We start from the raw sequence: 70,199 nt of genomic DNA, 5'->3' as shown, positions 1-70,199 counted from the left end.
TGTGTGTGTGTGTGTGTGTGTGTGTGTGTGTGTGTGTGTGTGTGTGTGAGCATAATGCCTTCAGAAGCCAGAAGAGAGTGTCATATCCCCTGAAGCTAGAACATGTGGTTATGAATTGTCCTAAGTGTGTGCTAGGAACAGAACTTGGTCATATGGAAGAGCAGTGAGCACTCTTAACCCTTGAAATTCCTCCTCCTCCTCCTCATATTATTATTATTATTATTATTATTATTATTATTATTATTATTATTATTATTATTTGCTGTTTTGTTTTTTCTAAGGCAGGGTTTCTCTGTGTAGCCCTGGCTGTCCTGGAACTCACTTTGTAGACCAGGCTGGCCTCGAACTCACAGAGATCCACCTGCGTCTGCCTTCTGAGTGCTGGGATGAAAGGCATGCGCCACCACCTCCGGCTGACCATCACACATTTTAATACAGGGTTGCAGGTGGAGCTCAGTTGGTACAGTGCTTGCCCAGCAAGCATGAAGCCCTGAATTTGTTCCCCAGCAGCATACATATGGAGAGTTGTAGCTCATATCTGTAATCTTACACGTTGGAGCCACAGCAGGGGGGGAGGATCAGGAGCTCAAGGCCATCCTCACTGACATAGCAAACCTGAGGCCAGCCTGGGCTACATGAGACCCAGCCTGGGCTACATGAGACCCAGCCTCAAAACAGTTAATAAATATAAATACAATTTAGTACACTATAGACGGAGTTTAGCCTCTCTTTGATCACATGCATCAGCTTCCCAGCCACACCTCTCAGGTCAGCCTTCCTCAGCAGACTTTTTTCTCTGCACTCAGGTTTTCCTCTGAGTCAGACCTGTAGGGTGGCTTAGCTCAGCTGGCTTTGATGAGCAGGGTTGCTGCGTTTCTAGGACATGATCTCTCACATTCTCTCTCTCATCTACTCTCTCTCTCCCTCCCCCGCCTCTTTCTCTCTCACACACACAGACACACACACACAGACACACACACACACACACACACACACACACACACACACATACACACACACGATTTATTTATTTATTATTACAGATACAGTGCTCTGCCTGCATGTACACCTGCAGGCCAGAAGAGGGCATCAGATCACATTATAGATGGTTGTGAGCCACCATGTGGTTGCTGGGAGTTGAACTCAGGACCTCTGGAAGAGCAGACAGTGCTCTTAACCTCTGAGCCATCTCTCCAGCCTTCTCATCTCCTCTCAGTTGTCAACTTTGACTTCCCTTCACTCTGTCATGACAGAAAGCACACGGCCAGGGCTAGGGAGTGTAGCCCAGGGGTAGAGCCCTTGCCTTGAATTTGGGAGGCCCTGGGTTTCACTTCCAGAGCCACCCTGCTCTACACGGAGCCTTGGGGAATTTATTTCCATCTCAGAGTGAAGGCCTGGTTTGTAGTCCTAGATCTATGCTAAAGGAAAAAGCTATAGGTAGGGCTGTTGCTTTGTTTCTCGGCAGAGGTCATGGCTCTTTAAATAGCTGTGACTGCAAAAAGGAGGGAATGCAGACAAAACGTGCTATGTTTAGATAAGAGAAAGCGCGTGGGTGAACGGTGGTAGCTGGAAGGTGGCCCCTTCATTAGTAGCCGGATGTAAAGGAGGCCTTTATGGACTCAGCGTTACCCAGGAGCCTTCGAAAAATGGACTAAGCTGGCAACTGAGGACACCTTCATCCCGTGGGACCAGGGACAGAGCTCAAGAGCTGGCGATGTCAGCTTCCTGCCTGCTGTGGTTTGAACTGGGGATGCCCCCCATACACTTATGTCTTCAAACCCTTGGGCCCACTGTTGGTGGCGTTATGTGGGACGTCTCAGAGTCCTTAGGAGGTGAAGTCTTGCTAAAGGAACCATGTCACTTGGAGAGGGCTTATACCTTCCCCCACTTCCCGGTTTGCTCTCTGTTTCTAGTGGAAAGATGTACGTCTTCAGCTTCCTTCTGCCACCATGCCATCACTGCCACTGGGGACATGCAGCCCTCTGGAGTCGCCCTAAATAAGACAAGCAAACAAGAAAACCCCCCCTTTCTTATGCAGCTTTTGACAATTGTGTTTTATTTTTAGCAGTGGAAAAGCAGACTGAATGCTGCCCAAGGTTTTGTATGCTCAAAAACACAGGACGCAGTGCGAAGAGCAAATAGACCTCTCTGAAAAGAATAATAAAACAATAAATGTACACGACGCTCTCTCAAGCTCGTTTGCTCTACAATGGGAGGTGTCAGGAGGGATGAGGGAAGTGCCTCAGGGGCCACTCTAGGCCACCTAGACAGGACAAGAAGACTCATGCCTTTCTTCTTCTTCTTCTTCTTCTTCTTCTTCTTCTTCTTCTTCTTCTTCTTCTTCTTCTTCTTCTTCAGGTTCAAGCCTTGATTCTCAGCCGGAACTCATCCTGGACTCATGCTCAGTTTGGGGAACTTGAAACCCACCCTACTGTGCACATGTGATGGTCCAGTGCGATGTTCATTTATATTTTGATCCTAGGAAGTTAGCCAGGAGTGGGGACTTGCAGGCCCTCTCCAATCACAGGTGCCCTCTCCAGGTCTAGGATTTAAGTGGCCAATGTTGGGGTTGTGCGGGACTCTCAGAGCTCCAAGATCAACAACAGCAGGCAGATGTGAGTAAGCAAGAAGACAGGAAGTCCTATGGCTAAGGGTACTCTCTATGTATATGTGTGCCGGGAGGGTCTTGAACTCCTGATCCTCCTGCCTCCACCACTTGAGTGCTGGGGTTCCAGAAACTCTATTGGGGATCTCTCGAGACCAGGATGTGTGGAGGCACAGGAGATCAATTTTGCATGGGAGCTGGGACATGGGTCCAGCAAAGGCTCCGATGAGAGTGATAAGTCAGAGGCTGTGCAGGAAGGCTATGGTCTCCCCCAGCACAGAGACTCCTGGCCTGGGTTCGGCGCCAAGGCAGCAGAGATGCTACCTCAGAGGTAAGTCTAGATGGATCTGACAGAGTCTAGCTGATGATCGAAGGGCTCCTCCCTGAATCTTCCAGATGGCACAAGGTCCTCAGGACATTTGTACAACCCTGAAAAGAGGAGGGCCTGAAAACCATGGCCAAGATGGAATTTTCCAGAAGCCAGGAAGGTGGTGCTCTCGATTGAGAAGAAGCATTTTCTATCAGATGGTTAGGGAGCTTGACACACACCTACTATATAAACACTGACTTTGAGCGACAGGATGGCTCCATCCTGGTACCTTGAATTTAATTTGATCTCTATGGGTGGATTCCGTTTAATAGTTCATGAGAGGCTCGTGTTGCGTTTTGGCAGCAAAGAAGGCAGGTGTTGTCTTGTTTGCTGAAGCTGGTGGTGGTGGGGAGAAACTTGACCCATGCTTCAGCCTTGCTTAGGTGTCACTCTTGAGCCCTCTGGCCCCAGGAGTCTCGGGGAAATTTGCTTGCTCAACTCCCATTCTTCCATTGCCCTCACCAGCTCTGCATATCAGGGATGCCCTATGAGTATCCCCCTGTCAGTGCTCCAGGTCTGGCTATAACCTCAGTATAAATCCTGATCTGCACATGGGGGTGTTTCCCATTTGTGGTCTCACCTGTTCATATGGTTCCACCCGCTGTGGGCACTTCCTCCTGGCAGCTGTGGGCAAGGCATTCTCAGATGGCACCTCACTTGCTTTCTCTTGTGTGGAGTAAGACTTCCCGTGATGCTTTGCATGAGAAATGCACCCCACCCCATAGGCTCAGGCATTTCAACACTTGATCCCCTGGTTGGTGCTATTTGCAGAGTTACGATGAGGTCCAGCTTTGCTGAACTTTTTAAAAAAATTTTTTATTTTTTTTAAATTAATTTATTCATATTACATCTCAGTTGTTAGCCCATCCCATGTATCCTCCCATTCCTCCCTTCCTCCCACTTCCCCCCTACTCCCCTCCCCTCCCCTATGTCTGTGTCTGAGGGGGACCTCCTCCCCCTGTATATGCTCATAGGGTATCAAGTCTCTCCTTGGTAACCTATTATCTTTCCTCTGAGTGCCACCAGGCATCTCCATCCAAGGGACATGTTCAAGTATGGGGCACCAGAGTTTGTGTGAAAGTTAGATCTCCTTCTCCACTCACCCGTGGAGAATGTCCTGTCCATCGGCTAGTCCGGGTAGGGGTTCGAGGTTTACTGCCTATTTTTTCCTTGGCTGTTGCCATAGTTTGTGGAGGACCCCAGGGCCCAGACTCGCCTGTAGTTTTCCAGGACCCACTGGATCCTTCTATTTCCTCTTTCTCCCAGGCTTCTCACACCTAAAGTCTCAATAGGATGTCCTCCCCTCTTACCCACTAAAGAAACTGTGGTACATTTACACTATGGAATACTACTCAGCTATTAAAAACAAGGAATTTCCAAAATTTGTGGACAAAGGGATTGAACTAGAAATTGTCATAATGAGTGAGTTCACACAGAAGCAAAAAGAGCTAAATGGTATATACTCACTTATATCGAGACACTAATCCAAGGTGTACGTCCCCAAAATAAACTTTTTTTTTTGTCATAAGTTGCTTCTGGTCACGGCATATTATCACAGATACAGAAAAGTACCTAACACTGCCTGAATTTTAGATGTAGAATCTGAAGGTCAGGAGGGACCTTCAGAAAGTCCTTCAAGGCCACCCAGATAGTGACAGCAGTTCCCCTCACTTCCTTCTCTGAGTTAAAGCCTCCGGTCTGTGAGTTCCCAGCTTCTCTAGCTATTTTTCAAAGAGAAAGTAAGGTTGAGGGCTGAGGCCGTGGCCATGGCTGAGCTGGTAGGGTGGTTATCTAGCGTGCAGGAAGCCCTGTGTTTGGACCTGGTGGCGTACCCCTATAATCCCAGCACCAGAGAGGTGGGTGCCGAACACTGGAAGTTCAAAGTAATTCTCACCTTCATAGCAAGTTCAGGGTCAGATTGGACCACACAAGACCAAGAGTGAGAGAGAGAGAGAGAGAGAGAGAGAGAGAGAGAGAGAGAGAGAGAGAGAGACAGAGACAGAGACAGAGGGAGGGAGGGAGAGAGAGAGAGAGGGAGGGAGGGAGGGAGGGAGGGAGAGGAGAGAGAGAGAGAGAGAGAGAGAGAGAGAGAGAGAGAGAGAGAGAGAGAGAGAGAGAAAGAGAGAGAGAGAGAGAGAGAGAGAGAGAGAGATCTCCCTTGCTCTAAGGTTGCCCAAGACGTAGGCACTCAGTTTTGAGTGTTATTTTAGACACATGGTCACAACAGCAGCCCTAATTCTTTTTTTTTTTTCCGAGACAAGGTTTCTCTGTGTAGCCTTGGCTGTCCTAGACTCCCTTTGTAGACCAAGCTGGCCTTAAACTCACAGCGATCCACCTGCCTCTGCCTCCCGAGTGCTGGGATTAAAGACGTACGCCACCACTCCAGGCTAAGCAGCCCTAATTCTTGTGCCTCAGTGTCCCCAAGTGAATTCCATGGAACAAACAGCTGTTGCACTGGATGTTTAGTGATCAAAAGAGGCCACCGGCAAAGTGTAGAGAGGGGGCCGCAGGCACAGTTAAACAGGCCACATGAACATGTGGTTGCATTGCAGAGGGGTGTGTGGGATGTGCTGCGTATGTAATAGGCTTTCCTGAAACTTCGTGATCGTGGGATCTCCTTGGCCCTTTTGGAGTGGAGCCTGTGAGGCAGCTTTCAGTTGGTAAAATACCCAAGATAAACAAGTAAAAGGGAGGAAAGAGTTAACTTGGCTCTGCGTGTCCCTGAAGTTTCAGTCTTGTTGACTGTCACCATGGGATTTCAGTGAAGCAGGGCATAGTGGCAGATGGGGCACCGCCCACATTGTGATACTCATGAGGCAAGCAGAGAGACAGCTAACTGGGCCAGGGACAGGATACAGCCTTCAAAGTCCTGTCCCCACGCCTTGCCTTCTCAAAGTGAGGGGGCCCCCGCCTATGGGTAGCCAGGAACAGTGTGCTCTCATGAATGAGTCGGCTGATGAGATCAGAGCCATCCTGCCCTGAATTTCCCTTAGTCCTATAGTTAGCCTACAGAGATGCCTGCTTCACATCCATTCCTAATTTTGAATAGGATTCACTTAGTTTTTCTTTTTCTTTTCTTTTCTTTCTTTCTTTCTTTTTTTTTTTTTTAATGTGATGGTATCTCTAGCTTTAAAACTAATAGACAGCTCACTACTCCATGGTCTCTTATAGCCAGGCACAGTTGTGAGACCTAATTCTGACCATGGTGAGAGCTTTAGAGGGCCAGGAATTCAAGGCTATTATTATTATTGACTGTGTAAGGGCAGGGCCAACCTTGGCTACATAAAGCCCTGTCTCAGAAACAGCAAAGGGAAGAAGTGAAACAAAATTTCACGGCTTCGCCTGGCACATTGTTTTTCCTTCCCTTCTTTCTTGAAAGGAGGATGCTAGCTAGACGATGTGGCAGCCATATTGCTACCAAGGGGACAAAAGTGACAAGTTAATACAGTTGATGAGGAAGATGGAAGATGCCCGGATCTCCGGAGGCACCGTGCAACCGCTGAGGGTGTTCAGAGCCGTCTATTTTACAATCCTTAGGTAGGTGTGAGAAATAAACCCTTTGATTCTAGACACTTAGTCTGTTTTTTGTTTTTGTTTTTGTTTTGTTTTGTTTGTGTTTTTGACACATGGACTCAAACACAGTTTTAGCTGGACCAGCACCAGACATACAGTGGGTTCAAATTCCAACTCAGACAATATTTGTGTGACTTTGGTCAAGTTATCTCTGAAATTTGATGGCCATATTTGTGACAGAAATTCTGTAGACACACTGTGTGTGTGTGGGAGCCAGTCCATAACAGAAGTGGCCCCACAAACGAGTGGGAGGATAGGTTATCTAGGAGGTGGTGCTGGTGTTTAGTAGGTGGTGCTGGTGTTTAGTAGGTGGTGCTGGTGTTTAGTAGGTGGTGCTGATGTTTAGTAGATGGTGCTGGTGTTCAATAGACAGTGTTAGGGGCACTGATCTATTCTATAAGGGTAAACTAAAGTTGGATCCTTATATACTACTCTATGGAAAAAAGTACCTTAAATAGACTGAAGACATACATACCTTAGGAAAAAATAATGGACTTAGCTGTGTAATAATTAGTCTATTTTTGTTTCATTTTGTTTTCTGTTTTGGAGACAGGGTCTGTCTACAGAGCCCTGGCTGCCCTGGAACTTGCCAAGTGACCACGCTGGCCTCAGAATCACGGAGATCTACGTGCTTCTGTCTCTCAAGTGCTGGGGTTAAAGGCGTGAATGACCATGCCCTTCTTAGAATATTAGCAGGTGGGTAGACCAGGGGTTGACTTTAGTATTGAGAGTCTGAGTCTAGGGGGCAGGGTTGCAGCAGGTGCCTACCGTGCACGAGGACCTGGGCTTGATCCTCAACACTGTAAAAAAAAAATATGTATTTTCCATTCCAGGTCTGAACTTTCCAGCCTAGTTGTCACTGGCCAATAACTTGCTCTTTACTTAGGACATAGTCCAGATTGAGACACAAGTGTCAGATACATATCAGCTTTCAACGTCTCAGCATTTTCAACAGAGCATGGCGTCACCGCCATGATTTTATACTCATGGCATGTTGATTTGCTTATGGCAATGCACTGCTAAAATCAATTTTACCTGTTTGTTTCACTTTTTAATTTTTTTAATTTAAATTTTTTAAAGACGTATGTATGTATGTATGTATGTATGTATGTATGTATGTATGTATTTATTATGTATACAGTGCTCTGCCTGCATATACACTCACAGGCCAGAAGAGGGCATCAGATTACACTGTAGATGGTTGGAAGCCACCATATGGTTGCTGGGAATTAAACTCAGGACCTCTGGAAGAGCAGTTAGTACTCTTAACCACTGAACCATCTCTCCAGCCCCAACATTTTTTGTTTTCTGTTTTTGTTGTTGTTGTTTGTTTGTTTCTTTGTGTGTGTGTGTGTGTTTGTTTTTTGAGACAGGGTTTCTCTGTGTAGCCTTGGCTGTCCTCGACTCACTTTGTAGAGCAGGCTGGCCTTGAACTCAGAGGGATCCACCTGCCTCTGCCTCCCAAGTGCTGGGATTAAAGGCGTGCACCACCACTGCCCATCCTTTTAACACCTTTTAAATGTGACTATTGATAAAAATAAAATTGAGGGGCTAAAGAGATGGCTCATTGGTTAAGAGCACTGCATGCTAGAGGACCTGAGTTTGGGTCCCAACACCCACAACGCAGCTCATAACCATCTGTAACTCCAGTTCCAGGCATTATGGTGCCCTCTTCTGGCCTCCTAGGGTACTGCACTCACATGGTACATAAACATACACGCAGTCAAAATACTGAGCACATGAAAGATAAACAAAATTTTAAAAAATTTCAAAAGAAAGAGTTTGAATTACTTGTATGTGTTACATTACACTTCTACTAGTCATCACCAGTCTAGAATATTCCCACACATTTGCAAAAATAAGGAATGGGGTGCCCAATATGAAAGATGAGCCGAAATTGTGAGTTAGAACTCACAGAAGAGGCTTTTCTGCTGGCTGCACCATGCAAGGTGAGGCGCTCGCGTTCACGCTCGCAGCTCTGCTGTCCAATGCTCTGCTGCAGCCCATGCAGGTCTTCAGACGCAAGAAGACAGCCACAGCCCCCGTGCACTGCGAACCAGAAACTGTTCATGAAGGTAAACACGTGGATATGATGGAGCCACACACGCTGCAGTACAAGTTACTGGACCCCGTTCTGCTTCTGGCAAGGAATGATTTTCTGGTGTGGATATTGGAGTCTGTGTGAAGAGTGGTAGCCACGTGGCTCCAATTTATACCACCTGACAGTCCGTCCCTGGTGGCTTATTACGAAAAGTATGTAGGTAAGCCTCTAAGAAAGAGATCAAAGATGCCCCATCCAGAATGATGGACTCTGCCTGTAGCTGACCCCTCATCGCTGTGAATTCAAAAAGTTCGGAGGCCCCGGTGCCATGCTCCATGTCAGAAATCCTACCGATAAGCCCATCTCAAGGATCAGGGGTCACCTTTGTAATAAACACCCTAGGATTTTAATGTTTAAAAAGAAAAAAGAATGGACAGAAGCAGGCCCCCGGGCTAAGTGTATGCCCTACTAATAGCTAGGAGACCGATGGACACAAGAATGAGTCTGAGTCGACACCCATCAAACGTGCTCAACTTATCCCATTACAGCTGGCAGAGTGAGGGGCTGTGAGGTAAAATCTAGTCTTAAGTCTTCAGTGAACTGTAAAACCCATGGTTTGGGCTGGAGAGATGGCTGGGTGGCAAAGTGCTTGCGGTGCAAACATGAAGACCTGAATTTGACCCCCAGAAACTATTTTTTTTTAACGCTGAGTGTGGTGGCATGCTTGTCATCCCAACATTGAGGATCCAGAGGCAATCAGGTCCCTGGGGCTGGCTGGCTCTCCAGTCTAGCCTGACCGGCAAGTTCCACAGCTGCGAAAGAACCTGCCTCAAAAAGGAGGCAGACACCTGAGAAACCGTGTTCTCTGGCCTTCACAATAGGTCTCAAGAAATAGGTGTCAGGAGTGGGGATGGAGAATGAGTCTGGTGCCGTAGACCACTGGGCCACCCTGACCGAGAAGGAGAACAGATGGAGTGAGACTTACAGCACAATTTGGGGCAAATTAAAAAAAACACCCACACAAAGACATCCACAGGGTACTGTTTTTCGACTCCCCACCTACCTCAAAGTAACCAAGGGAAGGCAAATTAGATGCATTAACTGTGTTATTGCTGGCACCGGTGGAGAGACAGAAGGGCAGAAACAGCCTCAGAGGATGGAGGGAAAGGAGAAAAAGACCGTAAAACAGAACACTGTAATAAAACAACAAAATCAAACAAACAAATGCCGTTTTCTCCAGTTGTGCTATTTAACCAAAAACGATAGAGGCCACCACCCGATTAAATGTGAGTTACAGGTGGACAACAAACCGTTTTGCACAAGTGTATCAAATATCCCAGCTAAATTTGCATTTCTGAGAAATGCCTAGCTGTAAAGTTTATCAAGTTATTGTTGTTGGTAACTTGGTCCGTGCCTCCTGCGATGACGTCTTTAGGTGAACCCTGGCACTAACTTTATCTGTGTCACCAGATATCACCGAGGCTCTGTCCTCAGCAGGGTTCTACGTGCTCAGGATCTCTCTAGCCCTTTCTGGTACTAGCCATTCCTGATGCATGTTTACCCCGGGCAATGTTAAAGGCCTGTTCTTTGGAGCATCCTGAGGATGATCAGGCAACAGTTTCTCATAGCAGGCATGGGGTGAGGGGGTGGGGTGTGTGTGGGTGGGGAGTGGGGAAACCACGGGTGTGATTGCCCTCCTAACCTTGGCGTACGTGTAATCATGACATAAGGGAGACCAAAGCAGAGGCTCATGGGTTTGGGACCAGCTTGCTTCACAGTGAGACTGGGTTTCAGGTTTGGTGGTTGCTTTCCCTTCTGAGCCTTTGGGTTTTCATCAATAGAAGTGAGTGGAAAAACCAAACAACGAAGCAAAACACAGAAACCAAGCTAAACCAAACCAACCAACCAACCAAACAAACAAAAAAAACCCCCCAAAATACCCAACCCCCACCCCCAAAAAATCCAACCCAGATTCCTCACAAGGATCAGAATAAGAGAGGAGGAGGAGAAGGGACTGTGAAACTAATATATATATATGATCATGTGTAGAAAACTATAGGGAAAGATAGGGTAATGGCTAAGTAAATACTAAATGAAATCGATCATACAGTGCTTGGCACTTGACAATGATGCCAATTATTATTCAGCTCTGACATTCATATAACAAGCTGAGACTGGCTCTGCACGCACACCTGTGAACCCAGCCTTGCTGAAACTCCTGGAGCCCTGGGTTCAGGGAGAGACCCTGCCTCAAAGAATCAAGGCAGAGAGGGACAAGAGCATATCAGAGCCCTCCTCTAGGCCCAAAACGTGCACACAGTGTGCACCTTGTCATATGCACACGCACCATGCACACATACATCACACACACACACACACACACACACACACACACACACACACAAAATAAATAAATAAATAAATAAATAAAGAAAGAAAGAAAGAAAGAAAGGGGGGTCAGCAAGATGGTTCCTGCAATAAAGGCACCTGCTGTCAAACCTGAAGACCACGGTTCGTTCTCTGGGGCTCACATGGCAGAAGGGAGAAGAGGTTCTCAATTGTCTTCCGATCTCCTTAATGTTGACTAAATAGCTAAATTGAGGCCAGCCTGGGCTAGCTGTGAAGAGCATGGCTGCTCTCGCAGAGGACCTGACTTTGGTTTTCAGCACCCACACCGGGAAGCTCACAACTGCCTGTCATTCCAATTTCTGGAGATCCGACTCGGATGCCATGGCGCACTCACAGGGTGCCCATAGAAACAAGTAGTGAACATATACACACAAATAAAAATTAAAAACCGAGCAAACAACAACAACAAACAAGATGCAGACAGGGGTAGCTCAGGCCTACCCAGAGTCAGGTTTGTGTGACTGTTGCTGTCTTCTTCACCTCATCTTGTCCCTCTAGAATGTCTTTAGCCCCGGTCATCTCTTAGGGTAACAATGGTCACTTCTGGCATTCACCTTGAAGAACCCATCGGAGGCTTTTCTGAGATATTTGTTTGATTGTTTAACAACCGATTAAGCCAATTCCTTATCATAGTTGGTTGTTGTTTTGATCTGCCTTTGTTTTGAGACAGGCTCTCACATAGCCCAGGCTGGACCCAAACTGCATCTTTAACCATAGCAGAATATGACCTTAAGTTTCTGATGCTCTGCTGGTCCTGTGCTGGGATTACAGGAATGCACTGCCACACCCAGTTTACCTGCTGCAGAAGATCCAAGCCAGGGCTTTGTACAAGTGAGGCGAGCACTCTCTACCAAGCCACAGCCCTGGCCCCTTACAGTAAAATTTTCAATAAGTAAAAGGAGTTTACTCTAAGAGGCCAATGAAACGTAACGTAAGAAGTACTCAAATCGGCGGCATAGGCATTTGTTCTCATAAAAGATTATGGGTTGTGGGCAACTGTGGGCACTGGGACTCCCTAGGCCTGGAGGGCAGAGGGTCTGTGCTTAAACAAACTGCAGTCATATACAGAACCATACACATAGCAGGAATGAAACACTGAGCAAAAGCTGTGAGGGAGAGAAAAGGGTTTATTTAGCTTTCACTTCCGTATCCAGAAATCATGACAGAAACTCAAGCAGGAACCGAAGGAGAGGCCATGGAGAAAAGCTGCTTACTGGCTTGCGGCTCACTGGCTTGCTCCCCATGGCTTGCTCTGCCTGCTTTCTTTGTCTGTCCGTCTGTCTTCTTCTTCTTCTTCTTCTTCTTCTTCTTCTTCTTCTTCTTCTTCTTCTTCTTCTTCTTCTTCTTCTTCTTCTTCTTCTTCTTCTTTTGGTTTTTCGAGACAGAGTTTCTCTGTGTAGCCCTGGCTGTCCTGGACTCACTTTGTAGACCAGGCTGGCCTTGAACTCACAGCGATCTGCCTGCCTCTGCCTCCCAAGTGCTGGGATTAAAGGAGTGCGCCCCCATGCCTTGCCCGCCTGCTTTCTTACAGCACCTAGGACCACCAGCCAGGGTGGCAATGCCCACAGTGGGTGAGGTCCTCCCACATCAGTTATTAATCAAGAAAATGTCTTACAAACTTGCCTAGGGGTCCAATCTGATGGCAAGAATTCCATAATTGAGGTCCTCCTCTTCCCAGACTATATAGCTCTTGTCGTGCGGCTCAAAACCAAACCAAACTCCTTAGCCCAGCACAGCTCTCATCTCTTCGTAAGTTTAGGTAACCACTTTTTCTGTTGTTGTTTTGTTTGCTTCTTCACTTTTAAGCACTCAACAGATAGCACTGGATAATGTATTTTGGAGGCCTCTTCTGAGTTAAGGTACTCTCCCACTCACCCACTCACCCACTCACCCAAGCAAACAGTGAGAAATGCTGTGAGCTTTATCCCTAGGATCTGGGGGATAAAAACGTATTGCCATTGAGCATCCTCCCAGACACCTTTATTCCTTAGGGAAGCAGTTTTGATGTGAAAGGGGACAGCTGTGGTTGCAGTTTCAGCCAGTGTGTTCCCTGTCAGGACCACCACCACCACCACCACCACCACCACCAAAGGCCTATTTGGACAGGGATGTTCCAGCAGCCATGCCTGAGGCTACCTTCTTGACTCATGCAGGTCAGGGGCTGGCCTCTGTCCCAAGTGCCTCTATGCTTCATCCTGGGTCAGATGGGGTCAGGTCCTCCCCCCCACCCCCAGAGGTGTCCCTCAGCAGCAGCTGAGTTTCATGCAACATTAAAAAGGAAAGAACAGCAGAGTGACCCAGGGACATATGCCTCGCTCTTGGCCGTTTATGTGTGGTGGATTGGGTGTTCCCAGGTGTGTCCTGGTTGCCATGTCAACCGGCATGCCAATCAATCTGTGCCTACCCTGCTGTTTTCCAGAGAAATCCTCCGCTCTTCCTAGTGTCCTTTGATCTGGCATTCAGCTTCATGGCCATGGCTGTTTTTCTGTCCTATCTGTTCATGTGTGGAGTGTACATGTCTGTGCAGATGTGCTTGTGCTCATGTTTCTGTGGGTTTCCCCCAAATCTGGGGAGATTGTGTGTGTGTGTGCGCGCGTGCATGTGTACAAGCATACCCACATAGCCCTTGTGAGGAACTCAGAGGACAACTTTCAGAAGTAGCTCTCTCCTTCCACCATACGGGATACCAAACTCAGATTATGAGGCTGGATGTAGGTGTTGTTTTTTTTTTTTTTTTTTTTTTTACCCACTAAGCCATCTTGAGGATTTAATCTTATTTATTTGGTTTCTTGAGACAGGATTTCTATGTGTAACAGCTCTGGCTGTCCTGGACTTGCTCTGTAGATCAGGACGGTCTCAAACTCACCGAGACCCACCTACCTCTGCCTCCGGAGTGCTGGGATTACAGGCATGTGCCATCACACCCAGCCATCTTGGGCGTTCTGGAAGCCCATTTCAAGGTAGACAATAGAGGATCTTGGACTTGGATGAGGTCACGAATGCAAACAGCGGCACCTTGAGTTGTTATCCATGCCCTAGGATGTGCTTTTCTCTGTGCACTGGTACCCTGGTCTTCTTTGCATTTTGCTTAGAAGCAGTGTCTTCCGGGAAAGTCCCCTGCTGCAGGACATCTTCTTGAGTTGGGGGTAGGTGTTGGAGCCTGATCTCTACGGATGATTCACCTGCTTGGGCTGAGAACCAGCAGAGTGTGGGTGTAATAAAGTATTTCTCTGTTACTGCTCCACCCTTGCCTTCCGATTTATGGGGCTGGCAAGAAAACTCTGAGGTGTGTTCTGATATCACATGAAGATAACCATACAGTAGTGGCAAGGATGCTGCAGTTGGCGGAACTGATCACCGAGCTTCAAAGAAATCCTTCCTGACTCCCGGAGCCGAAGACTTTGCTGTATCTAAGATGCACGTACCCCTTGGGGCAGACGTATGGAGGTCAGGGATGGAGAACCAACAGTCTTTGGATTTGGTACTTGGATCTGACTCCGTGTGGGAGGACAGATGGTTCTCAAGGCCCTGCCTTTTGTGTAAAACTGTAGTGTGTCTGTGTGTCCTGTGTCTGAACACACATGGTAATGAACACACATCTAACCCCGACCTCTCTGGGGCAACATGGATAGAAAGGGAAGCCGTACTGGGATATTTAATGGCGGAACCACTCTGAGGCCTCCATATTCTTGGGCTACCCTTCCACAGTGCCCATGTTAGTCAAATGTTAGACACAATTTGAAACTTGCTTTGGATCTAACAAACGTCACAATACTTCTGGTCCTTTCTCTTCCTCCTCTCAGGCCTCCTGAGTGAGGAGGGCCATCTCCTGGTTCCCTGGCTTTCTTTCTTTCTTTCTTTCTTTCTTTCTTTCTTTCTTTCTTTCTTTCTGTTCTGTTCTGTTCTTTATTCTTCTCTTATACAATGCATCCCAACTGCATCCTCCACTCCCTCCCTTCCTCCTCCTTCCTCTCCCAGAACCACTGCTTCTCTTTTTCCCTTCAGCAAAGAGCAAGCCTCCCGGGGCTATCAACCTAACCGACGATGCGATAAGATTAGGCATAAACTCTCATATTAAGGCTGGACAAGGCAACACAGTAGGAGGAAAAGGGTCCCATGAGCAGGCAAAAGAGTCAGAGACATCCCCATTCCCACTGTTAGGAACCCAACAAAACCCCCAGGCTAAACAACCTCAGCATGCACGCAGAGGACCTCACGCAGACCCACGCAGGCCCGTGGCTCTGCAGCTTCCGCCTCTGCAAGCCTCTGTGAGCCTTGCTTAGATGATTCTGTGGGCTGTGTTCTCCAAGTGCCCCTGACCCCTCTGGCTCCTACAATCTTTCCTCCCCATCTTCCGTGGGGTTCTTTAAGCTCCACCTCTTGTTTGGCTGTGGGTCTCTGTATGTGTCAGAGTCTTTCTGACTACTGGAGTAAGCATCCTTCCAAGAGTATAGCCGAATATAATTTCACTGGTGTTGTTGTTGTTGTTGTTATTGGCCATTCATGTTTGGTTCCACCCTAGGTCTCTGAGGCATCCAGCTTCCAGATCCTGGCCATTCAGGCAGTGTCTGGCCAGGGCTCCCTCTCCCTCTCGTGGTTAGACCAGTCACTGGTTGGCAACACGTGTATGTTCCGAGCCACTATTGCCTCGGCACACCTTGCAGGCAGGACAGGTTATGGGTTGTATGTTTTGTGGAGGGGTCGGCATCCCAGTCCTACCACTGCGAGCCTTGCTTGGTTACAGAAGATGACTGGTTCAGGCTCCATCTCCTCCATTGCTAGGAGTCTTTGATAGGGTCACCATCATAGGACATTCTAGAAGTTTCTACTGCACTAGGTTTCCACATTGCCTCTTAAATAGCCACCTAGTCCAGTCCATCTCCTTGAACCCCCTCCCTCTCCATCCTGATCCCTCCTGTTCCCACCCTCACCCACCCCTAGTCCACTTACAAAACCTATTTCTTCTTTATCTTCCTTTTCTTCCACCAGAAGAGTTATAAGAGGGAAGCGATATGTTTGCATCACTCACCATGGTTCTCCAGAAAAGGGCCGAGGAAAGCTTGCTGAGGGACTTGGAAGCTACTAGCATTCTTGGAGCTTCACTTCTCGCCTCCCAAACTGAGATGCTGAAGACCATGTCCTGTGCTCTCCTTAGTTACATGAGGTGCAACGTATGACTCAGATCGTTTGTCACACCACACGGTCATGCTGCACTACAGCACACCCAGCCTTGCTCCCCAAGGTATGTGATCCAAAGCCCTCTGATGGATGTGCAAAACTGTAAGTGCAGATGGTACCAGGTGTGTGTGTGTGTGTGTGTGTTTGTGTGTGTGTGTGTGTGTGTGTGTGTGTGTGTGTGTGTGTGTGTGTGAGAGAGAGAGAGAGAGAGAGATGTTTCCTATACTTATGATAAAGTTTAATGTATAAATTAGGAACAGTAGAGAGTAATCATAATGATTGAGAAATAGGACAATGCTAACAACATATTATAATAAAAGTTATAAGAATGTGGTCTCTACCCCTCCCACCCACCCCAAATATCTCAGTGCACTGGCTGGAACAATGTCTCAAGAGTTGGTAGTACATCCTGCTCTCTCTCTCTCTCTTTTTTTTCCCCAAGACAGCATCTTGCTCTTTTAGAGCAGCAGAGTTCGGTTTCCAGTGCCCGTGCCAGCAGCTCACCACTGTCTGTAACTCCAGCCCATGATTGGCAGCTATGATGAGTCTTGGGACAAATGGATTTGCCTAGAGACACATCTGACACATCTGCATGAATCAAAGTCAAGGGTGACCAGTGACTGGAGGATGGGGCATTTGACCTTTTCCCCAAGGGGCCTGCTGTCTCTGGGCCTGCTGCGCTCTGAGAGCAGAGCGCCGGGTGTGCCAGGGGCTGCTCACCCTTTCCAGTCCTTTTCTTATGAGTGTCAGTAAGAAATCTGTGAGGTCCGAGGATTAGAAAAATATAAACTCACAAATAGTGCAAAGAAAATAAAGTAAAACAGGAGCCCAGAGGCAACCAGCTCACCGTGGGGGACCTCGGCCTCTGTTTCTCTCTGCCTTTCTACTTTGCAAAGCTGTTATTATTGTTGTTATTAATCCACCAACATCTTGCACACACCATTCCATTCCAATCTAGCTGCTATCCTCAAGGACACTCCCCAAGTGGATTCTTTCTCTCTCTCCTTCTCTCCCTCCCCATCCTTTGAGAGAGAGTCTTGTGTGTAGCTCTGGCTGAGCTGGAACTCATGGTACTGCCCCCCCTCCATTGCTGAGTGCTGGAATCATATGTGCCCCTAGCAGGAGACACCTACCTTGTTTTCACCTTTTCCTGTGACCCTAAACTTCGGAATTAACTATTGAGTTGAATGGCACAGAGAGGCCCCTTTCAAGCACAATGCACGTTCTGCTAGAAAAGTGGAGAAACCCCAGCAGATCTAGTTGTGAAAAGGCTAGTTTTATGAGTTTAATTAAATAAATTTAGTGAGGTCTACAGCATGAGTCTAGGACGGCCAAAGCTATACAGAGAAACCTTGTCTCAAAAAAAAAAAAAAAATTAGTGAGTTTGTGATTTTCTTTATTTTTCTTCTCTTATTTATTTATTTATTTATTTATTTATTTATTTTTGAGGCAGGGTTTCTCTGTGTAGCCCAGGCTGTCCTGCAACTCCCTCTGTAGACCAGGCTGACCTCAAACTCACAGATCCACCCACCTCTGCCTCCTGAGTCCTGGGATTAAAGGAATGTGCACCACTGCCCCTGCCAGTTTGTGATCTTTTTAGGAGTGATTTTTATTATTTGATTATGTCTGTGTATGTGCATCCATGTGTACACACACACACACACACACACACACACACACACACACACACACACACACGAATGCAAGTGCCTGGGGAGACCAGAAGAGGGCATTGGACCCCCTGGAGCTGGAGGCATAGGTATTTGTGAACTGCCCAACGTGGATTCTGGGAACAGAATTCTGACCTTCGGGAATAGCACTGAGTGTTCTTAACTTCAGTCACTCGCCCTCCCTCCCTTCCTCCCTCCTTTCTTCCCTCCCTCCCTCCATCTCTCTCTCTCTCTCTCTCTCTCTCTCTCTCTCTCTCCCTCCCTCCCTCCCTCCTTCCTTCTCTCTCCCCTCTCTCTGTGACTTTATGGCTAATTAAAAATGAAATGTTTATTTTTACTAGATCTACTCTAAAGGAATTACTTTGATCACGATGCTATTCTTCTAAGAAAACTCCACAAATCCATATCCGCACAAGCTGCATGTCCTAGCTTCACTGCAGCTATCTAATCTGTATCTACTCCACATATGTAGATAGCAAGAGGGTTACCATTGGGTTCCTAAGTGATGGGCAGCTCGTGTTTCCCTTCCTTTTGGGATGGCTGCTTTAGAGTTAGGGTTTTGTATCTGGAAACTTCAAAGAGAATCCCCATTGTTTGACCACGGTCACAGTCTGAAACTATCAAGGGAAAAATTCCCACAAACGAACAGTGTATAAGTTTCCAATTTGGCACCTACCTGAGCAGTGTAATAAGAGCTTGTGCCACCCCGCTCCATCCCTCCAGGGCATGAATCATGCCTCGGCCTCGTGAGTCTGGGTTATGTAACTCTCCCCGCCCACCTGTCACTCAGCCGTTCTCTTCCTTATCAGATCAACTCTTGAGATACCTTGGGACTTACTTGCATTCAGCTTATCCTTATTTTATGTAATAATGGCCCTAAGGGCAAGAATAGCGAAGACATCAGGAAGATGCATTGTGAAGGCCAGGCTCCGCACGGTCTGCTGGCTGGGGCCTCCTCCAGACCCCACAGATCTCCTGTAAATGGGAGGGGCAGCGGCACTATGCTCACATTCTAGGAACAGAATCTGAGGCCACTGGAGATTTCTCCCAGTACTTTTTCTCTCTCTCCTCCTATGTGGTCTGGTACAGGGTGCCTAAGCACCTGCATATAGAGGTGACATCACGAACCTCTCCCAAAATAAAGCCCCATCCCTGTCCATTTGTCTGTTACTGTCACGGTTGCTTGTCTGAACATCCAACAAGCAAGCAGGGCTTTTTTTTTTTGGTACAAGGTACCTTGTAGCTCAGGTTGGCTTTGGATCCCTGTGTAGCTGAGGCTGACCTTGAATTTCTGGTCCTCTGCCTGCTGCTACCTCCTGACTCCTGGGATTACAGGCACACACCTGTCAGGGTTTTTGTTTGTTGAAGATTTATTATTTATTTTAATGTGTGTGACTGCTGTGTTTTCATCCACACCAGAAGAGGTAATCAAATTCCATTGCAGACGGTTGTGAGGCACCATGTGGTTGCTGGGAATTGAACTCAGGACCTCTGGAAGAACAGCTAGTGCTCTTAACCTCTGAGCCATCTCTCCAGCCTGTTTGTTTCTTGTTTTTAACACACCAGATTTCAGCTTTTTCCTCCTCCTCACCTTTGACCATTCTACTTTCAACTTGCTTGTGGGGCCTCTGGAGCACCACAGAGGGCTAAGACTGACAGAGTCTTGAGGAAATTAGAATACTTAATAGTAAAACAAACAAGCAAGCAAGCAAACTAACAAACAAACAAAGCTGGGCCATGTGGAGTGTGCCTTTAATCCCCGCTGTCAGGAGACAGCTGCAGGAGGAGTTCTGAGTTCCAGGCTGGCCAGAGATATGCAGTGACACTGTCTCAAGTACATGCAAATACATGCAAATGAGTGAATGTAAGTCACACACACACACACACACACACACACACACACACACACACACAAACACGTCAAAATGGATGAAAGATAAAAAGTATCAGCACACCATTTAGACAACATTAAAGGTCACAGAAGATAATGTATCCACTGTGGCTGCCTTTATGTGAAGTCGGCCATGGTGGTCAGGAGTACATTCTTCCTGGGGATACGAACCCAGCGACAGTGAACACGAAGTTTGTGAGTGAGGAAAGGGGTGGCCTTCTGATGGTGGGTACACTGACGTAAGGGTACACGGACAGTGTGACATCGCATTTCCCAACCATTGTTGGACGCACTGGGAACTTCGGGCTTTTGAGACATACACACGCACGTAGCGCAGTATCGCCATTTTGCATCTTAAAATGCTTTACGTTCGACCTGGAGAAAAAGCAGAAGGTTAGAGCGCATAAAACTACGATTTGTTCAGGGTACCAGTGGTCAACTAGGACTGGACATGGTTGGGCCCGTCTGTAATCCCAGCACTGTGGACGCTGAGGTGGGAGGATTGCTCGTGAACTTGAGGTCATCCCAGGCTACCTAGTGAGTTCCTGGTCAGCCTGAGCTACAAGGAGAAACCTTGATAGAAGGGTGTGTGTGTGTGTGTGTGTGTGTGTGTGTGTTTGTGCGCACGCACACATGCATGTGTGTGTGAGTATGTGTGTTTGTGTGTGTGTGTGCATTCGTGCATGTGTGTGAGTATGTGTTTGTGTGTATGCGTGCATGTGTGTGTGAGTATGTGTGTTTGTGTGTGTGCAAGAGTGTGTGTGTGTGTGTGTGTGTATCTAATATCAACAATATCTTAGGGCTAGGCCTAATGCAGCAAAGAGCAGCAATGATTGTCTCTGAGAGTGTGAACACAGGCCACTTCTTTGTCCTTTTTATTCCTTAATGTCGTTTTGAAGGTTTTATATCATGCACATGTTATGATGTCTTTTTCATGTCTGAAAAAAATCTCAGTGTTCATAACTACAGGCCCCAGGGAGTACTCAGGTAAGAGAGATGAGAGGTCGTGGGCTGCTTCCTGCTCTGCCACTTACCAGCAAAGTGACTCACACGCCCAACTCAACTTCTCAGAGCTGAGGTTTTCGGCTCTGAGAAACAGCAGCGTTTTACTAGTGCACTTAGTTGGTTAGCAGGCCTTGGGTTAAGCTGGCTGCACTGCTCCCTCGATGGCGTCAATCACAGCGTGTCTCTCTGCTGCCCCCTTGTGGGCTCTGCAGGACCGACCGGCATCAGTCAGCCTGCCTGCCTGCCTGGCTCCTAATGCTGCACGGTGGGCGTGGTTCTGGTGCCAGGCACAGGGAAGGATGAAGCGGTTGCAAGTAACGAGTTTATGTAGCGTGAGGATTACAACAAACTCCGTGGGCAATTAGATCCTGGTACCGGGATGCCGAACAAAGAAATTGCTGCGGAGTTGTAAAAGAAACCCGCGGCTCTGGGGCCGGCAAGTTCGCGAGAAGCCTAAGCCCCGCCCACCCCGGAACCTCACCCTTTGCCGTCCCCCATCCTCACCTCCCTCAGATCCAGAGATGGAGTAATGAAATCAAGTGAGGGTCACTGACATGTCTTATTTCCCCTCGGAGCAGTTTGCTAGAGAAAGCAGTAACGAATATTAAATTCTTCCTTTGCATATGTAAATAATTTAGTATAGGGATGGTCAGGTTTATAGGAAAGCTGAGCCGTAGAGAGTGGAGCTAGGAGATAGTGTGGAAGCACTGTGGTCCTGACAGCATGTGAGGGGCAGAAACAGGAAAGGACCGGATTCCATCCAGCTGTTGCAGGGCTCCCTGTAGATGGAGCCTCTGTGGGTTAAGTGGGTGAGACGAGGGGGCTCTAGGAATCCTGAGGAAGAGGACAAGGTCATAGAGGGCAAGTGGGACTGACAGGCACAGAAGGTGGCCAGCACCACCGGAAGCAGAGGAGGAAGAGGAGGGGCTAGGGAATGGCTCAGATGGTATAGGGCTTGCTGTGCAAGCAGGGGACTGGAGATCTCTCCTCAGCATCCAGGTAAAGCTGAGTGCTGTTACTAAACGCGCAATCCAAGCATGGGCGAGGTGGGGACAGGAAGACCCCTGGCGAACAAGGGCCAGCCAGCTTAGTTGAATCTGTGGATTCCAGGATCAGTACGAGACGCTGTCTCCAAAGGTAAGATGGGAAGCGAGCAGTTGAGGAAGAGACTCCTGCCATTGACTTCTGGCCTCTACACAAAGGAATGAGCACGCACACATGTACACATGCGTGTGCAAAAAGAGAAAAGGGAATTGCAGATCGCATGCAAACATCTCTACCAAAATAGAAGCAGAAACACACACACACACACACACACACACACACACGCGCGCGCGCGCGCGTGCGCGCGCGCCCGTGCATCAGGTACACAGACAAAGTAAAATCCTATCTATAGTGCTACCATGAACTCCACAGCCGGGACATCCTTCTCAGAGACTGCCAGGCAGCCAGGTAGAGTGCTGTCCTGTGCCGAGGTCACCGATGGAGCAGGTCTGGGTAGTGGGCAAGGGGGTGCTCTGTGTCTTGGCTGATTAGTGATGCCTACTTTGTTCCCTGTGCCTACCATCCAGAGCAAGAGGCCATTTACTTAAGGTCTAGAGATACACAGGCTGTGACACTCAGACACGGCTAAGCTGATGTTTAACTCTGCTTATGGAGTCTACCTTCGTGACACGAGCAAATGGACAAGACAGGCAAGACTGCTCTAACGGTGACATGGAGAGAGCGTGGTGCCAAGACCCCTTTAAGGTCTTGCCCGTTTCTAGAAGAAAACGATAAGCGTATTATGAATGTATGTTTGCTGATCACAGGTCCCCCACAGAGCTCTGTAAGGCTTCAGTTTGAAAAAATAATATATTTTTTTTACTACAGAAAAAAGACAATGAACTATAATTGTACACTCAACACTCGAATTCAGTGGGTTCTTATAAAAATACATTAAAAATAAGAGCAAGGCCTTTTGGGGGGTTATTTTTTTTTGTGTGTGTGTGTGTGGTTGCTGTTGTTTTTGAGACAGGGTGTTAGCCTTGGGTGTCCTGGACTTCCTTAGTAGACCAGGCTGGCCTTGAACTTGAACTCACAGCGATCCACCTGTCTCTGCTGGGATTAAAGGTGTGTGCCACCATGCCTGGCAGCAAGGCCTTTTTTATTCTATTCTTTTCTCCCTTGTCAACCTGCATTTTTTCCAAACCCTTCCCCCCATCTTTGGGTCTGCGTGCACGTGTGTTTTCATTTAAGTATTTCATGTGTACCCAGTAAACCCTGCCCATTCCCCACCCCGCTCTCCCTTCCCAGCACCCCCTTTTCCTACCAGTCCCTTGTGAAGAGACTGGCTTACAGAAGGGCAGGATATTTTGGCTAGCTGTACAATCTGACAGAGAATTAATACTTAAAACATACAAAGCATTAAAAAAAATAAAACCTAATCACCAAAAAACAAAACAAAACAAAACAAAACAACAACAACAACAACAAACAAACCCAAAACAAATCAAGCACCACAGTCGATCCAAAGGTGCTACTGAAGTGGGCAGATGGGTCTTCAGTGGTGAAGTGCAAATGGTGATTAAACATGAGAAAATGACAACTTCTCTGGCCATCTGAGCTATACAACTACCGAAACTGTGTTGATAACCCATCTCGCTCCGGTCAGAATGCAGTCATGGAGGAAGCAAAGGGCAACAGATTCTAGCTGCGATGTCGGACCAAGGGCGTCTCTTCCGTTGGCTCTATGTTGGTGACTCTGTGCTCCACGCAAAGGCTGACCAGAATGGCTCCTTCTGCTATACGCCGTGTCTAGGAGAGCTGTCCGTGGGACGGGAGGTGGTCTTTATTTTTCCCCTGACCTCCTTTTAAATGCTGTAAAATGTTGGATGACTATTCCAAAGCAGGGGAGTGGTGCTCCCATTGAGGTGTACCGAGGTTGTTTCTAACTGTGCTCATACTTCAGGGGTTCCTAACACCCTTGGACACACCCCTCAAATGCAAGTGCGTGGTTTGCTTTAGGAAGGACGATGGGGCAGACGTACTCCTTCGTCCTCGAAGTCCAACTTCATTTCTGTTGCTATGATAAAATACCCGACAAAAAGCAGCTACGGGGAGAGCATGTCACAGTTCATCACAGCTGCAGGTGACAGTCTATCATTGCAGGGAAGTCAAGGCAGGAACTTGAAGCAGCTGGTGACATCGGAGCCACAAGTCATGCGCAGAGGGAAATGAATGCATGCATGCGCAGTGCACAACTAGCTTTCCCTAGCCCCAGAACAGTGCATGGACGATCCCTCATTGAGAAACTCCTCGAAGCACATCCTACCTAGATCGTGTCAGGCTGACAAAACTACTCATCACAATTCTATTCCTGGTAAACTTGACACACAGACATGCCACTAAGCCACAATCCTCTATCCCTTGTCCTCAAGGCCTCATGTTTATCACATAGTATAAAATATAGCCAACTTTTAAAGGTCCCCAAGTCCTTGAAAATTGTAACACTTTAGACATCCAAAAGCTCTTAACTGTGAGCAGCTATAAGAAGAAAAAAAAAAGTTATGTTCTTCCAACATCACAATGACAGGAACTATAAAGAGACTAAAGGGGGGGCCACTCTCTTTGTAAGAACCCAGTCTGGAAATACAAGATTCATCTTTCATCAGGGTGGAGCTTTCATGAATCCACTTCTCTAAAAAAAAAAAAAAAAAACGTTTAATTTTTATTTATTTATTTATCAGTGTGTGTGTGTATGTGTATGTGTATGTGGTGGGCATGTGTGCATGAGTGCAGTTCTTGTCGAGGCCACACGAGGGCGCCAGATGTTCTGGAGCTGGAGTTACAGGTTAGGGGATGTCCCACGTGGATGCTGAGAACCGAGCTCCTATCTTCAGAAAGAGTAACCACTGGACCAACTCTCCAGTCGCAGACCCCACTTCCTAAAGGTCTCACTACTTGGCCACTGCCGCCACAGGACACCAAGCTTCTGCTGCATGAACCTTCGGAGGATCAAGCATTATCCAAACCACAGCATGACCAACTCCCAACTCAAGGCTCAAGCCTCATATTGCTTTAGTTCCTCAAAGCCCAGGCGTGGTGTTGGAGACTCAATACCCTCTGCTCTGTGCTTCTACTCAGCCTTGAAGCTTCAACTGAGAATCTTCCTTTCTGAGAGGTCATTTTTGCCTTTCTGACAACTTCTTGCCCCTTAATACCTCTAACAACCTTCCCAGTAGCATTTGCCATAAAGTATTGTCATCTCTGCACCCTTGCTTATAATAAAACTTTTGGGTTTTGGGGTTCCCCGTAGTCAAGTACCATGTCTCTAATTCTGCAACTTAGCTGTGCTGTGTAGCAGTCTCCTCTGAACTGAAACATTCTTTCCAAAAAAAGGAGGCTCATGAGACTCTGGAAGTGAAACGCTGTAAAATGAACTCTATTCACCTGTTTCAGTTGTTGTCTCGGAGGTTTATTGCCTCTGTCTGCTGAACTAGTCCTAATCCTGGAAGCGTAGATACAATCTAACCTAGGCCTAGAATGTTTTCAGCCTCTGAGACTTACTGCTTAATAAGCTCACCCTTTCTTGTTCTTACTGAGCTGGTTCGACTCAGCTGTTCTGGCTCAAACTCTTCTCCCAGCTGGCTCATTCAATCTGGCTTTTCTCTAGGCCTCTGAATTGCTCTGCTTGGCCTCAGGCTAACTCCAGTGATCTTTTCTAATCTTCTGGTTCCTTCTCATTCTCTGGCTTGTTTTGTCTTCTCCTGTGTCTAGTTTGTTCTCTCATTCAATTTCTCTCTGTAAAATTCCCTGGGTAACACTGCCCCCTCTCTCTGTCTGCACTGCCTGTTAGGTAACTTCCCTTTCCTCTCTCTTCTCCTGAGAGTTGGGCGTATCCCATACTGTCAAACCGTCACATTTTCTGCCAGTAAATTAGACATCACTTTCAATCATGGGTGCTTCCTTCTACAAACTATCTTTACTTTTATTGTTTGGGATTAAAGGTGTGTGACGCCATGCCTGGATCTAAGCCTTTTTTTTTTTTTTACCTGAAACTTGTTCAATACTGTTGGGTTCACCGTGGAAGATGAGAAAACTCACTTCAGACACAGAAGTTCAAAATGAAAGCTTTATTTTCTGAGCTCAGGGAGGTGACCAGTTCATGATGTGTGTGTGTATGTGTGTTTGTATGTGTGTGTAAGTGTGTGTATATATGTGTGTGTGTATCTATGTGTGTATGTGTGTATGTATGTGTATGTGTGTATGTGTGTATATGTATGTGTGTGTATAAATGTACACCATGTGCATGCAGTGTTTGTTGAGGTTAGAAGAAAGCACCAGACCCCCTGGAACTGGAGACACAGATGCCTGTGAACCACCCTGTGGGTCCTGGGAACTGAACCCAGATCCTCTGTAAGAATCACAAGTGTTCCTGACCACTGTGCCAACCACCTCCACACTCCCTATTTACTTTGAAAATAGAATGTCTTTTATTTATTCTTTGACAATTTCATGCATTCAAATAAATGTTTGATTATATACACCCCAACTCCTCCCTCTCACTCTCCCAGGAACCTCCAGCACATGCCCCTTTCATGTCCCCTCCTTTAAAAAAATGTTTTTCTTTTTCTTTTACTCTTTTTTACATATACCTTTATATTATTACACATATATACAATAAACTACCTACAACAAGAAGAACCACAAAACAACCAGGAATTATATAAATGTTACAATCCTAGTGTTTTGGCTATTTGTATTTAACAACCTTGAAGAGAACATTTTTCCTATCTTAGTGCATCTAAAATTCTGAGTGTAAATCAATATCTATCACATCTTATCTTTATCCACTTAAAGCATCGACCTAGACTTAAAAACATTTTAACCCCAAAACAAATAAGCTTAGTTGTAATACTAAACTATCTCGTCTTCAACCCCATGGGAGACTTGAGAAGGAATAAAATTAGTTATCTGAGTAGACAGGAAGTGCAGGTAAGCAGCTTCCAAAAAGAGAAAATGACAGGGACAGTTTGATGCCTGAACAGTCATCCAAAACTCTCTATAATGTTGGAACATCATCTTCAGCCTTCTGGCCCAATGTATCTGACAGACATATTTGTGAGGCAGGAACTTTTTTATTTTTTAATAACCCATTAAATTAGTGCTTCCTGTTGGAATGTTGACTGACCTTGTACCATAACACAGTGAGTTAATGGGCCACCTTATTTCTTGTGACAGGGTTTCTTACTGAACTTGGAGCTCACTGATTGGCTGAATTGGCAGGCCAAAGTGACTGCAGTGGACTTCACTTCCTCAGTGATGTACTCACAGAGGCTCGCTGGCATACCCACTCTCCTCCTCCTCCTCCTCCTCCTCCTCCTCCTCCTCCTCCTCCTCCTCTTCTTCTTTTTTGGTTTTTCAAGACAGGGTTTCTCTGTATGTATCCCTGGCTGTGCTGGACCAGGACTGTTGTAGACCAGGCTGACCTCGAACTCACAGGGATCCACCTGCCTCTGCCTCCCGAGTGCTGGGATTAAATGCGTGCGCCACCATGCCTGGCTAAATTTTATTTATTTATTTATTTATTTGCTTGTTTATTTATTTATTGATTTTTTTTCGAGACAGAGTTTCTCTGTGTAGCCTTGGCTGTCCTGGACTCGCTTAGTAGACCAGGCTGGACTCGAACTCACAGTGATTTGTCTGCCTCTGCCTCCCGAGAGCTGGCATTAAAGGCAATGTCCACCCTTCTTAAAGTGGGTAGAAGGGATCCGAACTTAGGTCCTCATGCTTGTGAGGCAAGCACTGTAGGGATTGAACTATTTCCCTAGCAATTGAAGGCTCATTTTTAGAGTGTCTGTGCATGCACGCGCGCGTGTGTAACAGAACTCGGATTTGAACATTCTAGACAAGCATATTCCCACATCACCCGTCTTAATTGTCTTATTTTTTCGAATTTTGCATCTGCTCTTGACTTTGTCTCTTCTGACATCCTCAGTCCGCCTTTGACTTTCCTTCCCTGTGCGGTCCCACCGCTCTTCACTGAGCACTACCCACCACAAGGAGGCAGAAGAGGCCCAAACAAGACAGGTGTCTCTCTAGCTCTCCACTCTGTCTCTCTATGGCGCCTGCCGGCCCAGCTCTCCGGGGAGGGGGCGGGGCTACCAGCACGTGACCCGGGTGCCAGGCGACCGCGCCGGCGCAGTGGCCGCGCCGCTGTCGCTAGGCGCCGTTCCCTTACGCCGCTCCGCCGGCTGGCCGGCTGAGGCTGCGGGCCCCGTGCTCTGCGGCTCCGGCTCCTTCCGCGGCGGGCCGTGTGCCGCAGCCATGTCCCGAAAGCAAACGGCGAAGAGCCGGCCGGGCAGCGGCGGCCGCAGAGCCGAGGTGGAGCGCAAGCGGGACGAGCGGGCGGCGCGCCGGGCGCTGGCCAAGGAGCGGCGGAACCGGCCCGAGCCTGGCGGCAGCGGCTGCGAGGAAGAGTTTGTGAGCTTCGCCAACCAGCTGCAGGCCCTGGGGCTGAAGCTGCGGGAGGTGCCGGGGGACGGGTGAGGCGGGCCCGGGGGTGCGGGAAGCGGCGCTGGGGGTGCGCAGGGTCGGTCGGCGGGAGGGTAGCAGGGGCCGGGCTCGGTGGAACGCTGCCTCTGGTTCCCGGAAGGCTCGGGACTGGTCTGAGAGGTGACCTCCAGGTGCAGCTGTCATGAAGCCGAAAGGGTAGGGACCTAGGACCCGCTTGGTGTCATGCTGGGTCTCCTAGGTGTCCTCGCCCCCTTCCTGCAGTGGGGTAACGAGAGCGGAGAGCTTGCTTCCCATCCTTCGGGTTCCCCAAGCAAATGGCATGAGAATCCCGGGCCGGGTGTTTTGGGGAACCCCGTACAAGAAGAGTGGCCGCTGGAAAGAGGGAATGGAGGAAGGTGAGGGAAAGGGATTTAATGGGAAGGGCGTGTGGGTCCAGGAGCGTGGGGAGACAGAAGGAAAAGGGTAAAGGAATGGGTTAGCGGGTCCGAGGGAGCCTAGCTGCTGGGTGTGAGGTTGTAAGAGGCACACAGTTAGTGTGTTCTCATCCATGAGTGGTCAGGTTGTGCTGCCGTAGAGTAGAATACAGCCACACAGTAGACAAAGCTAGATGTGGTGGCTCCTGTTTGTATTGCCAGCGCTGAACTTTGGGGAGCAGCGCTGAGGCAGGAGGATTGTTCTGAGGTTTAGGCCAGCCTGGACTATAAAGAGGGTTTCAAACAAGCAAACAGACAAACAACAAAGCCAAAGAAACCTTGACAGACTTAGCTAGAAATTGTAAGAGAAAGAGTTCTGTCTGTCTCTCTTTCTTCCCCCACCCCCCTTTTTTCTTTTTGTTTTCTTTGAGACAGGATCTTACTGTGTAGTCTTGGGATGGCCTAGAACCCTCTGTGTAGACTAGGTTGTCTTTAAAGTACAGCTGTCCCCTGTGATTAAAGGCGCACACCTCCATCCCCCAAAAACCAAAAAACCCAAAACCAACAACAATAACAACCCCCCAAAGTAACCAAAACAAAAGCAAAAAGCCAAAACACCCACCAAGACCAACAACAAAAACCTGCTGAGGAATAAGCACATGCACGCACGCTGTTGCCATAGCTCAATATTTACTATATTCATAATTTAAAACACAAGTGCATAGGCATATTACCTGTTAGTCACCATACTTTGAGATAGTGGCAAAACAGAGCAAACCAGGGTTTCTCTTGCAGCCCTTCCTGTCAGTACTATGTAGACCGACTCAAACAGAGATGCACTTTCCTCTGCCTCCCAAGTGCTGGGATTAAAGGCGTGCACCACCATGCCCAGTGAGATGGTAGCCTTTTGCATACTACTGTGTGAGAGAATGAAAATGAAGATGATAAAGGTCTTTGTTTTGAACTTATGGATACCCCGAAAGGACCTCAGGACTTTAATAACTATGGTCCGCCTGCCTCTGCCTCCCAAGTGCTGGGATTAAAGCCGTGCGCCACCACTGCCTGGCTAACAGATTATTTTCTGCATTAATATTTGTTGAGTGGTGTTAGGTTAAAATATAGTGACATGTTGCTAATACAAAAAATAGTTACCAGTGTCCACTGTTTCTGTTCTGGCCTGGTTACCATTTGAGTGGCCTAAGATGGCGCCTTGGTATAGCCATGTTCTTTGTAGGATTCTGTAATTGGTTGTTTTTCTGAACTCAAATACAGGACCTTACACCTGTGTATCCCTAAAGTGGAGAGGTTCTCAAGCAGGGATGGCTTAGTCTCCCAGGGGGCAATTGGGGCTGTCTGGGGACACGGTTGGTTGTCACAGCTGGTGAACAGGGAGGTGGCGTGGTCGAGGCATCTGGTGGACAGAGGCTGGGCATGTTCCCAAGGCTTGGCAATGAGCAGGACATTCTAACAACACAGAGTGGCCCCAGGCGTCCATGGTGTGGGCACTGCGCAGCCTGGCTGCCCTGCAGTGGCGAGAGCGTGAACTTTGGGGAGCAGCCGGATCTCTGGGAGGCCCCTGGGGCCATGATGCTGTGCTTGGTGGCATCTGCAGTGTGTTTTCAGGGTTTCCTAAGGGAACCCAGCTCACTATAGTGTGGTACATTTCCTGTGTCGCTGCCTTGTAACCCCATCAGAAAAATAAAGTAATTGCAGTGTTTTTATAGTGGCAAATGAAAAGTACATTACTTCCGTATGGGGTAACTGCAGTTAATATTTTGGTGACAATGTTTTGGAGAGTCATGACTAGGGCACCGTTGGGGAGGTTTGCATCTTGATTGGTTGTTTTGTTTTGTTTTTTGGCTTTTTTGAGACAGGGTTTCTCTGTGTAGCCTTGGCTGTACTTACATTGTAGACCAGGCTGGCCTTGAACTCAAAGCAGTCCGCCTGTCTCTGCCTCCCTTAATGCTGGGATTACAGGGTGCGCCACTCGGGTTCGCATCTTAGACCCACGACTTTACCCACTGGCCATCTTGCTAGCTCTATCACTAGCATTTTAATTTTAGAAAACAAACACGATCCTTAACAGTGGCATTGTTGTTCCTGGCGAAAGGAGAGCAGGCAAGGGGCCATGCCTTTCTTTCCTTGGTATAACTGTGCTTCCTGCTCGGCTTTCGACACTGTGTTGACTCTCAGACGTGGGACAGACTTCTGTTGTTCTAGCTGCTTGGCAAGTGACTGCTGTTTAAGCTCTGAATGAGTGATGACCTGGCTGGTCAGTTTTAGTTAGGCTTGGTTCAGAAAGGTATCGGTAGGTATGACGTCATTTTGGAAGGGGTCTGGGAGTTTTAGATTTCAGGCCTGGAGTAGTTTGTGAGGCCTGTGCCCTGTATTGAGGCACTGTTGTCAACTGCACCATCGAACCAACTTCAGCTGGTCCTGAGTAATTTCTTCCTTCCTTCCTTCCTTCCTTCCTTTCTTTCTTCCTTTTTTTTGTTTTGTTTTTTGTTTTTGTCAGTCAGCTGGCAAGCGAGGACGAGAACTCTTACTTGCTGCTGGGTGATGCGGCTGTCTGGAGGCTGTCCTAGGGCCCTCCCCACAGCATCTGATATGAAGAGCCTAGGTGTCCCCTCTCCTGAGCTGAGAGACTTCTGAGGACAGCCAGGCCTGTTAGATGAACCAAGTCCGTTTTTTTGAAAGATCTTGACGAGCATCTTTGTCCTGACAGAAATTGCCTGTTCAGAGCTCTGGGGGATCAGCTGGAGGGTCACTCTCGGAACCACCTCAGGCACCGACAGGAGACGGTGGACTACATGGTAAGGCAGCGAGAAGATTTTGAGCCCTTTGTGGAAGACGACATTCCTTTTGAGAAGCACGGTAGGTTCTCCCTGAGACCCTGGGTCCTTCAGGAGTCAGGCTAGGCAGTCAGCCCACTAGCACCCCCCTACTGCCAGGGTACTCATTTATTCAGCAAACACTTATTTGCATATTCTGTGATAAGCCCAAGCTATGCAGCTGGGGGTAGATTTAGATGTTTGTCTCCTTGAATAAAAGTGATGGTGTTGGTGGCAAGGGTTGTGGTTAGGGTAGGGCGTTTGCCTCTCCTGGGCTTGATCCTCACTCAGTAGCACCACCTCCCAAAGAAAAGAAAAGAAAAAGAAAAAGGAGATGGTGATAATTGACCAGACGTCGTTTGTGACCTCTTACCCCTGGGATGGGGAAGTAAGCTGTAAGATAGTATAGACATATGGAGTCTACTTTTTAAGCAGTCCATGCACAGAGATGGCAGAGGTGTGGAAAGATGCTAGCATTAAGTTAGTTGTCTGAAGATGATGGGAATGTGGATAGTGCTAATTGTTTTTTTTTAGTTTTTTTTTTTTAAATAATCATGTATTTACAACTAGAAAAAAGAAATCAGCAAGCTTATGTTAAGATCTCACCAAAAACCTAAGTTCCCCCCACCCCTTTTTTGAGGCAAGTCATTGATTTTACTTTTAATGATTCTATTTAGCTGTAATTTAATTTAGCAAAAATCTATCAATATATGTATATATTATATATGTGTATATATATTATATATATATATATAAACTTCAAATATTAGCTTTGACAAATAATTACTAAGGATCTGTTATCCCAGGTACTGACAAGTTTATGTTTTATAGATAATATTTTCCTTTTGGTTTTGTGTGTGTGCATAGCCTGACCTTTTGATCCTCCCGAGTGTTCCACACACGCCACACCCAGGTTTATGGGGTGCCACAGATGGAACTCTGTGGCCTCTTGCATGCTGAGCAAGCATTCTACCAGCTGAGCTGTGTCCTAACCCACAACCAGTGTCTCCACCATGGGCCTTACATCTGTGTCTCACCAGGAACAGGCGGGCAGTGTGGCCCCTGGGTTTTGATGAGTGTGGGGCCACATTGAGAATGGAACGGGCGTCTAGGCGGGGAGGCTGGTGAGGAGGCTCTCCATATGGTCAGGTCTGAGAGCCATGTGAGGGGCCAGTCCCAGAGCAGCTGGAGGAGTTTACTCACGTGAGGAGACCAGGAAGACAGAGGGAAGGCCTGTCTGAGGACACCGTCAGTAACCCCAGTGGCTGGGGAGCTCCGGGTGGGTAGTCTGCCTGTCACCAAACTCTGATGGTCCTCTTCTTGGGATCACTTTTCAAGCAGGCAGTTTTAGAGTTATCATTTTACAGGTGTGTGTGTGTGTGTGTTATGGTGTGTGTATTTCTTGTGTTGTTTAAAGTGAATCGAGTCATGTTCCTGGGTGTGCAGGTGCACACTTGTCCTAGCACTCATGAGGCTGAGGCAGGAGGATGGGGAGTCTGAAGCCAGCCTTGCTATAAATAAATAGATGAATGAATGAAGGAGTGAATGAATGAATGAATGAATGGAGCGATGCTTGTCCCTTTTCAGTGTTGCTTTGGATGAAGTTTGATCTGTATCCACTTGAGCATCCTTTGGAAAGGTCTTTAGTGGATTTGGGGTGTGTCACTATCAGCACAGTTGCCAGTGTGATGCCACTTTAGTTGTGCAGGGGAAAGGTGGTTTTCTTGAAATGCCACTGCATGGCTGAGCACTGATGCATAAAAGTGTGAGCATCAAAGAGGTGACAAATGGCTTTGACTGCCAGAGCAGAAATGAAAAACAGTGGGGAGCCTGTGAGTCCTCCTGTGTTGGAGATTAGACCCATTGCCTTTGTCTCTCAAGCACAGTTACCTGTTTTTAATGTTTGCCTGCCATAGTATCTGTCAGTTTCTCAGGGACAAGGTGTTGTGCCTTTGTTTCAGATCCAGCCATCCCTGACACTTGGAGACTTTGATGTAGTACTTGCTGGATTAATAGGCGAGGGTCTCACTGATGTGGTGAGGACCTAGTGACCTTTGCACTTGCTCTGTTTTCAGGATTACTCTCATCCTCTAGACTCTGGCTTTGTAGAGCCAGCACCATCTCTCCCCATCTGTACAAATGCCCGGACAGCACTTTAGCTGTTTGTTAACGCCTCATCTCCCTGTCTCCTCCTACTCACCTGCTCATTGCTGCTTGGCTGTCATTGCCTCTTGGCCGCTTCCCTCTGCTTACCGCCTGTGCTAGTTAGTTTTTATTGTCAACTTGACACAATCAAGAGTCACCTGGGGACCTCAGGTAAGAGATTGCCTAGCTCCATTGGCCTGTGCACATGTCTGTTGGGGATTGTCTTGGTTGCTAATTGATACAGGAGGCCCAGCCCACTGTGGGAGGTGCCATCCCTAGGCTGGTGGTCCTGAGCTGCCTGAGAGAGCTAGGTAAGCACAGGCTTCTGAACCAGAGATGAGCCAGCAAGCATCTTCTTTCCTGAGCCCGCTTCCAGGTTTCTTCAGTGTCAGACTGACCTAGATGTGTGACAGGAGATAAGTACTTCCCTCCTCCAAGTTGCATTTGGTCATTGCGTTTGTCTCAGCAGCAAAATGAAACGAGAGCACCACTTCTGAAATTCGCGTGTGGCAGCCGTTTCACCAGGTACCCCCAGTGCAGTGTGGGCTGGCCTTGTGGCCTCTTGATCTCTTCAGTGTGTTCTAGAACCCAGTCAGAGTTGTGATGTAAGTTTGTTTTCCTCCAGATTCTGTTGCTGGTTCCCACTGATCTGAGGGCTGAGTTTCTTATAGTCCTTCATGATTTATGGTTTTAAATTTCTCTCCTTTCTCTATTTCTCAACCATATTTTCTCTGTCTCTGCAGTTCAGGTTCCTGCCATACAGTGTAGTCCGCAGTCTCTCGTGTTCTGTTTGCAAGAGCATCCATTGCTTCTTTTAGCTGCTACTTGGTCTTGGGACATCAGTTTAGTAGTCTCTGCCTAGCAGTTCATCTGATACATGCTATTCTCCACTCCCTATGAGCACACACACACACACACACACACACGCACACGCACATATGTACATGCACACACTTTTGTGTTTCTGACTTGAAGCTAGCTAAGAGCATAGCTGTGCAAGTTTCCCTCATCTCTGGCAGCACCCGAAGCTTCGGATCTCCTCAGGGAATGGACCAAAGTTAACTGAAGGGGAGACTCAGTCCAGCACACTCCAGCCTGGGAAGGTTCCAGCCCAGCGCTGCTTTGTCCTCTGGAAGTTTTATGCTCATGGCATTTCTGTGCTGCAGCGTGGAGTGTTGCCAACGGGACACTGCTCACTCCAGCTTCAGGGTCAGAATTCTTGCTTTCTGTGTTAGCCCATTGCTGCTGTACTGTCTGTTAGCAGTCTAGGCCCATCATGAAAAAGAGAGATGTGCCTGGGATGAAGGCCAGAACAGCCCTTTCCTGAGTGACAGTGGCCACAGCCAGGGCTGGGGTGAAGGCTCAGCCCACCAAGTCAGACTGTGGGCCTTGGGCTGGTCTTAGCTGTCCTCACTTCAGTTTGTCCTTCCTTCTAGTGGCAAGTGTGATAATCCTTCCAGAGCACCGCTGTGATGGCTAAAAGTGATGATCGTAAGAAGTGATCAGAGCACTGCTTGGCATGCGCATGTAGTATCTATTAGTGTGAGCTGCCGCTGCCGTTACTCTGTCCGCCGTACACTCCCTGCCCTTCATACAGCTGGGCAGATGGGAAGCACGCAGCATTTGCTGAAGGAATCAGTCAGCAGATCCTTCTCTGATGACGAGCATCCCTGCAGTGTTCACCTCTGACCTCCCAGGCTGGCTGTTGGTGGACTTTGTGGATGTATATTCTTGCCTCTCACTGTCTGCAGCTATGTGAATACCAACCATGTTTGCATCTGCACTTTCCATCATAAAGATTTCATTTTTCTTTCCTTTCCATGCAGTGGCCAGTTTGGCAAAGCCTGGTACTTTTGCTGGCAATGATGCAATTGTAGCCTTTGCAAGAAACCATCAGTTGAATGTGGTGATCCATCAGCTTAATGCCCCTTTGTGGCAGGTAGGTCAGCTTGGGCCTTGTGGTGTGTGGAACTGCCCCTGTGCTGGCTGCAAATGGAGTGTGCAGAGTGCGTGAGAAGTGATGCTGGAGATAGTACTCGGCAGCCAGCTAAGTGGGTGATTTGGGAACAGAACCCAATGTAGGAAAACTTCAGATAATTCTATTAAGCTATCTTAGTATATAAATGTTTAGTATACACAAATTGTAGTTTTTGAAGTATGTCCCTTCCCCTGTGGTGTGTGCCTGCGTGCACGCACATGTTAGGGGTAGAGAAGCATCATAAAATCCATTATAATGACATCTTCACCATAGTGACTGAAAAGTGTTTTCTGAATGGCAGAGTGCTGTTTCTATTGAGCTTTATTTCTGTGTTTTGCTTTTTTCTACGATAAAGGTTTTATAGCAAATGCTGCTCCAGGCTGAGACCCGTTAAGACACACGGCCCTCCACAGTGCATGTCCCATTTAGCTCCTTTCCGTTCTCTTTGCATCCTACGTTAACCTCATCTGTCCGTCTTCAAACTGAACGGTCTTGAGCTCAGGCGAGCAAGGGTCGCTGACTGAGTGCGCACCGCACTCCCTCATTCCTTCTCCCGGAGTTCTGGAGGGTTTGTGTCGCTATGGCTCAGCTCCAGACAAGGCACATGCCTTCACTGACCCGCTGCTCCACTTTGCCTCTTCAAACCTTTTCTTATTTAGAAAGTTATAATGTTTTAATTGAAAAACTGGGAACTCAGAGGACCCTCTGCAGGTGAGTAAGAGTGACCAGAGTCACACTGACGGGGATCATGGCAGTTAACATTTTTGGTGTGTGTCTGCCAGTCACCCCACACTTGGGCATATAATTGGAGGCTGCATATCCCAGTGTTTTTACACTATATTGTGAACACATCTACATGAACTCACTCATCATGCATACTCGTGCACACACACGTGAGCACTCACACAGAGACATAGAGACACGCACATGCTCCCCTCCCACTGTAAGCATTGCTATCTTATAGGGGTGCTGCATGCACCCACACCTTTGTAATTCTCTCAGTCATGGCCTATCCTCTTTTCCTTTAGAAAGGATCCAGTGTTTAGACATATAAGTTGTACATACCAGACTCACCCTTTCCTGATATAGTTCTCTGTGTTTTGACATTCATATAATGCCACCATCAGCATACGGACTAGCCGCCCTTTACCAAGAATTCAGTCCTGCTCTGTGCATGCGCTGTCCTCCAGCTCTTTCCCAACCTCTGGGAGCCACTGTGTAATCATCTTCCTTACGGCTGTGCCTTTTTTGTCACCTGGGAGTCTCCAGCCTTTTCTGTCTGGCACAGTGTCCTTTTAACAGGCTTATACAAGGACAGAGTGAAGTAGATGCTGGCTGGGCTGCTGAGACATCCACTTCAGGGATGCAATGAGCGGGAGGGAAACAGCATCCTCGTCCTTGGCCCAGCGTTGCCAGGTGTCTGGATAGCAGAGAGGACTCTAAGACTGATCTGCTGGCCAGGAACACAGTGACCCTCCAGTCTCAGCTGTTGGTTATTATCATACACGGTCAGCAGAGTGGTCAGGACACTTGAGTGCACGGTGTCAGGAGCCTGATCTAGAAGGAGAAACCTAGGCCGGTGACACAGCCATCTGCTGCTCTCTCTAAAGATAACTATTACGTTTCTTAATTGCCCTAATTCTTACCTTTTTTTCCAAGTCTGTTTCATTAGTGTTCTGGGTTATGACTTGCAAAACAATGAAAGTACATATTTACATTTACTTGCATTGGATCTCCCCTGCTTGGTGGTGTGGTCAGGGTTCTGAGCTCCTGCATTAATGACAAGTTGGCCTAGACTCAACATGGAGACCGAAACCTACGCTGTCTGCTGCATGGGTGTGTGCCTCTGTGCGCGGTTGCCATGGATAATGTAGCAAAGGACAGCCTTGCTGTGTCACAGCTGTGAGTGTGGCCCCTAACAATTGGGGTGACCATTCTAGTTGACTTCTATTCAGAGTGTGCATATGTTGTTAGTAGACATGTAAGTGCTTAGGGACTTTGTCACCTGAAGACAAAGTGAAACACTTGCTCTGTCTGCGTTCTTCTGGGAGACAGTGGTGCTGCCCCTGTGTCGCATGTCCGTCTAGACACACTGCCTTTCAGCTGTAGACCTCCTGCTACAGAAGCCTGTGCACATCCTGCGTGGGGTTTGCGTGGTCCTGTGCACGTCCTGTGTGGGGTTTGCGTGGTCCTGTGCACGTCCTGCGTGGGGTTTGCGTGGTCCTGTGCACGTCCTGCGTGGGGTTTGCGTGGTCCTGTGCACGTCCTGTGTGGGGTTCGTGTGGTCCTGTGCACGTCCTGCGTGGGGTTTGTGTGGTCCGTGTGGTCCTGTGGACTTGCTGCTTTTGGACCTTGAAAACTGTTTAAGTTAATGGTTGCCTCAGATTACCTGGGACTTTTAGTGAAAACCAGGAGAGCTGATGTTTTGCAGTTTTATTGGAAGCACAGTTACTGAGGGGCAGAATCAGAATTATTTGCATTTCAGTTGCATGAGTGCCTTGGGGGGCATCTACCCAGCCCAACACTTAAAGTGTGTATGTTTTTGTTTTGTTTTGTTTTTGTTATTTTGTTTTTGGCATGATTTTAGCAATCAGTTCTTGTGTCCCATGTAACACCTCATGGCCAGTGCGCAGGCTGTGTGGTGAACCAGTACAGTTTTACTGTGTAGAATTTTGTCTTGGAACTGGTGATTGGCAGGTTTTGAGATTGTTGAAAGGGGAGTTGAACTTATCATAGCTAATGAGCCATGCCAGGCCCATCTGCATGGTTCCATTTTAAGGCCTCTAAGAGGGTCTAAGAAACATTATACTTGACCTTTTACTCCTCTTTTTATTTTTCAAGGATAATCCTCAAACTGTGTGAGCTTCAGGCTTAACAAATCTGAGTGTATTTGGGCTCTTCCCATTGGAATGAGCCTGGGCACCCAAGAGGCTAGGTGCTTAGTTTTATCTGACTTAATTGCAGGCCTGCCCCTGGCTTTTATTCACTTCAATGTGGATTCATTTACATAGCAAGTGTTACATGGCTACATGGAGGCCTACGAGCCTGGCAGGGCGAGAGCTCAGAGACCGACATGTCCTGCCCAGAGTTGAGGTCTGTCTTTGTAGGGCTGCTGGCCTGGCTTTGGCCCCAGACCCCACAGGCCCACCTTCCAGATCCTCTTTTGTGTCTGCAGATTCGGGGTACAGACAAAAGCAACGTGAGGGAGCTCCACATCGCTTACAGGTACGGGGAACACTATGACAGCGTCCGGAGGATCAACGACAACTCAGAAGCGCCGGCTCATCTCCAGACCGACGTGAGTGAAGCCCAGCCGTGCTTCAGACCTGCAGGAAGGAGGTGCAGAGCTGTGTCCTTGAGCTAAATCCCACGGGCCAGCTGTTGTTGCTGTTAGTGAGAAGTTGCCATCAGTATTTCAGCCGGCAAAGGCACTGCCTGCCTAGCCTGACAAACAGCCACAAGGTGGAAGGGAAGAACCAGCTCCCACAAGCTGTCTTCTGACAAAACACAAGAGTCATGGCATGGGTGTTAGCACTGCGCGCGCGCGTGCACACGCGCACACACCCACACACACCCACGCGCGCGCACTTCCTGCCTCCTCTTGTCTGTGAGTGTGTGGTTTATGGGTGCACATGACTGTGTGTACATACAGAAGCCAGAGGAGACATTGGGTGTCTGTCAACTCCACCTTACCCTTTTGATTCTGAAACTTGAGAGGGACTTTTGTGTGTTTGCTTGTTTTTGGCTAGACTGGTAGCCAGTGTGACCCAGCAACCTTCCGGGCTTCATCCTCCATGTGCAGGGATTGTGGGTGTGCCCAGCCCGGGCCTAGCTTATCATTGCTGGGATCTAAGTTCAAGTCCTCCTGGTTGCCCAGAGAGCACTCCCAGTGACCAGGCCACCTCAGCCCGTGTCCGCTATCTTTATACTTTCCTCAGCCCAAGTTATAGCATCTATAAGCACTCAGGTCCTTTATGCACAGTGGCCTGTAAATTTAATATGTCTTGGAGTGGACTTCCTGACGCTTTTCAAGGCTACGTTATATCTGCTCTGTGTGTGTGTGTGTGTGTGTGTGTGTGTGTGTGTGCATGTGTGTGTCCGTCCATTATAACCTGTTAGCTGGTCTCTGTTAGAGGCAGCACAGAGTATCTTATGTGTAGCTCATTTCTTTAGGATAAATTCGTAAGAGCCCTTCGTGTATCAAGGTGTTTTGATAGATGCTATCGTATCACTTCCTGTCAGTGTTGTCGGGTCCTGACTGTAGGTCACTGTCTTCAGTTTCCATCTCTACTTGTAGTATGTGGCTCTTGCCACACCCTTAAAAAATCAAGTTTTTAATATTTGTCAGGTTTAGGGATAGTCTTTATTGATTTTTAACATAATGGATTTGTTCGTTAGCTTTATTGTCATGTCTGTTTTTATGTGTATGTGTGTTAGTATGTGTGTGTGCGTGCATGCAGGTGGGTGTCTTAAAGTCCAGACTGAGGACATCAGATCTACTGTAGCTGTGTGGGTGCTGGGAGCCAAGCTCTGGTCCTCTTCGAGACCAGCCAGTGCTCTCAGCTGCTGACGCATCTCCCCAGCTCCTTTCATACAGTTTTTATGAGCATTTTGTCATCAGTCAGTTTGTGCATCATCCCTGTTTAAGACCTACTCATTCTTCCTTTTTTGTCAGCTGCACTTATTTTCTTTGTTCTCTTTTGTCTTATTAAGATGTCTAATGGCTTTTGGGAACTCTTTGCATGAGGGAAATACATTTCTGTGAGGAACTGCAGATGCTTCCTACACTGTTACTTCTATTTTTTCTGTCTGCTGTGGTCTTTGCTCTGAAAGGTTTTTGGGTTTTGGATTAAATTATCAACACCTTTATTCCCCAGCCCGTCTTCCTTGATGGTTTTGTTGTTTTGTTTTGTGGTGCTGGTTATCAAGCGTGGCCAGGCAGGTGCTGTTCCACTCAGGCACAGCCAGCCCTACCAGCTTTCCTCACATGGCTCTGGGGTTTAGGGTCATAACTAGAACGGGCTCTCCCGCTCTGACGTCACAGAGAGTGGTGCCTAGCTTACTCTAAAACTTTTATAATTACATTCTTGTTTTGTTTTTGTTTGATTTCTTGAGATAGATTCTTTTTACTTTAATGCCTGGCTGCCCTGGAACTTACAGTATAGACCAGGTTGGCCTCAAATTCAGAGATCTGCCGGCCTCTGCCTCCCAAATGCCGGGTTAAAGGCGGCACCAACATGTCTGCTGAGATAGTTACATTTTTGTTTTTATTTATCTTTAGTTTTAACTTTTAGTTTTTTGAGGCAGTGTCTCCCTGGATAGCCCCAGGCTGACTTTGAACTTGCTGTGATCCTCTTGCCTCCTATTTTTGGATACATATAGTAGAGACATATGTGTCTCCTACAGCAAGGATTACAGATGTGGGTGCTTATACCTGACCCCTGTTTGTTTTTCTATGAAATCTTGACTTCATTTGGAATTTATGTTCTCGAGGGTGTGGGGCGATTGGCCAGCTTTCTGTGCTCGGCTTACCTAACTGCCGTCAGACCGTCTCTGCGCTGTGTGTGTTTCCTTCTGCTTAGTTCCATAATGTGTTTGTGTCTCCTTTTAGCTTCTTGGTTCTGCCCCGCCAGCCTGTTTGTGTGTCGATGCCCCACTGTTTTAAATTAGGATAAGTCTGTTGTAAAATCTGGGGCAGGTTTTCACTTAAAATTTTTTTAAATGATTTTTCTGTGGTTTGCTTTTAAAACTGGCTTGCCTTTTTAAAAAACATTAGAATCCTTTTAGAGATTGAGTGTTTGTCTTATGTATTGTGTGCGTGTCTGTGTGAGTGCATGTATACAAGAGCAAGCGGGCCTGAGGTGGTCAGAGAGGGTGTCAGCCCCTGGAGCTGGAGTTAACAGGCAGTGTGAACCATCCAGTGCATGCTGGGAACCTGGGAAGCCGTCTCTCTAGCTCCTCTCACCCCTTCCGTTTTGTTTGATTTTACCCAGTGTGTATGGTGTTTTGCCTGAGTGTGTCTCTGTTACCATGTGCATACCTGGTGTCCTTGGAAGCCAAAAGAGGGCATTGGATTCCCTGGAACGGAGTTACATATGGTTGTGAGCTACCATGTAGATGCTGGAAACTGAGCCTGGGTTCTCTGGAAAATTAGTCAGTGCTCTTAACTGTTCAGCCTTCTACTTTTTTTTTTTTTTTTACCTCCTTCACACAGAGTCTCATGTAGCCCAGGCTGACCTTGAATTTCATATGTAGCTGAGGATATGAACTTCTGACCCTCTTGCTTCTGCCTCTCACGTGCTCAGATTATAGACACGTGCCCCATGCCTGAGGGTGTGCAGCGGCCGGGCACTATACCTTGCTCTGAAACCTTTAGCTTTCTACTGTAGATAACACTTACATTAGCCTATATCCCACATCTAGGCTAACTTCTTGTTATCTTCACATAGATCTCACATACGGTTAATGTCGTGAGCTGCGCACTGAGGAAGGATGCTCATTGCCAGTTGCTAAGGTCTCCTCATGGGCTCCTTGTGCTGAGACTGTCAGGGCTGTACTGCCACAGCTGGGCTCCACTTACACATGTAGTGCACAGTAGGGAAGTGCCCATGCCCATTGCTGTCTCCCTCCATTCATGGGAGGCGGACGGAAGGGGCGGCTGTATCCTCAGGGTGGGGGTGTGGCTTTATTGTTCTGACTTGGGGGTTGTCATAGAGGCTCTTTGGCCTCAAGTGACCCACACTGTCGTTCCAGAGCATTTGTGTGTGCCTCACAGGTGTGTAGAGTCAGCAGTGCCCTGTGCTCCAGAGCTTGCTGGTATCAGAGAATGCAGCGACCAGCTGAGAGCTGAATGCATGTGTTTCTCCAGCCTAGCATGATAAGTTCAGTAGCTCAACAGGTGTGAGCACAGGGGACAGGCCTCTCTGTTCAGCAAGCAGAGACATACGTCTGCTATCAGACTCGGCTGTCCAAAGACCATGGTGCCTTGCGGCTGCTCGGCAGTGGTTCCTCCCAGCTTCTTCTCGGGGCTTGGCCTGGGTTCTCAGTGTGTGGATGAGTCTAGCCACTGTGGTTCTCACCAGGTTATATCTAGACTTCTTCCTCCTGGGTTTGGATGCTTTGTGATTTGGGTGTCTTCCTGTGTGGGAGAGCCGAAGGGAACTCGCTAGAGCCGTGGTTCCTATGCTGTGTTTAGTTCCAGATGCTGCATCAGGATGGAGCCAGTGAAAAGGAGAAGAGCAAGACAAAAGGGGTGGACTTTGAAGACGGCCTGAGAGATGAAGTGGAAGATGCTGTCCAGAAAGTTGGCAATGCAACTGGATGCTCGGTTAGCACCCTTCCCTGTGGCCATGCCTCACAGCTGGATGCTCGTTAGCACCCCTCCCTGCGGCCTCACAGCTGGATGCTCAGTTAGCACCCCTCCCTACGGCCTCACAGCTGGATGCTCAGTTGCACCCTTCCCTGTGGGCTCACAGCTGGATGCTCAGTTAGCACCCATCCCTGTGGGCTCACAGCTGGATGCTCAGTTAGCACCTTTCCCTACAGCCTCATAGCAGGTGCTGCCTTGGCAGAGCTGGCCTGCCAGAGGCCAAGAAAGTGGAGAGCTGTTAGTTCATTTCCTGTCTTTGCTGGACTTCACCCATTAATGCTCAAAATCCTAAGTTTAATATTTTCTTAGAGGGATTTCCCCTAGTAAAAGTCTAGTTTTGTTAAGAAACCTCACTTATAAATGTATGGAAATGGCTACTACCTGTTTGAACTTGGAATTTTTGGTGGATGATGTCTTGGAACCTCGTCAGTTCCTCTGTTGTATGTCTGTGTGTCTTAGGCTGATGAAGCAGAGCTTGGGAGCACAAGACATCCAGAGTCTTAGGTGGTTCTCTGTTTCTTTTCTAGGATTTTAATTTAATAGTCCAGAGCCTGGAGGCTGAAAACTACAACATTGAGTCTGCGATAATCACCATGCTTCAGATGAGCCCAGGCAAGAGCGACAGTAAGTCCACGGCGAAGACTTCACATAGGCTTCAAGTAGCTGTGCTGCTGGCTCCCTCAGGCTGCTGCTTGCAGTTCCCCATGACCGCTGCAGTGTCCACTGTCCGTCCATCCTCAAGTGCTATCAGCATCCACCAGTCAGTACAACAAGCAGCATCTTAAATAAATTATTTTAAATTTTAACAGCCACTGTATTGCACAGTATATGGTTAGGTCATGTTTTGTTATACAAATGAATACTTTATCCCTTAAAATTATCTTTAAAAAGTTTATCTAAGGATATAAACACTGTTGGCAGAAAGTTGGCTATGAACCTTGCAGCCAGCTAGGGGTTTTCACGGTCTTCCTGCAGCTTTCCTGACCACTGACCTGAGAGTAGAGTGCCATCGCAAGGAACCTGGCTTTGAAGATGGCAGGCATGTGGGGACCTAGGTGATTTTGGAGTCACTTAGCTGCAGTTGCTGTCTGTGACTGCTGGGTTCTTGGCCTTAACAGAATGCCTTTGTTTGGAAGGTGGGGAGGAGAAGCTTGAGCCTGGTGACCGAGTGAAGCAGTGCGGCCCCTCAAGTGAGGAGGTGGGCAGCGGCCCCGGACTCCTTGGAAATCAGGGTGGAAGTGAAGGCAGGATGGAAAACAGTAAGGCTCGGGCCAGCTCCGCTGAAGAAAACAAAGCTAAGAAAAGCCATCTCCCAAAGGTACGGGGGTGGGGAGGCAAGGCACTGTGGGAATTCTGTAGCAAGGCTGAGAAGTTGAATTTCACCCTAGGGTGCAATTTTCTAGATATATAGAAGCAGTTACTGTAGAGCATCTGGGGCAGGCACACAGGCATACTAAGACCTTGCTTGTCCCACAGTCACAACAGGACACAACGGAGTGTCTGCCCTGCCTATAGCCGCCTCTACAAATGTATCATTGCTTTCTTCCAGCTGATGTCACTGTCTGGGGTGCAGGTTGTCTGTGCATTGTCTGTAGTGAGCAACTTTGTATGTAAACCTTTGTGCTTGCATGAAGTTCCTGGTGAGATAGAGGGCATGTCTCTAGATGTGTCTGAGCTCTGGGTAACTAGTCAGATCTGTACCTCCATCCCTGGCCTAACTCCACAAGCAAGTGCATGTGATGTCATCAGTTTCCTCAGTTTGAAACTCAACTTAAAGGCAGATGTTCTGAGCTATAATGCCACCTAGAGACAGTGTCTCCAGGCCCCTGTGATACCTGTCGGCTGCTGGACCAGGGGTGCTGGCTTTGTGGGTCTTTTGCATTGATTTCATCTGATGCTTCACGAAGGGAATAGAAATTTCAAAGTATATTTGAACAGTAATGGAAAAGAAATCATTCTGCTCTCTTGGGCTAGTTTTCTCTGTTCTTGCCGAAAAGCATTCTGGGCCCAGAGACTTGCAGCACCTGTGCCCCACACAGCCACTGTCTATTCCAGGTTACAAACAAGCAGCGGAGGGAGCAACAGCGGCTAGAGAAGAAGAAACGGCAGGAGGAGAGGCACCGCCACAAAGCCCGGGAGAGCAGGGACAGCCACAGGGACAGCAGCAGAAGCGAAGCAGATGTGAACACACAGGTCACCTTGGTGAAGACCTTTGCTGCTCTGAACATCTGACTCTAAGGCCCTGACGGGTGGAGGATGAATGCTGCAGACAAGGCTTCCTGGCCAGGTGTCTTCTGACGATGTGACAAGATGTGACAACTGACAGCGCCCTCACGCCAGCGCGAGCCCACGGGAGTCAGTGTCCTTCAAGCTGCACTTTCTGTCCTGAGCTTTCTGTCAGGGTTTTGCCGTGTGACAGTATGGTGATGCCATTCGCCTTCTGAAACGCAAACAAAATACTGAGTTGTATGTGGGTCGCAGGGAGGGAGGCTCTAGTTGCCCTGTATGTGAGTGTGGTGACTCTAGGCTCGTCCCTTGCTGTGTGCAGTGGGTTCGCTGTAATTCTTGAGGTCATTAGCACAGTCATTAGAAACCACAGTGGCAACTTCTTTGTTTCTCTCTCGTTTCCAAGCAGGGATGAACGTCTCGGTTCACCAGGTCAACAGTGTGTTGACATTTGGTTTGCTTCCGATACAGGTCACTTGGCTATGTCAGTGCTATGACAGGATGGGTGGCTCACAGCAGTCGGGGCGTCAAGTACCTCCTCTTCTTCCTGTCTCTGGTGTTACCTCAGAGAGAGTGTGCACTCCTCCCCTCTCCAGCCGTGTGGTACATGTGCCTGGCTGTAGATGGGGTCTGGGTTTTTCTGGGAGCCCCACGCTACAGCAGAGTTTGGGATGTTTTTCTGGACACTTAGGAGATGGTGTGGCACTACTTGAGGCACATGTCTGAGCTCGGTGTGCAGGGGGAGCTGGGGGCTCTAAAGACTTCTTCTATGAGAGTGCTCTACAGGAATAAAGGTGTCCATGTTTGGATTTTAAGTAACTATTTTTCTCTTCTCTATGCTAGACTCAGAAAGATGCTTACAGAATTGATCTTACAGGTTGTAAGTTTTCTTAACGTATGAAAAAGAAATGAAATCCTATAACATAGCTGGTCATGGGGGCTCATGGCTAAGCCTATAATCCCAGCACTCAAGCAGAGGAGGGATAGCTGCAAGTTTGAGGCCAACCTGGGCTGAATGGTGAGTTCCAGGCTAGCCAGGGTTAGACTAAAAGGCCCCATTTCACTCCCCACCTGTGGTTGAGGGGATCTTACAACATGTATCCTCATACATACATATAAACATATATACATACATACATACATACATACATACATACATACATACATACATACTATATATATTAATTTAAGCCTTAGTTGGGTGTCAGTACTGGAGAAGGCGCAACAGTGGCTGAGGAGGCTGCCTGTGGCTACGGTAGATGGCAGGGGATGGCAGGGGGGCGGGGCCTGCGCTGCCGGAGGCCCCTGAGGGACTCAGTTCTGAAGCACATTCAGGTATGGAGAGGTGCTGTCCCCAGACTGCGTGCGGTATGTGGATGTGAGCTGCCATGTGGCGGGTGAACAGTCATGGTTAAAGTCATTTCCTAATCCTGTATGCTGGGTCAAAAGATAAATTATTTGTTGTCAATAGAGGCAAAAAAAAAAAAAAAACCCAAAAAACCCAACCCATCACAAAATAGCCAGCTAGGCACAGAAAGCACTGTCCGGGCAGGTCGCGGGTTCTTAGCAGGTGAAGGATGCCCTTTCATCTCCCGTTTGTGTGGCTTTGGGACTTTGTGTTTGGAACACCAGAAATCTCCTGGAATCTCTCCCAGGACGTTGTGTTGCTTCCTGCGTACAGGACATTGCAGTGTTGTGCACATTTGCAAACTACGCGGCGTTTTGTTCTCCTCAGCTGCAGGCTCAGGCTTGTCTCAGTAAGGGGCGGGGTGGGGCTGCTATGTTGTACAGATGGAGCCAGTGTTCTCTGGGGTCACCCAGGGCAGGGCGTGAATGAAAGCTCTCTGCTCCCTCCTTTGTGTTGCCTGACCACAGAATGCCAGGTCCCTTGCAGAAAGGTCAGGGTAGCATGCTCAGTGGCAACATACTTGCCTAGTGTGTGGGAAGCCCTGGGTTCCATCCGAGGCACTTAAGCATGCAAGCTATGGCTAGCTCCCAGAAGCCCAAGGGGCACTCAGCTGCTTACCTGGCTGAGGAGGGCCTTTGGGCCTCCTGGGTGTTGGAGCTGCTCATGGGGAATGCTTTTCCTCACACATTGGCATTTAGTTCTGAGTTACCTGCCTCTGGTGGTACCCTCTGCTTTCTGGAACACAGTAGCAGTTTCTTTAAAGCAAGTCAGTTTGTCACCGTCCAGCTTTCCAGTGTCAGTTGGTGTGTTTTCTCTAACAGGCTGATTATTGAAAGTGGGGTGCCTGCACCCAGCTTTGGTGTGTTGCCCAGCTCAGGCTCGGAATGTGACTTCACTACCTCAGTCTCACCACGTGAGAGATGGGTGGTCCATAGGCATCACCACGTAAGCGGGCACCTGACAGTTACCTCCTTGGCAGACAAGGTGAGGCTCAGTGCACTGAGCTTTCGGGTGACAATGGTTAACACTGTTCCTCCACTTAGGTCCTCTCAGAGAAGCTGTCCCTGGAAGGGAAGGGAACCTGTCGGCCATCTGGCTATTTCAGCTGCTACCTGAGAGTGTTGTGGTAGCTCATCAGGAGGCCACAAAGAAAAGCCATAGTGCTTCATGGCTGTTCTCAGGCCTTATAAACTGTAGAGAGGTTTTCTAGATTTTAAGAATAATTTAGGGTTAAAATAAAAATGATGGCAACACTTTTGCACTGTAGGCAGATGACTTAACAGTCTGTGCCTCTAGATAGCCCAGTCCACCAGGAGGCAGTGTGAGAAGACGTGTGTTCATTTGGGTTTTCAACAAGAGTGTCCACCTTCAGGGAGCAAAGTCCAGCCAGGACTTGTGGCAGCGAGACAGATCTGCCTGTCAGGGTTGCTCGAGGTTTCTCCCGTGAGCTCTGAAGACACTTCCAACCCTATTGTGATTGTGAAAGGGAAGCGGGCTGACCTTGCAGAGCCCTTGGAATGGGGCCCAGTGGGGAACCTTTCTGTAGCCCAGGCTTAGTGCCCTACTCCCCTGGGGACCGGCAACGTGAACTGCCATGGCAAGGCTGGTGACAGTGGCTCAGGTTACCTGGTAGTGTCAGGTGGGTTTGCCAGTGCACTGAGCTCAGAGTGAGTCCTTGCGGTCAGTCTCACATTCCGAGAGACTACTGTTTGCCTGGGTTTTACCAGGACAGCATAGAGTGCCCTTACTTTACCTCTGCAATGTTCAGCTCAGACAGCTGATGGGTAGAGGAACCCAGATCCCCAGACAGAGTGGACCCAGTCACCTCAAGCAGAGGATGTGTGAACAAGCCTCCTGAGACATAACTTTTATAGCCCTTCCAGAGCCCCAGGTGGGCATGCAGCATCTTACCTCTTACCTCCAGGCCCAGGCCAGGTGCAGCCCCTCATCCTGTTTCCAAGGTCATCCTTGAGTTGAAGCTAGAGCTTTGTGCTTAGGTTGTGACAGTTGACTGATGGGGCCAGTTGATCGGGTCTGCTGAGTGTAGACAGTACCATGCCTGCCTTATAAGTGGGAGTGCAGTGTGTGGCTCCCTGCACTTTGACGCTGGGCTCAGGGGAGAGCTATGTCCTGTGATAGCCTGGCCCTCTGTCCCAGGTAAAGTTCTCTCTAGAGTCTCACTCTGACTGTTCAGTAACTCAGTTGAATGTTGACTTTGCTCCTGGTCACTGGAGAAGGCTGGTGGCCGTGGTGAGGACACTCTTGTACAATTGCACACTTGCACAGTGAGTTTACAATGAGGAGGGCACACCAGGATTCCCTGTGCACAGAGGGAAACCTCTGGGGTCTGATCCCTGCACAGGAGCGTCCTGCAGGCCCCTGTTTCAGCCTCCACAGCAGGCAATGAAGTTCATCAGCCCTCAGCCTCTGCTCGGATCCCTGACCGAGCCCGCTGTTGAAACCTGAGCCCTGCTAGCTTGGGGCTCCTCCTGTCTTCCTATTCTTGGGGGTTCATTTTTCCATGGCTGCTCCCCTCCCAGCGTCACTTACTAGCACTAAGCCCAGAGAAGGGCAGACACGGGTCTTGAGTCAGGCTTGGCACTCACCATCCTCCTCCCCTTCCCGGGCACAGTGCTGGTGTGTCTGTCCCCCTAAAAGGAGAGCCACTGCGTCTGCTGCTCCTTTTTTTCTAATTGCACTGTACTTGTGCTAGCTCCAGTCTAGAGACGTCTAAGGTCTCTGTGGGGTCATGACCCAGAGACTGAGCAAGTCTGCCTTAGCTAGGGATGTAGTGGAAGAAATCACCATTTCCTGGTGTCTTGAGCCCATTTCCCCTAGGCTTTCTGTTTCCACAGATTGTGTTCATTTGGATCATTTTATTCTTTATTTACCAAAGTACTGTACTTGGCTATTTGCAGTGTTTTAAGAACCAAATGTTTTTGTGTTTTTAATCTTCAACACTTGGTGCAATAGAAGCCGCAAAGACGTGCCACTTTATCTTTGAAATGGGTTTTGTATATCAATAAATTATAGTTTAAAAGCAAAGTTGAGGTTGGTTTGTTTTTCTCTGTTTGTGTGCTTGCTGCCTGGGTGGGGTCTAGGCCTGTGCTCTACCACTGAGCTACATCGTTGGCTCAGATTCTTCTCCCCAGTGGTTTCCTGCCGCTAGGGAGAGTAAGAGGAACTGAGGGAGCATGCTGGGAAATGTCCTTTTCAGAGACTTTTGTATGGGAGGTCGGAGGTGCTTAGACTCAGTATTCTAGCTGGGTAGTAGGGTGGGGCCTGGCAGAGGTAGCGTGGATGCCGGTGAGTGTGGCTGTCTCATGGCCTGGCAGACCGTTGTTAAGACCTGTCTGGCACCTCACAACATGTCTTGACAATCTCTGTGTCAGCTGCCACCTGCAAGGCACCAGCAAGGCTCCCTCTTGTAATGCCCCTCAGGGTGCTCGAATAGTACACTTGCCTAGTCCGGCCGACTCCATGCCTGTCCCTGCTCTGACCCAGTTTTGCCTGGGCTGCTTGGAACGATGCATGCTCTGAGACTACACTGATGCACGCTGAGTACTCTTGGTGGGAGAGGATGGCGACCAGTCCAGCTGCTTCAGAGCTTCCGGCTCTGCCAAAGGAAACTGCATCCTGTCTGAAACCAGCCAGAATCTCTGCTGGTGGGATTTGGGTATCACTTGTATGCAGTTTATTCACCCGCCCAAACATCTGAGACTCCATCTTAAAACCACTGCCTCTCTTGGGTCTTTGGACACAGCTGGGGACCCTGTTGACCAAAGGCTTCCCAGTGTAGGGGTGAAAGCTGAGACAACTGTGACCCAAGGGAACATGGAGATGCAGCTCAGAGGGCTGTGTGCGTGCTTTGCATGCATGAGGCCCCAGGTTCCGTCCAGGGCACCATATAAATGCTGTGCACATAACAGCAATCTCAGGAAAACCAGAAGTTCAAGGTCATTCTTGGTTACATTGCAAATTTGAGGGCAGCCTGGGCTACACGAGGTCCGGTCCCAGAAAACAAAATGACGAACCCAAACAGACAAAAGATGACCTAAAGAAAGGCTGAGCAGATGGCTCAGGAGTTCAGAGACACCAAGGGAAGCCTAGTGGTCTGTGTGTGAAGGAAGATGCTCTGCAGCAAAGACCAGCGTCAATGAAGCCCTGAGTGGGAAAACTGCGATTAGGGTAGGGTTTCCCAAGGACACACGGGCAAGGTGGGAGGGAGACTGGACTCATTTTCTCAAGGCTTCCGGGAAAAGCAATGATGTGCTTCCCCAGTGAGATCTAGAGATGTGGCAGATCTAGTCCAGCTGGGCTGTGTGGTGTTCTGCATTGTGTTCTGAGCACGTGGCAGGTAGCTGCCTTTCAGGAAGAACTTCCACAGCATCTCTTTTGGCAGCTTCACCAGTTTGCCTCTGGGGACCCCAGCTAAAAGGCGTTGAAGGCTGATGACTCTCAAATCGGGACCCACTTAAGCTCTTGCTCTCATGGTAAGGAGCCAAGGGGCTGGTCAGATGAACCAGTGCAGTGCTTACCAGCTGTGTATAGTGCCCCTTTCCACAGATAGATAGTTCAGCTGAAGCAGGCATTTAGAAGCTGGCTTTGCTGGGAGGCGCTGACTCCAGTCTTGAGCTCACAGGCAACTGAAAACTGGCACACCTGCCTTTGTTTGTTGTCTGTCACCTTCACTCTGGTTTGGGCTCAATGGGCCAGTCAGTTTCTAAGGTGTTTTTGTCTGCCTAAACCCGTCTCATCTCCCTCAAATCCCTCATCTCCCTGAAAGCATAAAAAGCCATTGTCCCAAACCTGTAGTCACCTTGGATTCCAGGAAGAAGAAATCATGCAGGACGGGGACGGACAAACCACCCACTGGAGGAGAGTGAGCGTGCCTGCAGAGGCTGCAGCCTGGAGCTGATCCCCTTAAACCGGGACTCACGTTTCCTCTTTAAATCTATAGCTCTTATCAGCACCCCAAGGTCAACTTGGGATCTCTCAGCTCCTTGGCATTCGTTTTGCCTTTTGAGACAGATTCTCTTGTAACCCAGAGTGGCCTCAAACTCACTATGTAGCTGAGGATGACCCTGAACTCTTGGCCCTTCCGCCTCCGTCTTCCCAGTGTTGGAAATACTGACTTGCTCTTCCGTATCCAATTTAATGCAATGCAGGGATTGATTGAACAATGCAGGACTTCCTGTAGGCTAAGCAAGCACTCTACCAACAGAGCTACATTGCTTTCAGGATGCCCTGTCTCTTTAGGTTCCTGGGATGTTGAGTGGTTGAGCCTAGCCTAGTCATGGAGCTGCTGGAGCCAGGGCTTTTGCCCTAAACTCCAGTTACATCATACAGCCCTGGGACCAACAGGTCAGGTGCTTTAGCATCATGGCTGTGATGAGCGTAGCCGAGGATGTGGATGTGCAACGGGTTAGCTGAGTGTAGGTGGAGTGTCCATAATGGCCCAGGCATTCATTTAAACCTTAAAACTTGCTCGGAGGCTGGTGGAGCTACCCCATCATAATTAGGCCCTTCAGTTCATGCAGGCATTCTGCTGGGACATCTCATTTCTTCAGCAGCTTATCTAATGGAGCACTTACTGTTTGGAGCAATAACACAGAAAAGGATAGACAGGTCCCAGATTAAAGATAGGCGTGCAGACAGGCTGCAGGTCCAAGGCTGCCTACCATGAAAGGACCCAGAGAAGCGGGGTAAGTGGCACTAGGAAAGACCCAGACTGAAATGTGGCACTTTGCCTGAGGATGGCATCAGCTTGCAAGTGACATATGTGACTTTTAATAAGTTTCCAGGGGCTGGCAGGAGGTTTTACATGGCATGAGTTAGTCTGGGATAGTCTGCATATTTTACGTAGATAGCCTACATGGTTTATGGGGCTAGCCTACATGACTGGAGAGCAGAGGAGCTAGGTACAGGTAGGACCATAAACTAGGAGCCTCGAACTCACAGAAATCTGCCAACTCTGAGTGCTGGGATTACAGGTGTGCGCCCACAGATCAGCTTTTTAACTCTTGTCCCAGGGAGATGGCTGCAGTGGAGCGAGGTCTGCTGCTTTCTGCAGGTTGGGATATCTGCCATCTTAAGCGTGACCTCTGCCTTAAAATGACAAGCCTGTGATTTAACAGTACCAAGCCGTGAGTGCCAGGGCCTAGTGGACAATAGAGAGCCGCTGATGATTTGTGGAGAGCCAGGGAGTGACACGGTAGAAATCAAGGAAGTGATCTGCAGGCACGATGGAGACTGTGGAGAGTCTTGTCTGCCAGGTGACAGTAGCTAGCTTCTCTCTCTACAGCATCATGGGAAGGAAGAATATACCTTAATGAAGTATTGGGCCTTCCAGTCACGAGGTGAATGCTTCTGATGTCATAAGTCACGAGGTGAATGCCTATGATGTCATAAGTCACAAGATGAATGCCTAGGATGTCATAGGCTCTCCAACTAACTCAGGAATTCTGTTGTGATTTATAATCGCTTATTCAGCAAGTTATTTAATGGAGCGTGTGGCGTATTGCTTCTGTTAGGGGCATAATAGGAACAAAAACAAAACCAATCTCAATGCTCATACCAAAATCAGAGAGAAAAGCTATGAAACATCCATGCTCCCTCCCCAGCTTTGATGCAGCCTCTTGCTTAATTTCCTCATCTATCCATCCATCTATCCATCCATCCATCCATCCATCCATCCATCAGCAATAGACCCATCCATCTGCCCTCCACCATGCACCCACCCACCCACTCATCAAGAGACGAGACACAGAGACATCTTCAGAAAAACAGCTTTTAATTATGTTAGTGGTCTCAGTTGGAAAACAAAGCAAAGCAAAGCAAAGTAAAACAAAACCAAACGAGGGACTAATAACAGCAAAACAGGGTCTGGCCTTAAGGTGGGAGTCTAAAGATGCCCCAGATGTGGCGCCTGGGAGGCTGGTTGGGGATGTAGCAAGGTCTCATGTAAGCATTTTGGCAGAGACTGAAGCACATGGCTGTCTCTCTGTCCTTCCTCCAAGGTCTCTGGGAAGGCTTACTAAGCAGGGGAGGGCATGCAGAAGAAATGTCAAGTTTGTGTGTATTCAAGGACATTGCCTGGCCAACGTGGCTATTTTCTGTTTCTTTTCTTTTCCCTGGCTTTCAGAGACCCCTACCACAACACAAACATGGATCCGCTCATCCTCCATGGATCCGTCTATCTAGGCACCCATGTGCTCATCATGCACACGTAGATGTCCATCAATCTGTGTATCTACCTATTAACTCACCTCCTCACACCTGCATATGCATGCATCTACCCACCCATCTATTCACTCCTTTATACGCACATATCTACCCATCCATCCACCTGCCTATCCGTTCATCCCATTCATCCCATCCATCCATCCATCCCCACACGCATGCGCACATGTATCCATCCATCTCTCCATCCCCCCCCACACCCGTTCTCCTATCCCTCACAGAGGCACCGATGTATGCATCATCCATCTATCACTTATGCACTCAGTCACTCCCCCAACATGCACACATCTACCCACCCTTACACATACACGCATACACATACATACATACATGCCCACATACATCTATCCTCTCACACCTTCACCAACACAGGCCCACATGCTTGTATCCATCCAGCCATCCACTCATCCATCCACCCACACACACATGCATCCACCTATCCACCTATGCATCTGTCCATGCATGAATGCAGGCATCCATCCAATGAATTCACATAAAGCACCCAAGGGCAGTATTCTGTAAATAGCAACCACCCAATGTTATGTAGCATTGCTACTCTGACAGCCATCAATTTTTTAGGACACAAATACCTGTCATGTGGTGTGTATGTGTATGTGTATATATATATATATGACATAAATACCTGTCATGTGGTGTGTATGCGTATGTGTATATATATATGACATAAATACCTGTCATGTGGTGTGTATGTGTATGTGTATATATGTATATATATATATATGACATAAATACCTGTCATGTGGTGTGTATGCGTATGTGTATATATATATGACATAAATACCTGTCATGTGGTGTGTATGTGTATGTGTATATATGTATATATATATATATGACATAAATACCTGTCATGTGGTGTGTATGTGTATATATATATATGACATAAATACCTGTCATGTGGTGTGTATGTGTACGTGTATATACATATATGACATAAATACCTGTCATGTGGTGTGTATGTGTATGTGTATGTGTATATATATATATATGACATAAATACCTGTCATGTGGTGTGTATGTGTATGTGTATGTGTATATATATATATATGACATAAATACCTGTCATGTGGTATGTGTGTATGTGTGTGTGTGTGTGTGTATGTATATATATATAACCTTATCACAGATTTGTTGTGGAAGCAGTCTCTGTTCCATCTTACTTGTGCAAACACTTAGATTGTAACAATTGGCAGCTGTCCTACACACCTGGGGGGTAGGGTAGCCTGTTAACCTAATGACTCTCTGCCACAGCAGGCCTGGCATCAGGTGTGAGCTCTCTAACGCCATGGCTGCCACTGTCACTGCTGCAGCTGCTGTCTGTCTGTTTGTCAGCCTCCCGAGCAGCAAGGGCCTGCAGCAGTGGTTCTTAACCTTCCTAATTCTGTGTACCCTTTAACACAGTTCTTCATGCTACGGTGCCCTCCAACCGTAATGTTTTTTTGGTTGCTATTTTATATCTGTAACTTTGCTACTGTTATGAATTATAATGTAAATATCCATGTTTTCCGATGGTCTTGGGTGACCCTTGTGAAAAGGTCACATGGCCTGAAGGGGGGTCACGACCCACAGGTTGAGAACCACTGCCCTAGAGCCTACCAGCTGCTATGAAATGGCAGACCGCAGGGCCGTACCTGTACCTGTTCTGTCTTCTTTTGTCAGCAGTTTCCACAAAGTTTTGATCTAGTGTCCAGAATTTGTACCGAGGACACACACATGCAAATGGGATCTAGACAGATTCTTGAACTCATTCACTGACTATTTATTGAGACCTGGGAAAACAGGAGACCCTTGCGGTCCACAGGCTCACAGCCTGGTCTGAGGTGGGAGGGAGCTGGGTCCCCCGGACTGCTCTGCTCGGGAGTCCGTATTTCCTAAGTCTTTTGCCTATTGGCTAGTCACACAATTATAAATCTGTCAAGAACATCCCGTTGTAGCCGAAACCAACCCCGCTCAGAAATTAACCCCTTGTCTTCCCACCCAAACCACACTTCGCAGTCTCCTTTCTGGACTTTCCCGTGTCACCACGTCCCTTGCCATCCTATGATGGCGGCGAGGCCAACTTTGGTGCTCTATTGACATAGTTACTATTGAAAGTGGCACTAGCCCAGGGTACACTTTGCCCACCAGATAGAGGCCAGGAAACTCCTGGCATAAGCCAGAGCCAATCTTCTTCCCAACAATCCGAAAAGATGGACACCAGAGGGCGCCTGAGGACCACACTGCCTGTCAAATGTGGGTCAGGCTGGTGTCCCTCACAGCCATTTTTGCTTTAAGGCCTTGTTCCCCAGTGGTTTGAGTCAGTTAAAAGAGACGCACCTGCCGCCCACCTCTTTTTTTTCCAACCAATGAGATGCTTCACCTTTCAAAGTTCCTGATGATGCATCCCTTAGATTTCACGCTCACAGAGATCTTGTTGTACCATGAAAAGGACAAAGGGAGTGGATATTTATCACGGCGTCCTCCGTGAGACGCGCCCCGAGCAATGCTTACGTTGCTCTGTGCTGTGGACCAGGCTCTTCTCGACCCTTAGGCGGCTGCCCACCTCTATAGATGACGGAGGGACTGCAGCTGTAGTTAGGAGTAAAATCTGCCTACGAGCTTTGCTTTTGCTGTTGGAGTAGCCACAGGCCTCCCCTGCTGTGAACACTTTAATGCACCTAGCAGGGTGAACTCTTCTTGCTTTGACAGAGCCTGAGCCAGGTGCGTGTGCTCACTGCTGACCTGCCTGGACACCTGGACCTTTCCATCTGTTAGGCCTGGTTAAGAAGGCCACACTAGAATATCAGGCTGAAGTAGCCAGTGCCCACTTCTTGAATGACCTGGAATTGAGGACACCTCTTTGGAAGAGTACGGCCTCTCTGGCCCTCAGATACTCGCCTATCACAAAAAAAAAAAAAAAAAAAAAGAGGGTGTGACTAGCAGGCATGAAGCCCGCCACTGTGTAAAAACAGCTGCGGCAGTTAATGCGCGTAATCCCAGCACCCAGGAGGATCAGAAGTTCATGGCTAATCGTTGGCTACCAGTTCAAGGCCAGCGCGGGCTACATGAGACCCTGCCTCAAAACAAACAAAACCTCCGAAGCTGTTGTTTAAAAGTGAGGGTTGGACAAGATGGATCCAAGGCTACTTTCCCGTCTAAATTAGTCCTTGCTAGTGGGGGCATTTTGAAGTCTGACGACAAAGGGGACAATATTTTTAGGTTTTTTTTTTTTTAAATGCTTCTCATAGTAAGCCATCTGGCCAGAGATATTCCTTGCAGAGAGAACCAGTCTTGCATAAGATGGTAGACAAAAAGCGAAGTGTGGCCCGGGCGTGGTGGCACACACCTTTCATCTCAGGCCTCAGGAGGCAGAGGCAGGCGGGTCTCTGTGCGTGCTCAGACTGTTTCACATAGTGAGTTTCAGGCCATGGACTGAGAGGCACGAGAGCATGGGAGCTTATAGTTGTAGAAAACAAGGGACTGATTGCTTGCCCTGCAGACCGGAGCCACCGTGTTGCATCTGTCCCCACTGTATGACGGTGCTTAGCATTGCACTGGCCTAGGACAGGGGCTCGAAATAGGACTAACTGTATGGATGGAGGAATGAGTCAATGGAAGGAAGTGTTCATCTAAATTCCAGAAGGCAATGGAAGCGCGAATTCGACTTACAGGAAACAGCGTTCTCATTCCGAGGAGGAAACTGAGGTGCCAGGAGGCACTTAGTGGCTCCGGGTGAGTGCCGGTGAGTCTCGTGGCTCCTTGAGCTGATCCTTGGGGGACAGGTGTGGTACCCAGAGGCTGGGGGCCTGTGATCTCTGAGGGGAGGGATGGGTTTGCAGGAGAGGAATTTGGGGTCCACGCTTCTCCGGGCCCAGGACAGCAAGAGCCTGGAGGTGGCTATGGAGGTAAACAGGGCCTCAGCAGGGTGGAGTGGGCCCAGTGCACAGCTTACTAGGGTAATGGGCGTACTTGCGGTTATAAGTGCCCAGGTGGTGGCGAAAGCAGAGCGCGGCCCTCTTGTCGCATTCACAGGTCTGCCGCTGGCAAGTGGTTCTACCAGCTAGAGGGGAACGGAAACAAGCCAGGGACTAGGGTGGCGGCTGGGGGTGGGTGGCTCCCGGCTGCTCTGTGGTCCAGGTTCCCCAGCGCCATCCTCAGCCCCTTTCCCACGTCCTATGGAATCCCGCACCCAAGGGGATGTTTCATGCATTTGTCACTCAAGGGCTGGCCTGCCAGGTCCAGGACACTAAGCCACAACTTTGTTCTGGGTGTTTTCTTCCTCTCCGATCCCACGCACACACTCTTGGCCTTCTCCTGTTCGGAGAGAGGCTTCACCATCTCTCATCTTCCTCGTGCTAAGGCTGTAACAAGCCTCAGTGACAAGGATCTGATGCAGCTTGTCTTGCTGAGCTATCCCACGCAGATGCAAGACAGTCCGAGCCAACGCTGCCTCCGTGGTGCCTGGTCTTGGCTCACACATCGGCACAGGCCTCTGAGTCTTGTGTTGAGCCTGAGCCTCTCACTGCCTGGGTCCTTCTCTGAGCCTTACGCCCATGCATCACCAGGCCTTACTTTCCTCCAGGCCGTTCCTGGCTTTACATTGGGAAGAAAGTCGGATCCTCTGATTTAAGTGGCCTTTGGGTGTTCTTGGCTTAGGCTAGTTCCCTAGATGAGGCGCAGAGGAAAGCTAATAGGGCCAAAGAGGCATAAAGCTCGCCAAAGCGTGGGGTGCAAACAGCGTGTGAGAATGGACTCACAGCTCCACTTGGCTCCTCCTAGGGGCGGGCCGTGTGAATACAGCTCTGGGCGTGGCTCAAGCCAGTCCCTCCTACTCGCTCCCCAGAGGCTGGGGGCAGAGCAAGGGCTCCACCGATGGGTCCCAAGGCAGCATAGCCTGGATGCCCAGTAAGTGTGGAAACACAAGGACAAACCTTTCCACTCTTATGTGAGGATGAGAAGCCTAACGGGTCTGGCCCTGTGACGAGGACCAAGGTCACCATGTGGAGGGACACCTGCCTACCCAGTGTCTGGCTGGCTCATGCTGCGGTTGGCCACCTACCACAGAAGATGGTGTCCCGATTGACAGAGAAGAGGTACTTTTCCAGCTTAGGCTCACAGCCCAGCTTCTTCACTCGGTCATAGCAGCAGTCGTGGGTGTGGCAGCACCTGTGGGGTCAGAGTTAACCTGGAGGGGTTGTGAGTCCAGCTGGGCTGGAGCAGGGCCACTGAGGCCCCAGGATCCAGGAAGAAAGTAGCGTGTGAATCACTGTTGTCTAGGTGCCCCCAGCTCCTCCTTCCTCCCGGGCTACTTCCCCAGCTCCTCCTTCCTCCCGGGCTACTTCTCTAGCTCCTCCTTCCTACAGGGCTGTTTCCCCAGCTCCTCCTTCCTCCTGGTCTGCTTCCTCAGCCCCTCCCCCTCTAGATAGGTCCTCCTGCTCACCAGTCAGTCTGGTCCACTGGCCAGTTGGAGCCACCGACACCACAGTAGCAGCCGTAGTTGTTGTACTGCAGCGCAGGCTTTCCTGTCATCCTCTCAATCATCACTCCAAACTGGACCAGGTTCCCGCCAGCGAGGGCCACTACAGAAGAGGAGGCGGAGACCAGAAGGTGCCAGTGAGCATCCCATCCCGGGCTTCCATCATCAAGTCCCTTCAGATCGGACTCCAGACATTTCCCCATCTACTCAATTAAGCTTCTTCCCCAAAGCAAAGCACTCAGCTATCAATAAAAATGATACCAAGCAACACTACTCCTAAAGGCTTTAATCCCCTAGGTCCCACCCCTCTCTCTCTCTCTCTCTCTCTCTCTCTCTCTCTCTCTCTCTCTCTCTCTCTCTCTTCCCCCCCCCCCCAGTGTCACCCACACACGCATATCCATGGAAGCCACCTGCTGGTATCGGTTTCCTTTATTCCTTTATTATTTCCCACTTTACTTTTTGAGACATAATCTCTCGATGGACCCAGAACCTTGCCTACTTGGCTAGACTGGCTAGCCAGCAAGCTGGTAGGATCTGCCTGTCTCTGCCTCCTGGCACTGGGGTGTTACAGACGTGTGCCACCAATGCCTAGCTTTTATGTGGGTCTTGGGGATTCGAACTTAGGTCCTCGTGCTTTTTCATCCTTGCCGTCTCCTACCCACCTCATGTCCCTCACTGCCCTTTAATTGCTCACGCTGTGTTGGCACTCTCCACTGACTTTTTAAATCCCGGAAAAATTTTAATCTCCCCGGACCTCAGCCCCTGTCTCCCCAGCAGCACTCTGCCCACCCCCACAAAGATCTTATCACCCACCCCTGGGCCTGTTTTCCCCCAAATTCTTCCTTCTGGTGCTTCTCACTCAGCTGTGGGGAGGCGCAGGTTGGTGATTCCATGGCCCCCACTACCTTTCTCACTGCATTCTTCTCAGCCCTCTCCCTGCCCTCCCTCTCTTCCAGTCAGTGCTGGCTCAGGCAGCACGCCTGGTACCCAGTGATGCTCTGTTGCAGAGCCATGCTCAGACATCCAGAGAGCTTCCTATTGCCAAGTGGGGGTGGGGTGGCGGGGGGGGGGGGGAGGTCATGAAGGTCACTTACCCAAGAGGCAAAGGAAAACCAGGGCGAGGGGAGGTTTCATCGTGGGGGAGGTAAGCCTGGGGGCAGAGGAGCCTGCTGGCCTGGGAGGAAGTGAGCAGTGGCCTCTGATCTCAGGCCACCTTTCAGCTAGTTAAATACACAGAATCTGCCCACTCCCCGTCATTAACCCCTGAGCGCCCAGTGATGCAATACTCTTCTAGCTTTGACACTTTGGCTAAGTTCCCAGGGGAGGGGCCAGCTAGTACCCAAGCGGGTGTGGGGACAGGGGTGGGGCAGGCTTCTGGCCATCTTTCCTCCTGCCTCCCCCCTCTGCCCCGACCCCCACATTCTAAAATTGCACACCTTGCACCCAGTGGCTGTGCCCTGTCCCCCTCCCCCACCGCCCATGCTACATGACATTCGCTCCCTTTTAACCAACTCAGCGGATGAGACCCAGTGCCATGACGAACCTGAAACTCTCACAGGGCCCAGCTCCAAGTCTGTCCTGTTTCCATGGCAGAAGTGGCCCTCCCCAGCCTTCCCTGTTCGTGACCCATGACTGAGATAACTTGACCATCCACTTCCATCAACACTCAGGGCCTTCTCAGCCCTGGTGCCACCACTGATCCCGAGGCCATGGGCAGGCCCTTTCCTTTGCTTGGGAACTCAGTGTTTCAGTCTATATTGTAGAGACAGAGGCGTGCTGTCTCATCTCTTTCATGAGAACTGGCTCTCACTGAGCGTGTGTGGAGCCACAGGCAAGCCACTCATAAACAAGGCCAAGGCAAGCCCTCAGAAGCCCCATGACTCTTCGGCTTTCATTATTCCCATGTGACAAAGGAGGAAACACACACACACACACACACACACACACACACACACACACGCTCCCCTCAGCAAATGGGGAGTTAGAATGTAGATCCAGGGAGCCCCAAAAGTCTTACCCCTGCAGGGAACTTAGTGCTTCTTAAATCATAATTTACTATAAAATCAGAGGACTGAGTGTAATACAGCCTGGACTGTGTTTAGAGCAGCACATTTATAAAGCCTGACTTCTTTATACTCTATTTTTCTTTCAGTTTTGGGGGAAAAAAGACCATTATAGGAGCATGTGCCCAGGGCACCATCAATGACCTCTCCTCCCTGTTTCAAATCACAGCTGCTCATTTAGGACCTGGGTTCTGTCTTCTTTCAGTGGCCTTGGCTGGGCCTCAGAAGAAGGAATCCAGACACTCTGGCCAGAAACGCCGCCGTCCCTAGGGGATTTCTCCATAGAGTCCGGGAGTGGGGGGGGGGGGGGAGAAGAGGGAGAGAGAGAGAGAGAGCTGTGTGACTTGGGATGAAAGGATTTGCACTCTGGAGGGAAGGCCTGTAAACAAGGCTGTGCACAAGGACTGGGACCCAACCTCTAGCCCTGCCCACCCACGTTCAGCTACTTTGCGGTCCCCCCCCCACCGTCCCCCTACCTCCGGGTGTGGGGGTGCCTCTGGGTACTGTGAGTTCTGACCTTGTTGCAGAGCTGATGGAGACCAGAAACGAGTCCACCTGCCTCGCACACCCTGCGGCTGTGAGTCACAGTCTAGAGAGGTCCCTTTGCTTGCTGTCTCCTTTTGATTTTAATGAGGGCTCTCCTGGCAGTCCCTGGCTTCTGGTCTGGGTCACAAGGGCCTCAAACCATGAGTCACAGGAAGAGCTGACTCCCAATAACACTGCAACATAGCTTTAGTTCCCAAGAGGCCTGGTCTTCAGCACCACTGAAACATGGGAAGGGCTTGCTTCTCAGAGAGTTGCTTTTGGGAACTGGTTTGAATCCTGGCCTGGGCAGAATAGGGACACTGTAAGTTCCCATATGTGTGTACCTGCATTGGGGGGAAATCCGGGCCAGCCTCCTGGAGGAGGCTCCACATTGAAGTTTGCTGTGCAATGCTATTGGAGGCCGGACTTGGAGGGGTTCAGACATTCTAGAAAGGATGTTGGTGTTAGGGCTTTTACACCCTGGTGTGATGTGGCAGAAATTATGCCAAAGCCGGGACCTGAATGCTAGCACTTTCACTGGGGGGTGGGGGGGGGGAAGAGGGGTCAGTGACACTGGCCGGTTTTGTCACCTCTCTGAGCCTAGCTCCATCATCTATAAAAAATGGAGATGATGAGGCTGACCTTTTAGGGCTATAAGCCAGATGGAGAGGAAGTGAGATGGAAAGGCCTTTTGTAGACAGCCTTGTCCCCAGGGGAAACCTAATGGTACTGGTCCATCTTCCTCACCTCCTCTCTGGGTCCTGGGGAGGCAGCTGCGGTGGGGAGTAAAGGCCACAGGGCAAAAGCACACAGGCAGCTTGTGCTTCCAGCGTTCCCATGGGGCCAGTGCCGCTACTTGACAGTTGGGGTGTGCGAAGGGTGGCAATAGGGAGCGGGTGATGGGTGGCGCGCTTGGCAAGGGAGGCCTGGATGGAAGATGCGTGAGGGAGAGAAGAGCTCAGACCCCGAGCACCATTTTCTTGCTCCTGGTATAATTGTGTATCTTTGGTGGGGCTGGAGATGCAGCACAGTTGGTACATATGCCTGCCTGGCATATGAGATGCCCTGGATTTGCTCCCCTTGCGTGGAGCTAGGTGTGTGTGTGTGTGTGTGTGTGTGTGTGTGTGTGTGTGTGTGTGGTACATCTGGAGCCACAGCAGGCAGCAGGCAGAGACGAGAGGAGCAGAAGCTGAGGCTCATCGTGGGTCTGTAGGAGTTTAAGGCCAGCTATGTGACTGAAAAAAAAAACAAAACAGAGCGGGGGGGGGGTGGTTTAGGTAGATGGCTCAGTTGGTAAGAGCGCTTGCTGTATAAGCCTGAGGACCTGAGTTCGAATTCCCAGGACCCACATTAAAAAGTCCACTGTGGCTGCACATGTCTGTAACCTCGGTGTTGTGGGAGGTGGAGACAGGAGGATCTCTGGACTTGCTGGCAGCCAGCCCGGCTCCAGGTTCAGTGAAAGAGCCTGCGTCAAGGGAAAAAGGTGGAGAGCGACAGCAAGCCACCTGATGTCCTCCTTTGGCCTCTTCATGCACATTCATAGGTGTGTATACCTGGAAGTACAGGTGTATAACACACACACACACATACACACACACACACACACACACACACACACAGCTCTTTTAGTTCAGAAGTCAACACAATCATCGTTATCAAATCAAAGGCTATGCTTTGCTAATTTCCTACAGAGCTGTGAGCACACAGTGTGCTGCATGCCTGCTGTTATCCTTCACTTCCTGTCACAGGCTTTTTGACGTTTCCTAGAGTCTTAAGGACCCAGTGGTACTCTCTGAACAAAGTGGCACTGTTAATCATTTTTCTGGTTGCTGTGACAAAAATCCCTGACAAAAGTGAAAATGGGGAAGGGCTTATTCTGTCTCACCTGTCTCACAGTTCAGGTACACAGTCCACCATGTCAGGAAGCCATGGGGCCGGAGCATGAAGCAACTGCTCACCTTGCTTTTTCAGTCAGGAGAGGCAGACGGACAGCAGAGAGAGAGAGAGAGAGAGAGAGAGAGAGAGAGAGGGAGAGAGAGAGAGACTGGTGCTCAGCTCGCTGTCTCCTTTTTATTCATCATCCCGGCCCTTAGGGAGGTTGGTACCTTCAGGGTGGGTCTTGCCTCCTCAGTTACAGCTTTCTGAAAGTTTCTTCAGAGACACACCCAAAAGTGTGTTTCCATGGTGACTGTAAAATCCTGTCAGGGCGATGATGAAGATGCACCATCCATTAAAGTGCAGGAACCTTTTTAATGTTTCTTTAGTCCATAAACTGAACTGAGAACCTATTGGGTGCTAGAGACCTACTCCGTGCTGGGGATCTATTCCATGCTGGAGACCTACTCTGTGATGGGGACCTACTCTATGCTTGGGATACACTGGAGAGCAAAGGCAGGATGAGTTCACTAGTTACAGACAGTAAAGGTTCTGAAAGTACGGGGAGCCTTCAGGCCTGGTGGGAGCATAGAACACGTTCTGTATGCATTTTGGTTCTTTTCTCCCCTGATCCCTCTCAGTATCATTTTGTCTTTACTATGACTTCTTCTATGGTACGAAGGTGGTCACGTGTCAACGGGCCTCCTGCTTCCTCCTCTCCGTTGGGGAGAACAGAGAAAGCCAACCTTCTCCAGTCTTCAGAAGCCTTTAGCTTTGTTCTATGGGCTCAACCTGACCCCAAGCTTGTTGCAGAGGGCAGCAGACGGAAGCTGCCTGACCCATCCTTTTAGGGTCCAACTGGAGTTATATGTGGCTGTGAGCTACCCAACATGTGTGTGTAGGGAGCCAAACATGCAACCACCGGGTCAGTTCTCCAGTCCCTCAGGAGACATTGTCAGTGAGAGCCAAGCCTCCATCACTCTTATCACAGACCAAGAATAGCCCACGTAGCACCCTGCCAATCAAGCCCCTAAAAAGATGATATTTTTTTTTGAGACAGGGTTTCTCTATGTGGCTTTGGCTGTCCTACACTTGCTTTGTAGACCAGGCTGGCCTTGAAAAATCTGAATTCTTTTATTCTAAGGGAAATGAGGAACATGGGAAGAGTCTCAGCAAGAGAAGATATGAAGGCCGGGCAGCTCAGTGAGGCTGGGCTAGTGATGCAGCTCAGTGAGTGAGGCTGGGCTAGTGATGCAGCTCAGTGAGGCCGGGCTAGTGATGCAGCTCAGTGAGTGAGGCTGGGCTAGTGATGCAGCTCAGTGAGTGAGGCCGGGTTAGTGATGCAGCTCAGGGAGTGAGGCTGGGCTAGTGATGCAGCTCAGTGAGTGAGGCCGGGTTAGTGATGCAGCTCAGGGAGTGAGGCTGGGCTAGTGATGCAGCTCAGGGAGTGAGGCCGGGCTAGTGATGCAGCTCAGTGGGGCCGGGCTAGTGATGCAGCTGAGGGAGGCTGGGCTAGTGATGATGCAGCTCAGTGAGTGAGGCCGGGCTAGTGATGCAGCTCAGTGAGTGAGGCCGGGCTAGTGATGCAGCTCAGGGAGTGAGGCCAGGCTAGTGATGATGCAGCTCAGTGAGTGAGGCCGGGCTAGTGATGTAGCTCAGTGAGTGAGGCTGGGCTAGTGATACAGCTCAGTGAGGCTGGGCTAGTTGTCGTGTCCTCCCGCTGGCAGGAACGACGCAGACACCTGGATCCTTCTCAATCACACTTTATTGGGAGCATCCTTTGAAGCTGAAGCGAAAGACCCCGAATACCTGCGAGCACGCTGTTTAAATACTGTCTGGACGTGGCGTGTCAAAGTCTCATTGGTTACATTTGGATGCCTCATTAGCCTGCCTCATTAGCATGCCCCATTAGCATGCCCGCATTAGCATGCCCGAAGCCGAGAGGCTGTGTTGGAATGCTTCATTTGCATACTCCTGTTCGGGAGGGGTGCATTGAGAGGGCTTATGTCTGCGCATGTGCGGGAGCTGTAACAGTTGCCGTCTCAGGTCGCCACCATTATCGGGTGTGGCCGCGCCTTACAGCTAGTGATGCAGCTCAGTAAGGCTGGGCTAGTGATGCAGCTGAGGGAGGCCGGGCTAGTGATGCAGCTCAGTGAGTGAGGCTGGGCTAGTGATGCAGCTCAGTGAGTGAGGCCGGGCTAGTGATGCAGCTCAGTGAGTGAGGCTGGGCTAGTGATGCAGCTCAGTGAGTGAGGCCGGGCTAGTGATGCAGCTCAGTGAGTGAGGCCGGGCTAGTGATGCAGCTCAGTGAGTGAGGCCGGGCTAGTGATGCAGCTCAGTGAGTGAGGCCGGGCTAGTGATGCAGCTCAGTGAGTGAGGCCGGGCTAGTGATGCAGCTCAGTGAGTGAGGCCGGGCTAGTGATGCAGCTCAGTGAGTGAGGCCGGGCTAGTGATGCAGCTCAGTAAGGCCGGGCTAGTGATGCAGCTGAGGGAGGCCGGGCTAGTGATGCAGCTCAGTGAGTGAGGCTGGGCTAGTGATGCAGCTCAGTGAGTGAGGCCGGGCTAGTGATGCAGCTCAGTGAGTGAGGCTGGGCTAGTGATGCAGCTCAGTGAGTGAGGCTGGGCTAGTGATGCAGCTCAGTGAGTGAGGCTGGGCTAGTGATGCAGTTCAGGGAGGCCGGGCTAGTGATGCAGCTCAGTGAGTGAGGCCGGGCTAGTGATGCAGCTCAGTGAGTGAGGCCGGGCTAGTGATGCAGCTCAGTGAGTGAGGCTGGGCTAGTGATGCAGCTCAGTGAGTGAGGCCGGGCTAGTGATGCAGCTCAGTGAGGCCAGGCTAGTGATGCAGCCGAGGGAGGCTGGGCTAGTGATGCAGCTCAGTGAGTGAGGCTGGGCTAGTGATGCAGCTCAGGGAGGCCGGGCTAGTGATGCAGCTCAGTGGCGGAACACTTGCATAGCAGCTGGATGGTCCTGGACTTTTGAGTCCCCACTACCTCAAACAAAAAGGGCATGAGACAGGTTGGAGACATGGCTCTGCAGTTTAGAGAGCCCCAATTTGGTTCCCAGCGCCCATGTTAAGTGGCTCACTACCGTCTGTGACTCCACCTCCATGCGATATGACCCCATCTTCTGGCCCCTCTATGCACTCGTCATGACTAGCTATGACTTGTTATGACTTACGTGTTTGGTAGATTTTATGCTGCTTTATTTTCCTTAGGAGTTTATTTTTAATTATATGCACATATATACGCATGTGTATGTCTGTAGAGCTTATATGTACATGGATGGATGCAGTGCCCATGGAGGCCAGAAGAGGGCACCAGATCCCCTGTAGCTAGAATTGCGGGGGTGGGGGGTGTTGTGAGTTGCTTGATGTGGGGGCTGGGAACCAAACTCAAACTCTCTTACCCTCTGACCCAAAGTCACTAGCACAGGCTTGCTTCTCTCTCTCTCTCTCTCTCTCTCTCTCTCTCTCTCTCTCTCTCTCTGTGATTGACAGGCCTATTTGGGTTAACTCTCAAGGGAGGGATAATAACCTGTTCTTGTTCTTAATCTAAAGGCCTCCTGCCAGATGGGCAATCTTCTTAGGATCTTCCTGACAGCTCAGAATGTCTCCACCCAGGGCCAGAGATGCATATGGCTCAGATCCTATTCTTCCGATTTAAAAAACATCATGCCACAGAACAGGTTTAAGTCAATTAAAAAAAAAAAAGACAAAATAAATAAGTAAAAAATTTTAAGAAGCACATAAAAATATCCATGTGTGGGGCTTGGGCAAGGGTAAACTGATTGCTGAACTTGAATCCCTAGCACTGTCCTATAAGCACGTGTGGAGGCGTGTATGCCACCCAGCACCAGGGACGGGGGAGGGGAAACAGGTGGTCTCTGTGGCTGGCTGGGCAGCCAGTCTAGCTGAAGTGCTGAGCTCCGGGTTCAGTGAGAGACCCTGAGTCAAAAATTAGGGTGGAAGAGCTACTGAAAGAAACAAAACAAAACCAAGCCAGGACTTCAACTCTGGTCTCCAAGTGTGCCAGCACAGCAGATGCGTGTGTGTGTGTGTGTGTGTGTGTGTGTGTGTGTGTGTGTGTGTGTGAATGTGTGTGCTGCTGTGTATGTGTATGTGTGTGTTCTTGTGTTTATGTGTGTGCATGCACACAGATTTAGGCTTTACTAGTATATGTTCTTCCCTTAATGGGTTTCAGCCTCTGTCTGGCACCTCTTTAACCCTATCTGTAGCTATTTGGTAACATATATTTGTACGTATGTATGTAGGTGTGTGTGTGTGTGTGTATGTATGTATGTATATACACACATATGTATATACACATATTTATATATACACATGTATATATATAGCATGTATGTAATACATCTATTCATATACAAATAGTCAACTACATGTGCTGTGTGTTCTGAGTTAATTCTAGTAACTAGGGATTGCAGTGAAAGAACCTGTGATTGCCAGCAGCCGTGTTTTCTGGGGGAAATCAGGAACAATACCAATACCAGCCTGTGATTTTAGTGTTATTCAATAAATGAGGCCAAGAAGAGGGTACCCTGCCCTCTGCTGGTCTGGTGTATTTGGCCAGTTTCTCATATAGATTTAATACATTCATGCACCCACGTGTTCTCAGTGTTCTTTGGTGAATGTATAGGTGGGGCTTTATTAATTTTTGGGAACAAGTTATTATCTGTCCATGTCTCCTGGGTGGTGCTGGACAGGGTGGTGTCTGCACGCACACGAGACGGTCACCTGTCTCTGCACTCTTGCTCAAAATGGAACTAAATGCTGCCATATAGAATGGAGTCATCCAGGACAAAATATATGCCAACAGCTGCTGTTTCATCCAGTAAGGAGGAACTGAGAACAGGACTCAGCTGTGTCTCCACAGAGGGCAACAGTGATGTGTCCTCCCTCCTTTCACATGGTCAAAATCAGGAGACGAAACGGCAGCATTTCCCCTTAGCATGGCAGCAGCAGGACACAGGACTTGGGGCCTGAGGATGATTAGGAGGGAAGGGATTCTTCCTCAAGGCCCTTCAACGCTGCTCACTTTCAACTAACTACCCAGCCATGAGAGGTATGGAAGAGATAGTACTGAAATCCCGTAGTCTGTATGCTAAGATGCCTTTTAAGATTAGTTGGGTGATGAGGCTGGGCTCAGCAGCAAAGAGCACTGGCTGCTCTTGCAGAGGACCTGGGTTTACCTCTCAGCACCCACTCCGGGTGGCTTACATTTGGCCTGTAACTTGTTTCCTGGAGATCTGATGCCCTCATCTGGTCATTTCAGGTACCGCATGTAGTTGGTACATAAAGGCACTGGGTAGCACAATGCATATATAATAAAGACAATACATTAGTTGGGTGAGATGACATGCTCTTTCAGATCTGGGATGACAGGAGGTTGACTGTGACTGTTACCAAGGAGCTTCGTAGATGGAAAGAAAAAAGAGGCAGAGAAATCTCTAGAAGTGGCTGTAACATAGAACACACAACATAAGCTTTCACAGTAATGCAGCACAACTTAACGTCATATGTTAAAACTTTGAAAATAAAAGAAATTCCCTTAGATCAGTGGGCGTTGACACTTATTGCTGCAGAAGCAAAATCTAAGCATCTCTTTGAAGGACACAGCCATGTCCATGATGAACAAAACAAACAGAGATGGTTCCCATTGGTTAGAACTCTACAGGAGCAAACGTCAAAATGACAGTCACTCTGAAACAGTGAAAGACACGTGGCAGCCCCGTAGAGTACCCCACATCCAGGAACTCACCATACCTGTGAATGACAGACACTTCATGGAAGGACACCTCATAAAAAAATACAGAAATGGGATCCCAATACATTAAGCCAAGGGGGTGGGGGTGGGGGGGGCAGGGGGGGAGGGAAATAGAAAATTGCTAAGTGCTTTTATTTTGAAAAGGGACATGGCCCTTACAACTTCACAGGAGACTTTTTCAAATGTTAGGAAGAGAAGTAAAATTGAAGTGAACTTTCATATTGTAGCAAGAGATGGGTGGTTGATTTCTTTTTAATTTTAATTTTGTTTGTGTTGTTTTGAGTCAGTGTCTCAGGTATCCTGGACTATCCTAGAATTCAATATTTCAACAAGGATGACTTTGAACTTCTGATTCTCCTGCCTCTACCTCCTGAGTCCTGGGATCACAGCTGTGAAACAACATGCCCAGTTTTCTAAGGAATCAAACCCAGGGCTTTGTGCATGCTAGCTAGGCACATCCCTAGTCTGAGAGGATGAGTGTTTTTATGTGGGAACACTTATGCCTTGTTCATGATGTTTCCTTCTGATGTGTAGAACACCCATTGGTGTAACACTCCCTGTTTCCTGCTACCCATGCCCTTATTCCTTCCTGATTCTTCCATGACAGACAAAGTTGGCCAAGGACTCTGGGG

The 70,199-nt window shown here is 48.8% G+C and overlaps 2 protein-coding genes across 7 annotated transcripts; one reads left to right on the top strand and one right to left on the bottom strand.

Annotated features, from left to right (window-relative positions):
- The first annotated feature begins 27,915 nt into the window (after nt 1-27,915).
- Nucleotides 27,916-46,118, top strand: OTUD3 (OTU deubiquitinase 3). 5 transcript variants are annotated; one of them, XM_084788183.1, is made up of 8 exons: nt 27,916-28,254; nt 31,378-31,465; nt 35,455-35,567; nt 38,782-38,904; nt 42,802-42,933; nt 43,503-43,599; nt 44,112-44,293; nt 45,031-46,118. In XM_084788183.1, the coding sequence occupies exons 1-8, from the start codon at nt 28,051-28,053 to the stop codon at nt 45,205-45,207; spliced, it is 1,116 nt and encodes a 371-aa protein (XP_084644309.1). In that variant the 5' UTR covers nt 27,916-28,050; the 3' UTR covers nt 45,208-46,118. The 5 variants fall into 5 exon arrangements, with proteins under 5 accessions (XP_084644309.1, XP_084644308.1, XP_084644311.1 ...); XM_084788182.1 differs by having other exon boundaries at nt 27,916-28,268; nt 31,378-31,526; XM_084788186.1 differs by having other exon boundaries at nt 28,233-28,254; nt 31,378-31,526.
- Nucleotides 46,119-55,613: 9,495 nt separating this feature from the next.
- On the bottom strand, nt 55,614-61,923 carry LOC311600620 (group IIE secretory phospholipase A2). 2 transcript variants are annotated; one of them, XM_084787553.1, is made up of 5 exons: nt 61,905-61,923; nt 60,419-60,498; nt 59,289-59,427; nt 58,908-59,014; nt 55,614-57,908 (listed from the first exon to the last, which is right to left on the bottom strand). In XM_084787553.1, the coding sequence occupies exons 2-5, from the start codon at nt 60,456-60,458 to the stop codon at nt 57,766-57,768; spliced, it is 429 nt and encodes a 142-aa protein (XP_084643679.1). In that variant the 5' UTR covers nt 60,459-60,498; nt 61,905-61,923; the 3' UTR covers nt 55,614-57,765. The 2 variants fall into 2 exon arrangements, with proteins under 2 accessions (XP_084643679.1, XP_084643678.1); XM_084787552.1 differs by lacking the exon at nt 61,905-61,923 and adding an exon at nt 61,864-61,882.
- Nucleotides 61,924-70,199: the final 8,276 nt, after the last annotated feature.

The sequence above is a fragment of the Acomys minous genome, assembly GCF_964271855.1.
Source record: "Acomys minous genome assembly, chromosome: 6".
Taxonomy (NCBI): Eukaryota; Metazoa; Chordata; class Mammalia; order Rodentia; family Muridae; genus Acomys; species Acomys minous.
This window is presented reverse-complemented; position numbering and strand designations above follow the sequence as displayed.

Excerpts from the sequence above, each read along its gene's own strand:
- OTUD3 (XM_084788182.1), top strand. The coding sequence starts at position 28,051 with ATGTCCCGAAAGCAAACGGCGAAGAGCCGGCCGGGCAGCGGCGGCCGC. Across the intron at positions 35,568-38,781 it reads TTAATGCCCCTTTGTGGCAG|ATTCGGGGTACAGACAAAAG; the intron begins GTAGGTCAGCTT and ends TTGTGTCTGCAG. Across the intron at positions 43,600-44,111 it reads GAGCCCAGGCAAGAGCGACA|GTGGGGAGGAGAAGCTTGAG; the intron begins GTAAGTCCACGG and ends TTTGTTTGGAAG.
- LOC311600620 (XM_084787553.1), bottom strand. The coding sequence starts at position 60,458 with ATGAAACCTCCCCTCGCCCTGGTTTTCCTTTGCCTCTTGG. Across the intron at positions 59,428-60,418 it reads GGTTTTCCTTTGCCTCTTGG|TGGCCCTCGCTGGCGGGAAC; the intron begins GTAAGTGACCTT and ends CCTCTTCTGTAG. Across the intron at positions 59,015-59,288 it reads CCAGTGGACCAGACTGACTG|GTGCTGCCACACCCACGACT; the intron begins GTGAGCAGGAGG and ends CTGACCCCACAG.